This window comes from Acomys russatus, chromosome 16 (assembly GCF_903995435.1).
Source record: "Acomys russatus chromosome 16, mAcoRus1.1, whole genome shotgun sequence".
Lineage (NCBI taxonomy): Eukaryota > Metazoa > Chordata > Mammalia > Rodentia > Muridae > Acomys > Acomys russatus.
The window spans coordinates 29,385,230-29,453,752 of NC_067152.1; the positions used below are offsets into that span (position 1 = coordinate 29,385,230).

General features: G+C 50.8%; 4 protein-coding genes across 6 annotated transcripts; 3 read left to right on the forward strand and 1 right to left on the reverse strand.

Annotated features, from left to right (window-relative positions):
- Window positions 1–3,064: 3,064 nt before the first annotated feature.
- Plcd3 (phospholipase C delta 3) lies at window positions 3,065–27,300 on the reverse strand. The gene is made up of 15 exons (XM_051158810.1): window positions 26,982–27,300; window positions 14,961–15,122; window positions 14,643–14,871; window positions 14,198–14,327; window positions 12,657–12,885; window positions 12,119–12,320; window positions 11,873–12,017; window positions 11,094–11,246; window positions 7,947–8,096; window positions 7,632–7,782; window positions 6,779–6,895; window positions 4,343–4,509; window positions 3,988–4,123; window positions 3,761–3,910; window positions 3,065–3,675 (listed from the first exon to the last, which is right to left on the reverse strand). The coding sequence occupies exons 1-15, from the start codon at window positions 27,130–27,132 to the stop codon at window positions 3,587–3,589; spliced, it is 2,361 nt and encodes a 786-aa protein (XP_051014767.1). The 5' UTR covers window positions 27,133–27,300; the 3' UTR covers window positions 3,065–3,586.
- A 985-nt stretch (window positions 27,301–28,285) lies between these two features.
- On the forward strand, window positions 28,286–38,761 carry Acbd4 (acyl-CoA binding domain containing 4). Its single transcript, XM_051158811.1, has 11 exons — window positions 28,286–28,435; window positions 28,713–28,781; window positions 28,865–29,000; window positions 29,155–29,274; window positions 29,517–29,637; window positions 29,719–29,803; window positions 30,071–30,191; window positions 30,435–30,521; window positions 30,847–31,077; window positions 31,617–31,756; window positions 37,683–38,761. Exons 4-11 carry the CDS (start codon window positions 29,193–29,195, stop codon window positions 37,800–37,802), a joined length of 987 nt encoding a protein of 328 aa, XP_051014768.1. The 5' UTR covers window positions 28,286–28,435; window positions 28,713–28,781; window positions 28,865–29,000; window positions 29,155–29,192; the 3' UTR covers window positions 37,803–38,761.
- Window positions 38,762–42,834: 4,073 nt separating this feature from the next.
- Hexim1 (HEXIM P-TEFb complex subunit 1) lies at window positions 42,835–44,964 on the forward strand. The gene has a single exon (XM_051158809.1). The coding sequence runs from the start codon at window positions 43,520–43,522 to the stop codon at window positions 44,579–44,581; it is 1,062 nt and encodes a 353-aa protein (XP_051014766.1). The 5' UTR covers window positions 42,835–43,519; the 3' UTR covers window positions 44,582–44,964.
- Window positions 44,965–60,469: 15,505 nt separating this feature from the next.
- On the forward strand, window positions 60,470–66,372 carry Hexim2 (HEXIM P-TEFb complex subunit 2). Of its 3 annotated transcripts, none has more exons than XM_051158813.1 (3): window positions 60,470–60,608; window positions 61,216–61,320; window positions 65,362–66,372. In XM_051158813.1, exons 2-3 carry the CDS (start codon window positions 61,258–61,260, stop codon window positions 66,241–66,243), a joined length of 945 nt encoding a protein of 314 aa, XP_051014770.1. In that variant the 5' UTR covers window positions 60,470–60,608; window positions 61,216–61,257; the 3' UTR covers window positions 66,244–66,372. The 3 variants fall into 3 exon arrangements, with proteins under 3 accessions (XP_051014770.1, XP_051014772.1, XP_051014773.1); XM_051158815.1 differs by having other exon boundaries at window positions 60,471–60,608; window positions 61,219–61,320; XM_051158816.1 differs by having other exon boundaries at window positions 60,473–60,573; window positions 61,219–61,320.
- Window positions 66,373–68,523: the final 2,151 nt, after the last annotated feature.

A 68,523-nucleotide genomic window follows, 5' to 3' on the forward strand; every position in this document is an offset into this window, starting at 1 on the left:
CTGTGCTGCGGATTGCAAGTGCCAGCAAAGGTGGCTAACTTGTGACTCCAAGATACTCAGACCAAAGAAGCTGCTGTTCTTGGCAAAAAAAAAAAAAAAAAAAAAAAAAAGTGCACTGAGTTCTACGGACAGGAGGAGACAAAGAGGCGGGGCTGCCCTCAGCCTCAGTCAGCAGACACCGCCTGAAGTGCCCGAGTGGGCTCACCCTGCCCACACTTTTAAAAAACAAAGTGCTGAAGTCTTTCCTTCTAGGGCGGGCCTGGAATGTGGAAAGGCCTCCCATAGTCTCGATCAGTTGTGGGCCAGCTCTCAGCTCAGATTGCCTCTGAGATTTGGGGTACATGAATCTCTGGCGTGAGCTTTGGTTTCATTGACCCTGGTCATGGAACAAAACAGCCCCAGGGAGCTGCTCTGGAAGAAACATCTGCTGGCAGCAACTCCGTCCCCCAAACCAGGTGGCTTGCTTCACCTCTGCTGCTGCTGCTTCGTGGTGGGCGTTCTGCCCGGGTCTGCAGGGGTCAGCTCAGGGGTTGTTTTTAGGTCTTATTTTTATCCAGACTGTTCTGGTGTCTTCATCCAGCCCTCCCGGCACTAGGGGTTCAAGAGCACCGTCATGGGGTGCAGAGCTCCTCCACAGTCTTTGGAGTATGGTGGCCCTGTGACTGGCTCAATCAAACAATAAGAGTCCTGGGGCCATCAAGCTGACATGCCTCAGGCAGCCATGTTGGAAGGCCTCTGTGGGCTGGCCCCAGTCCTCTGCCATGTCCTGAAGACCAGCTCTCCTCCCTGCTTTTGGATCAACCCTCCATGCTGCCATAGGCTCCAGTCTGTAGGAACTGAGCTGGGTAGAAAGGCTTTCCCACTTGTGCCTGTGTCTGAAGATCGGCTCACACCAAGCTCTCTGCTAACACTTTTTTTTAATGGAAAACTTCTGCCATTTTGTCCTTCCCCTTGCTGGCTGGCGCTCTGAAGCCTAGAGACTAGTGTCTTTGTGGTTTTTAAAATTCTGTCTCCAAAGATGACCAGCATTAAACCAACCTGGGGCCCCAAAGGTCCTGAACAGTTTTCATGGAGTTGTCTACAGTCTAAGGGAGAGAGACTCTCGGGTCAGAAAAGGGGACTAGAGTGCCTCTCGTGGCTAGTCTGCCTGCCCTAAAACCAGAGGAGACCTGCTATGTCCTGCTACAGAGTGAAGGCAGGTCTACAGACAGACTGCACCTGAGGAGGAGATTTAGGACAGTTTCATTGAATTCAAGTGTTGACTGAGTGGCAGGCAAATGCTGCATCTGGGGACGGGTCAGCTTCACTGTTTTGTCTTGGCTTTTCATTGGGCTGTGCTGCGGGCATTCTTTGCCGGGGTGGGGGCAGAGATACCAAATGCATTGTTCCACTCAGTACATCTCGCTTGTTTCTAATAAAGGAAGCAACTCAACAGTCTGGTCTCTCCTGGTGTCCCTCGGATTAGCAGCAGGTGGCAGTGGAACAGATGGTAGGAGTCTAGTGCCTGGGTCAGAGCAAGGTGACAGGAGAACCCTTCCCCTCAAGGCTACCAACACCAAGCCCCGTTTTTACAAGGCCTCTTTCGGGGCACATGTGAGGCTCCCCAGCCTTTCCCACCTACCACAGAGGAGCCGGGACTGATGCAAAGTGAGACGGGCAGCCACCTCATACATGCTAAGCAAGAACTCTGTCCCAGAGTTAAGTGCACAGTCGTGTGTGTGTGTGTGTGTGTGTGTGTGTGTGTGTGTGTGTGTGTGTGAGAGAGAGAGAGAGAGAGAGACCGACAGACAGACAGATGGTGGAGGCACACATGCCTTGGGGTGCCTTTTCTCCCCTTCCACTTTTATGAGCTACAGGGCTTGGACTCAGGTCATCAGTTTTGCAACAAGCCCCTTACCCGCTGATCCAGCTCACTAGGTTTCCATGGCCCTGACCCTGTCCAGCTTCAGCCTCCCAAGTAGCTGAGGTTAAAGGCCAATCCCACCAGGCATGCACAGTTGAAGAATGCTGTCGTGGTGGGTTAAGAGCTCTTCGGGGAGCTCTAGCTCCCCCTACGGATGCTTTTTAACATGACAGGTTGCATTTACTACTTCTCACCGGTCTCTTCCTGTGGACGTTACCCATCCCAACCCTTGCTCCTTTCCCATGCCCTATGGTATGGGGCTGGACTTGGCTTCAGCTGCATCTCACGCAGGGGCTATGGTCTGCCTGCGCTGCCCGTCTCCCTAGGCCACTGCAAATCCTAATTCTTTTTTTTTTTAAAGATATATTTATTTATTATGTATACAGTGTTCTGCCTGCATTTACACCTGCACGCCAGAACATCTCATTATAGGTGGTTGTGAGCCACCATGTGGTTTCTGGGAACTGAACTCAGCACCTTTGGAAGAGCAGCCAGTGCTCTTAACCTCTGAGCCATCTCTTTCCAGCCCCCCCTAATGCTTCTTTAAACACACTTGAGAGAAGCAAAGGCCCCTCCATAAGAACAGAAAGCAGAGAGAAGTCAACACTTCCTGGCTTGGATCTTGCAGTGGCAGGAAGGGTGCCCGAGCCTCAGGCTTTGGCTTATATAGGGCTTAGAGCCAGTGCAAGACCCAGCCTAGTCGCACCCCAAGCCCCTCTGGACATGGCTTTGCCCTTGTCCATTGCTAATACTGTTGCCTCATCACGGCCTAACAGTCCTGTTAAGGTTCCTTCCTAATAGGTTGGAGCCTATGATCTGCTCAGATATGATCGTCTGGTGTGTGACACTCTCAGTGTCACAGTGGCAGTACCCTGCTGCTTTGCAGGTATTTGTCTACAAGGGTCTCCCTGTCGTTGGAATGTACCCTGCTGGGTCTTGTTCTCTCATTTAAGGTGTGTGTGTGTGTGTGTGTGTGTGTGTGTGTGTGTGTGTGTGTGTGTGTGTGTGTGTGTGTGTGTAGCGAAGGAAGGAACAGTATAAATTATTGGCAGCAGCTTTAAGGCAAAGGCCATTGTACCTCCTATAGTCCCCTGGCTGTCTTGGACAAAACCCAAATCCCACGTGGAGAAGAAGAGGCCTGGGAGGCCCTTACTCTAGCCTGTCTGTCTGCCAACGGGCCTAGGGAAATAAAGTGGAAAGGTTCACTTTTTCTTAAACATTTTTAAAAAACAGTTACTCTTCTGCCCTCTCCAGGGCTCTTCTATGACACAAGTTACAAACCTACTGCTAGGTTTTCCCCAGGGCTCACCTGCTGCCCGCTCGCCTGTCACAGGAAGGGAAGGAGAAGCCAGGAAGGCGGAAGGGGAAGGAGGCTAAGATAGTCCCGCTGGAGGTCAGAGGGCTATGTGTCCTTCTCCTCAAATCGAAGACAAAAGGGAGCTGGGGCCACCTCATGGCCCCAGAGGTGGAGGCCCCTAAAGTCAGGCCCCTGCACAGGACACCCATCACGGTCCTATCTCACGGAGGGACCGAACAGCTGTCAGCACCCAGGTGTGCTCAGCACCTGGTGACCAAGACCGGCTGGGCGTGAGGGGCTGGTACTCCCATAGTCCCTTGCTCCAGAGAGGGCACTGCATCCATGATACCAGCACCTGCTGATCCTAGGGTAAGGCAGTGAGACCCTCAAGGGTTCTGGATGCGGATGTGAACAAAGAGCGTGGCTGGGGACAGCGAGGCTCCATCCTTGGAGAGCAGGTGGATGTGGCGGTACCCTGTGGGGAGGGCAGCCAGAAGTCAAAAGCCTGAACTCAATCTTGCCACTGCCCCTGCCCCCCCCCCCCCCCAGCCACCACCTACCTTGCTTCAGGCTGTTAAGAGGCAGCGTAAACTGTCCCACGAAATCATTAGGGGAGGTGGCATCATAGTCCTCTACCACGAACCTGACCAGTGCCAGCTCTGGGGCCCGCAGTTGGAACTGCAGGGTCTGCTCCCAGGAGGGATTGAAGCCTGCGGTACAGGTGTAGTAGTTGAGGTCCACCGGCCCCAGGGCCTGCCCCACGCACCCACCAGCGGCTCTCACTCACCATTGTTGAGCACATAGTCTGTCTCCTTGTGGGCACAGTCTGCGGGCACCCCATAGATCTCCACTCGCACCAGAGGATCCACAATAGAACTGGGCTTCTCTGCGTTCAGCTTGGGCAGCTGCTGGGCCGTTAGCACCTAAAGGAGGGAGGGAGGGAGGGAGGGAGAGGAAGGCATTGCAGCTTCTGTCTGGCCCCCAATAGGACCCATACACACGCTTGCCCCCTCTGAAGCTATTGTCTTCACACTCAAATTGCCCCTCCAGTACAAGCGCAGGCGTGTGAGGTGCCCTCGGACTAGCACTTTGCCCAAGTGCTAGCCTTGACCTGAGGTGGAGCCTTGGACCAGGCTACTGACCTGGACTGTCAGAGTCGTTCTGGGGGGTCCAGGGCACTCGGGGTCAAAGGTCGTGTGGAGTTGCCTCAGGCAAGCAGGTTTCAGGACATAGCCACACTGCCCGTTTATGAGGAAGCGCCCGGTGTTGAGGTCCATCTCGTAGCCGGGAGTCTGAAAGTTCAGAGCCACTGTGGAGTAGACGACGGGGTTGAACAGGGGAATTGCAGTGGCTCTCCCCTCATGGTACAGGTTCAGGACCGACCACACTGGGCAAGGGGCCCAGTGTCCAATCCTCTAGGTTAGTAGTGCCCTGTCCCCATCAGGACCTATTGAGGAGGGGACCATACTGCCACCTTCACCTTCTCCCTGCCTTTCTTCAAGGGTAGCAAAGTGGGGTTGAGATGGGATGTCCCCTCCCTGGGTCAGAGCAAAGGCCTGGAAAAGCCAGGGTGCAGCCATATCTACCTCCAAAGGGAACATGGTCACCTTTGGCAGAGCCTGGTGTGTGTGTGTGTGTTTGTGTGTGTGTGTGTGTGTGCGCGCGCGCGCGTGCGCGCGCGCGTGTGCAGGGGAAAGAAAGGTTTTGAATTCCTTGCTAGTCTTGTTTCTTTGGAAACAGTGTCACAACCCAGATTAGCCTCAACTACCTCTGTGACTAAGCTGGCTTTGAATTCATAATTCTCTTGCCTTAGCTTCCTGAGTGCTGGGATTACAGGTATGTGCACCACATCCAGCTAGTCTGTTATTTCTATTTTCATAAAGATACAATTTGTGGGTCGGGCGTGGTGGCGCACACCTGTAATCCCAGCACTCGGGAGGCAGAGGCTGATGGATCGCTGTGAGTTTGAGGCCAGCCTGGTCTACAAAGTGAGTCCAGGAGAGCCAAGGCTACACAGAGAAACCCTGTCTCAAACCCCCCTCCCAAAAATATACAATTTGTGGGAGCTGAGGGGATGGCTCAGGGACTAATGGGTTTACTGTACAAGCATGAGGTCCTGAGTTTAGATCCCAGAGCCCATGAAAAAGCCAGGTGTAGCAGTGTGTGTGTCCCTGAGCTCAGTGTTGTGGGGGGCAGAGGCAGGTGGATTCTGGGGGGCTCACTAGTCAACCAGTCTAGCTCAAAGGACAAACTCAGAACACTGTGAATGGCCTTGTCTGAAAAGCAAGGTAGAGGAGGCTAGAGAGATAGCTCTCAGCAGCTGAGGACAGAGGACGTGAGTTCGGTTCCCAGAACCTATACGGTGTCTCACAGCTGTCTGTAACTTCAGTTCCAGAGGCTCCAGGGCCCTGTCTGGCCCCCACTGGCATATATGTGGTGCAGATGCTCACATGAAAGCATTTGTACACATAAAAATTTTAAGAAGAAGAGGAGGAGGAGGGAGGAGGAGGAGAGCTGTAAAGATACCCAATGTTGACCTCTAGCCTCCAACACCTGCACACGTGAACAGGAGCACCCACACACATGCAGGCACACATGGGAACGTACAAAAATAAGTACCTTTCATTTAGGTGTTTTGGAACAGTCTCATGTAGCCCAGGCTGGTCAACAGACTCATTAAGTAGCCAAGGATGACCATGAACTACTACTGCCCCTCCTGTTTTCTACCTCCCAAGTCCTAGGATTACAGACGTGCATCTCACACAGGTGTATAACTTTTGGCCCAGCAATATGGCACACACCTTTAATCTCAGCAGTCAGGAGACAAAGGCAAGCAGACCTCTGTGAAGCTAGCCTGCTCTGCCTAGTGAGTTCCAAGACAGAGACCTCATCTCAAAAAAAAAGAAAAGTCAGGAGGTGGTGGTTCACTCCTTTAATCCCAGCACTTGGGAGGAGGAGGCAGGCAGATCTCTGTAAATTCAAGGTCAGCCTGGTCTACAAAGTGAGTCCACAATAGCCAAGGATACACAGAAAAACCTGTCTTGAAAACAAACAAACAAAAAAATCAAAGAAGGAAAGAATGAGAGAGAGAAGGCTGGAGAGATGGCTCAGAGGTTAAGAGCACTGTCTGTCTGCTCTTCTAGAGGTCCTGAGTTCAATTTCCAGCAACCACATGGTGGCTCACAAGCATCTATAATGAGATCTGGTGCCCTCTTCTGGACTGTAGGTGTACATGTAGGCAAAACTCTGTATACTTACTAAATAAATCTAGAAAGAAAGAAAGAAAAGAAAAAAGAAAAAAGTAATTTTTGCCGAGCATGGTGTGGGCACCTTTTATCTCAGCCCTGGACAGGCAGAGGCAGGTGAGTTTGAGGCCAGCCGGAGCTGCATAGTGAGATGCTGTCTCAAAAAAACAAAACAAAAAGATAACCTTCACATTGCCAAGAACAAATGAACCTACATTTCAGACGGGCCCGTTAAACTCCAGTGCATTTCCCGCCTTGTAGAAAGCTATGTGATTTCTCACTGCTGAAGTGCCCACCCTCGCCGGGAGTCTCCCTGTTCCCAGCCCCACTCACCCAGCTGGCAGCCTGAGTTCCACATCTCCTGGGGATTATAGTTGGCCGAGTTCATCCGCAGCCCGAGCGGGTACACTCGGGTCAGTTGCCGAGTGTTGTGCCTGACAAAGCTGGTCCCTGGGGCAGAGTTGGGGTCAGGATTGTGGTAGGACCCAGGCTTCTGTCCCTGACCAATTCCAAGGCCTATAGCCCCTTCCCTTTTGCCCCAGCTCCCCCCACCCCCCCGCCCCCTTTTGACCTAGGATGGGATGAGAAAGAAGAGGTTGCTGACAATCAGAGAGGCAAGGACACCTGGCAGCCCCCCACTTGACACTGCATTCCCAGTGCCCACACTCTTGACTGCCTACACAGCACACCTGACCCTAGGCGGCCAGTCCACATCACTCATCCAGCCCACACCCCTAGCTGGGCCTTGGGTTCCTGGAACTCTTGTAGTCACCACACCTCTGGGCTTTTGTAAAACCTGTTCTTCCTATTTTGAGAGTCTTTTCCCTATTCTGCTTCCTCCTTCTGCAGTGACATGTCTTCTCAGGCATAGGATGCGCCAGGAAGCCTCCCTGGTCTGGTACCCTCCAGGCCCCGCCACCCCTGGCACTAGCCTGACTGGCTCTTCAATACCTTGACTAGCACTAGGGGGTGAGTGTGGTGGAGGCAACCCCAAACCTTTCCATCCCTACTTAGCCTGTAGCTAGGTCCTCACTCTCCAAACTCTTTCCTTGGTCCTCCTAATGTCCTTAGTCCCCATAAAGCCCTCTCAAATCTTCAAAACAACTTCAAGATAGCTATCTGGCCCCCCAGAGCCTGCAGGGCTCCATGCCCTCCTGTCTCCAGATACCCAGGGTCTGGTTCCTACCTGCCTCCCTGGTGAACTTCCTGGCCCTGCGCTCACTGAGAGAGCCAACCTTGCAAGGCTGAGGCGGCAAAGAACCGGGGTTCAGGGTCCGCAGGCGGGTGGCACAGCAATACACAGCCAACGCTGAGAGCTCCGGGGAGATCTGCTTGGCCTGGGAAAGCAGCCTCCGTGGGGCTCACCTAGTTCCTGGTTCCTCACCCCCACATCCCACTTCTCTTTCCTTCCCAGCCTTCCCTCCCCACCGCCAGCCACCCCCACCCAGCAGCAGGACCCAGCCTGGTGACCCAGTTGCCACGGCAGCGGTGGCACACTCACTCCTCGCTTCTTCTGCTCTGCGGCCTCTAATGCCTCTTCTGCTTCCTCTTCGTCCTCCTCGTCATCCTCCCTGTCCGATAATAGTCGGCCATCCTCACTGCGAGCAGCTGGCAGTTTCTTCCCTTTCACCAAGACGCGGCCCTTCAGCTTCTGTAGGTGGATAAGGGGGACCCTCGGATGGCCCTTCAGCCAGGCGGCCAGCCACCGCCGTGAGAGTGGCAGAGAGAGGCAGGAGTGTGTGATCCCACCACAAGGCCATCGATAGAGGGTGGCTAAAAATGTGTCATTTGTCAGAATGCCATACACACAACAGCCCTTTCTGGTTTTTTTTTTTTTTTTTTAATTTTTAAAAAAGATTTATTAGGTATACAGTATGCACCAGATCACATTATAGGTAGTTGTGAGCCACTAGTGGTTGCTGGGAATTGAACTAAGGACCTCTGGAAGAGTAGAGTAGTCAGTGCTCTTAACCCCTCAGCCATCTCTCCAGCCCTTTTTAAAAAATTTTTATTATGTATACAATGCATATGTGCCTGCAGGCCAGAAGAGGGCCCCAGCTCTCATTATAGATGGTTGTGAGCCACCATGGGGTCTCTGGGACTTGAACTCAAGACCTTTGGAAGAGTAGGCAGTGTTCTTAACCTCTGAGCCACCTCTCCAGCGCACAACAACCATTTTTTTTTTTTTTTTTTTTTTGGAGCCAGGGTTTCTCTGTGTAATAGGCCAGGTTGGTCTTGAACTCACAGAGATCCGCCTGCCTCTGCCTCCTGAGTGCTGGGGTTAAAGGTATATGCAGCTATGCCCGCTCCTTGGAAGGAATGACTACAGCACATACAATCACAACTACTATTTTGTGTAAGTCTTTTGTTTGTCTTTGAGACAATCTTATATAGCCCACTCTGACCTCACACTCACTAGGTAGCCAAAGATCCTCCTGCCTCCACCTCCTGTGTGCTTGGGCTAAAGCCTTTGTCATTATTCCTAGTTTAGCCTTCAATCTCTTGATCTGTTGTCTTAGTAAAGACATATGTTCCACAACCAGCTTGGGCTGTTCTTGAGCCCAGTCGTGGGTGGGACAGTAGCTCAGTTGACAGAGTGCTTGCCTGTCACGCATAGAGTCCTGGGTTCTGTCCTCGGCACTAGCACTGAGATGGAAGCAAGAAGACCAAACATTTAAGATCATCCTTGGCTACATAAAGAGGTGGAGGCCAAGCCGGGCGTGGTGGCGCACGCCTGTAATCCCAGCACTCAGAAGGCAGAGGCAGGCAGATCTCTGTGAGTTCGAGGCCAGCCTGATCTACAAAGAGTTCCAGGACAGCCAGGGCTATTACACAAAGAAACCCTGTCTTGAAAAAAACAAACAAGCAAAAAAAAAAAAAAAAAAAAGAGTTAGAGGCCAACCTGGGTTATATGAGATCCTGTCTCAAAATAACAGCAAAAATAAAACAACCAAATTAATAAATGAAAATATCATCTTGTACATAGGCGTATACAGAAAAAGTCGCACATAAAAACTAGAAGATGAGGGCTGGAGAGATGGCTCAGAGGTTAAGGGCACTGACTGCTCCTCCAAAGGTCCTGAGTTCAATTCCCAGCAACCACATGGTGGCTCACAACCACCTATAATGTGATCTGATGCCCTCTTCTGGCCTGCAGGTGTACATGCAGGCAGAACACTGTATGCATAATAAAGAAATATTAAAAACAACAACAACAACAACTAGAAAATGAAGTCGGGCACAGAGGTGCACACCTGTAATCCCAGCACTTGGGAGGCAGAGGCAGGCGGATCTCTGTGAGTTCGAGGCCAGCCTGGTCTACAAAGTGAGTCTAGGACAGCCAAGGCTACACAGAGAAACCCTGTCTCAGAAAATAAAACAAACAAACAAACAGAAAACCTCAGAGATGGTTACTTCTAGTGAAACAGAGTGGGATATGTGTAAGGAGCAAGCTCTACCACCCCCACCCCCACCACTCCCTTTTTCAGTACTAGGGTGTAAACCTATGACCTCATGCATACTGGGTACCCATTGAACTACTGAGCCCTACATCCTAGCCCTACTTATCTGTGGTCCTAAGCAGGTGGCAGCTGGCAAGAGCAGATGGCTGGGAAGGGAGATCTAGGACAAGGAAATGTCAACTCAGGACATGGAGGTGGAAGTGGGTGGGCTAGTACACTATGGAGAAGGGACACAAACCAGGCCAGGCAGAGGGCGACACAGAAGGTCCAGTATGTGAATGGAATGGGTCTAGTTAAGAATGACGAACCAAGCCAGACGTGGTGGCGCACGCCTTTAATCCCAGCACTAGGGAGGCAGAGGCAGGCGGATCGCTGTGAGTTCGAGGCCAGCCTGGTCTACAAAGTGAGTCGAGGATGGCCAAGGCTACACAGAGAAACCCTGTCTCGGGAAAAAAAAAAAAGAATGACGAACCAGCCAGGCATGGTGGTACACGCCTTTAATCCCAGCACTCGAGGGGCAGGGGGATGGATGAGTTCAAGGCTAGCCTGGTTTAGAAAGTGAGTTCAGGACAACTAAGGCTACACAGAGAAACCCTATCTTGGGGGAAAAAAAAAAAAAAAAAGGAATGAAGAACCAAGGGGCTGGAGAGACGGCTAAGAGGTTAAGAGTACTATCTGCTTTTCCAGAGGTCCTGAGTTCAATTCCCAGCAACCACATGGTGGCTCACAACCATCTATAATGAGATCTGGTGCCCTCTTCTGGTGAGCAGGTGTACATGCAGGCAACACACTGTATACATAATAAATAAATAAAATCTTAAAAAAAAAAAAAGAATGACGAACCAAACCGGGCGTGGTGGCGCATGCCTTTCATCCCAGCACTTGGGAGACCCAGCACTTGGGAGACAGAGGCAGGTGGATCGCTGTGAGTTCAAGGCCAGCCTAGTCTACAAAGTGAGTCTAGCACAACCAAGGCTACACAGAGAAACCCTGTCTCGAAAAGAACAACAAAAGCCCAAAAGGATGGTTGGGTGGCAGATGTCAGCTAAATCAAGCAGGAAAGGACCCAGGCAGAACAAGATGAGGGGTCCTGAATCAAAGGGCTGGTATGAGTGAGGCCAGGGGTGGTGATGGATCCCCTCTGTCAGACTGACACACCTCCCAGGCTGTGGGTCTAGAAGCATCACCTCAGGAGAAGGCAGTTCCTCAGGGTTCTGGGAGTCCAAGGCCTGTGTCACCAGCATGTCTCCCAGGATGCTTCGAAGGTGGTGGGCCATGACAGCCTGCTGTTCCAGCCCACAGTGGTTCTCAAGGGATAGGATGACAGGGTACGGGGACGACTGTCGGGAGGGAGGACAAGGAACAAGCTCAGAATTCCACCTCTGCGGTCCCTCTCCTACACATGGTGTCCCAACTCTTTCAAGGCAGGCAGGCAAAAGCAGGGCTTTGAAAAACCCATCCTAAGTCTGTAAGGAAGGTATGGGACATACAGGCACCAGGATGTGTGTGTGTGGAAGTGCCAGAGGTCGGAACCTGGGTCTCAGGGAAAGGGAGGACTGTCTGGCTTCCCAGTGACTTGTTTATAAATGTTTGTGGTTAACAGCATTGCCCATGCCCGGTGAGGCTGCGGATGCCATCACTTGTGAGGTCGCAGCATACCCTGATGGCTGCAAAGCATATGGGGGGTCTCATTGATGACCCTGAGCTGACCACTCAGAAGTCCTGACTAGGCTGCCCTCTCCTAAGCCCCAAGGCGTTCTTCTGGATATTTGGTGACGTCAATACAGTTGTTAGCTGTGAGGTTGGGAGGAGGGGGCCCCCCCCAAACTCAGCTTTACTTTACCCCGCCTTTAATCCCTACAGCACTTGGTGGATGAGTGCTCTGGGAAGGGTATCTGGCTTTGGGAGGCGTGAGGGGGGTCACTCGGAAGGCCCTGGGGCTGGGCATGAGGTCCCAGGGGCTTACCGTGAAAGCGTGGTCACGCACGGCTTGGATCACATCTCGAAAGAGGATCTTGGAGGTGAGTGTGTGGCCGTGGTAGATAATGGGCTCCCCTCCCGGCCCCTCCCAGCAGTCAAGTTCCACACAGCGGCATCCCTGGGCAAAGGCCCTGCGATTGACAGGCAGGGGTGGGTGTGGCGCAGAGTAGGGCCATAGGCAAGCCCCAGAGTAGAGAGCTCCATCATTTCACCCACCCCCCCACCACTGTACCTAATGTAGGCCTCTGTGCTGCTGGTCCCTCCCACCTGATAGTCAGTCAGGTAGGTATTGTGAGAGGACGAGATGAAGTAGTGAGCCAGGGGCTGGTCCATGTCCTGGAACACACACGTGTGAGCCACGTTCAGGGCGGCCCCCTCGGGCGACAACAGATACATCATGAAGCCGTCCAGCGTCATCAACTCGTGCTGCTTGGCTACAGGGAAGAGAAGGCGAGAGGGTGGGGCTGCCTGGGGGTGGGGACACACGGCGTCCGGGTTCAAATACCTCCCCAGGCTCACTTAATTTAGTCATAGCAGCTAGGCTGCTGATTGACGCCATGCCCCCATGCCATCTAATCTTCCCCACCACCCTGAGGGGGCAGACATAGTACAGCGCCATTTTACAGGGGTAGATGGGGAACCTGGAAGAGGAGAGGAGGGGTGGGGGTGGGGGGGGTGGGGAACCTGCCTGGGGCCAGGCAGGGATGACAGAACTTCCTGCCTAGAAATCCAGAGCTGCCTGGAGTCAGGTCTGTACTGTGCTCACTCACCTGTCTCGTTAAGCTCATAGGCCCGGATAAGCTGCTGGGCACAGGCCAGGGTGGCACCATCCTCGCCCTGGTCTTCCAAGAACTCCAGCAGCTCAGAGGCACTCAGCACCTGGTCCTCGCCCGAGTAGCGGCGGAAGATATCCTCCAGCTCAGGCCGTTTCAGCAGCCTCCGTAGGAACGCCTCAATCTCAGCCCCCTCCAGGCACTCATTGTTGGAATGGTCGCACTCCTGGGGGATAGGGAGGTGGGGGCTCAGAGGAGGGGGCATTCTTGGGAACCTAATTGATACAATCCATGATCACCTGTGCACCCCCAGAGCTCCCACACAGGCACACGAGGTGGGGGCGGGGGACGGGGGCTGGTCCGGCACTGAGGACAATCATATACACTCAAGTGTGTCTTCCTGTGCTTCCATGTGCAAGCCACACACAAAGTCACAGGTACAAGTGGTGCCCTGCAGCCTGAGAGACATGAATAAAAGGTGTCACCCTACCTCCGAGCTCTGACTAGAGGTGTCATACAAAGTTCTGGTCCTGTAGCTCCAGGAAATGGGAAAACTTTTTTTTTTTTTTTTTTTTTTTTTTTTTTTTTTTTGGTTTTTTGAGACAGGGTTTCTTTGTGTTAGCCTTGGCTGTCCTGGACTCACTTTGTAGCCAGACTGGACTCGAACTCGCAGGGATCAGCCTGCCTCTGCCTCCCGAGTGCTGGGATTAAAAGCGTGAGCCACCACTTCCCGGCTCTGGAAAGATTTTTTAATTTGTTTTATTTTATTTTATTCATTTGTTTTATTTGTTTTGTAGCTTTCAAAGGCCTGAACTTGCTATATAGATAAGCCTGACCTCAAACGCACAAGAGTTCCACCTGCCTCGCCTCCAGGGTCCTGGGACTAAAAGGTGTTTGCTACCACACCTGGCAAGAAAAGACTAATTAACTAAGTTCAAGTATTGCCTTTCTGCAGCGAGAGATGGCTTCCCACAAAAAAGCTGGCGGGGGAGCTGGGCCTGATGATGCAAGTCAAATAAACCAAGCTATTCCAGAAGCTGAAGCAGTAGGATCACAAAGTCAAGGCCAACCTGGACTACATAGTGAGCTCCTGTCTAAAAATAACAACAAAAAGCTGGGCGGTGGTGGCACATGCTTTTAATCCCAGCACTTGGGAGGCAAAGGCAGGCAGAATCTCTGTGAGTTCAAGGTCAGCCTGGTCTACAAAGTGAGCCCAGGACAGTCAAGTCTACACAGAGAAACCCTGTCTCAAACAAACAAACAAACAAACAAACAAAAAGAAAAATAATGGAAAAACAAAAACAAACAAACAAACAAAAACCTCGGGAGCTGGAGAGATGGCTCGAGATGGCTCAGTGGTTAAGAGCACCACCTGCTCTTCCAAGGGTCCTGAGTTCAATTCCCAGCAACCACATGGTGGTTCACAACCACTTGTAATGTGATCTGATGCCCTCTACTGGCCTACAGGTGTACATGCAGGCTCAAACTTCAGGTGCTGTGGAGGGCAGACCAGAGCAGGGGCGGGGACCTGAGCTCACCTTGAAGAGGCGGTAGGCATACATGTCGTTCATGTCCACGTTGACCATCCTAAGCAGGCTCTTGATCTCCTTGAAGCTCATCTTACTGTCCTGGTCCGAGTCGGCCCGGTGCATATAGGAATGGATCCAGGTGTGTGTGCTCAGGAAATACCAGCAATAGTCTAGGTCCCTTGGCCTGCACTAACAGCTTGGCAGTAACTCGGGGCCACAGGGAGGGGAGGTCAGGAGTAGGGATTGTACTTCCTTCTTAGCCAGGGGGCCCCCAGAGCGTAAAAGCAACCCAGCTACCTAGATTAGGAGGTCCTCTCTGTTTTCTCCCTGGAGTGAGGACAGTGCCTCTCCTGCTTAGGGGCTCAGGTGGGGCCAGGGTGCGCTTAGACCCTCATTTCGGACCCAGGAACTGTCTAGGGTCAGGAACTCTCCAAGGACCAGCCTCTCAGGATATTGGTCTAGCCGCTCTCTCTGGCTCATGGCATCCAGGCGCGCCCGCAGCTTGGCCAGCCCTCGCACCCAACGCTGCGCCTCCTCCGCAGTGGGCGCAGCCAGGTCCAGGTTCTTGCGGCGACCCTTGAAGGCGATGGTGAGACAGCGTGCAGGCGCGTAGGCGCCCCCGAAGCGCCGCAGGCCCTCCGACTGATGGCCCTCCCGGACAGCTTCGATATGCTGCACAAAGACTGTGACCAAGGCAGGGGTCAGATGGCAGCCACACGGCGCCCGCTGCTGTCCCCAGCGCTCTGTCCCACGCCACCCCTGACCCACTCACAGATGTGCTGCGAAGCCGCGCGCGGGATGCGCCTCTGGAACCACACGCTCAGGCCGTCCTCCTGCAGCCGGTACAGCCGCTCCTTGTGCCACGTGCGGGAGCGGATCTTGAGGAGCCGGGAGCCACGCAGCATGGCTTGGACATCCTCATCCTCTGTCAGACCTGCAGGGACACCTGGGGCGTTAGGCCTTGGGGGTGCAGGATAGCATCCCTGTCCAGCAGTCCCAGCTGGTGGAGGATTGGGGGGAGGGGAAGAGTAGGAGACCCTCTGCAAATCATCCACAGCCAGAGCTCCCCTCCCCCTGCACGCTCTCCTTGCAACAAGCCACATCACCACTGTCACTGTCACCTGCTTGAAAGCTTTGCAGCCCCAAGCATCCTTTCCGGGCTGGCCAGTAGAAGGCCCTTTGCTCGCTCTCGCGTACTGTAGTTTCCGCAAGTACAGTGCCTGGGACTCAAGTCTCTGTGAAGATCAGGCTTCCTACCAGCCACCAGTCTCCACCAAAACCTCAAGGGCCGATGGGATGGCTCAGTGGGTAAATAGTTTGCCCTGTAAGCCTGGCCACTGGAGTTTTCTATTCTTGTGACCCACCCACATGGTGGAAGTAGAGAACTAGGCTCCAGTCAACTGTCTTCTGAGCTACAGGCACATGCATATATATATGTAAATACAAAAACTAAAAATAAAGTTAACGCCTCAAAGTTCGGACCACCATCAGGAAGTAGTCACTACACACTATTATCTAACCTAAATTTTGAGGCAACCCAAGCTCCTTGGCTTCGGCTCCCCAAAGTCACTGGAGGAGCGACAGGAACCAGTCTGCCTCCAGAGCACCAGGACAAGGACTCCAGGAGTCCTGTGTGGCTCAGCTCCAGGCTCCTAGGCCACAGCGTCGCAGGACCCTTCTGCAGGGTCCATCTTTCCCTTCCTGCTTCCTTCAAGCACCCTGAGCAGAGTTTACATTCAAGGCTCTGTGGAATAATGTCCCAGCCCTGTATCCTCCCAGTGACAAGGACCCTGGTGGCACTAGCCTGACATGTACTCCAAACCTAAAAAAAACAAAAACAAAACAAACAAAAAAAAAAAAACAAAGGGAGACTACACGGATACCTGCAGCACGGATACCTGCAGCCCAATCCAACACCCCTGGGTTTTACTACAACTTGCCCACTCCTGGCCTAGAGGGTTCAACCCAGGCCAGCTCAAAGCCTGGAGCCTGTGCTGGCCAAGCCTGTGGGGGAAGACCCCAAAGGGTTACCACCGGCAGGGACAGTAGGAGAGGAGGAAACCAGGCTCGCTGGAGAGCCCACACCCCTCAGATGGAGGAGACAGCCATGGGTGGAGAGGGCCAGGAGCTTCCAGAGCCAGGAATCTGCGTCTGGATGAAAAACGAGCACATTCTTTTTTTTTTTTTTTTTTTAGCACATTCTTTAATGTTGGCAACCAAATCAAATTGAAAAAGGAAAAAAGCCAAAACCACAGTGCTGCAAACAACAGTATGCCTCCCTCCCCTCTTCTTCCCTTTCTCTTTCTTTCTTTCTTTCTTTCTTTCTTTCTTTCTTTCTTTCTTTCTTTCTTTCTCTCTGTGGTTGAGACAGTGTCTCACTATGTAGCATTATGGAAAGAATTCACTGGGTAGACCAGGCTGGCCTCGAACTCAGAGATCCGCCTGCCTCTGCCTCCCAAGCGCTCAGATCAAAGGCGTGCGCTACTGCACACGACTTTATCTTGCTTGTGTGTATGTGTACGTGTGTGAGCGTGGGTGCTGGAGGGGTGCAGAAGAGGGAATTGGCCCCCCTGGGGCTGAAATTGCAAGTTTAGGTCACATGGACTCAGAGATTTGAACTTGAGTCCTTTGCAGAAGCAGTGAGTGCTCTCTTTGTTGTTGTTGTTGTTGTTGTGTTCCTCTGTGTGGCCCTGGCTGTCCTGGAATTCCCTCTGTAGACCAGGCTGACCTCCAACTCAGAGATCCGCCTGCCTCTGTTTCCCAAGGGCTGGGACTAAAGGCGTGTGCCACCACCACTCGGCTGTTGACTGTGCTATAACCACCGAGCCATCTCTTTAGCTGCAACCCCACCGTACCCCAATTCTTTCTTTTTTGAGACGGAGTCTGCTTACTAGGTTGCCCAAGATAGCTTCAAATGATGTCAATCCTCCTGCCTCAGACTCTGGAGTGCTGCCATTATAGGTGTGAGCTACTGTGCCCAAACCTCTCTTTATCTCAGAGGTGGGAGCTCCATTGCTGGGTCTGTCTTATGATTCCAAGTCTGCTGTTGCCCAGCTGCAAAGTCTGACTTGAGTCCATCTGCCTGAGTCTGTCTGGCCCTCCTTCCGTCTCTCTCCCTGGGACTTTGTAGAGAGGGTCCTTTCCTGCTCCTCTTCCTCTTCTCAAGCTCAGCTACCTTCCCTTCCAGGAAGCCTTCCTAGATTTGTCCTCACATGGGAGAGTTTTCCTTCCTTGACTACCAACAGCACTTTTTCCTTTTTATGGGCAGGAGCTCGGCATCGTGGCGCACGCCTTTAATCCCAGCATTAGGGAGGCAGAGGCAGGCAACTCACTGTGAGTTCGAGGCCAGCCTGGTCTACAAAATGAGTCCAGGACAGCCAAGGCTACACAGAGAAACCCTGTCTCAAAAAAGCAAACAAAAAAAAGGTGTGTCTCTAACCTGTAAACCCCAAACCATAACACTTGGGGAGTTAAGGCAGGAAGAATGTGAGTTCAAGGAAACCAACCAACTAAACAAACAAACAAAATTCCCCACAAAAACCAAGGGCTGAGCTGGGCGTGGTGGCGCAGGCCTTTAATCCCAGAACTCAGGAGGCAGAGGCAGGAAGATCACTGTGAGTTCAAGCCGGCCTTGTCTACAAAGTGAGTCCAAGACAGCCAGAGCTGTTAGCCAGAAAAACTCTGTCTTGAAAAAACCCCAAAAAAACAAAACAAAACAAAAAACCAAGGGCTGGGAGATGCTCAGAGTACTAAGTAGCTACCCAAGCATGAGGAGCTGGGTTCAAATCCCCAGAACCCACATCAAAGCCAGACATGGCCATGAGAGCCTGTAATCTCAGTGCTGTGGAGGGTGGAGAATAATGTCTGGGGCTTGTTGGGACCAGCCAGGCTCCAGGTTCTGAGAGATAGCCTGTCTCAGGTAAGGCAGAGGGCAGGACACCCAATCCTATCATCTGGCCTTTGTATGCGGACACAGGTTCAGGAACACACACTTGTGTGAGCATGCCGCTAGCACACATACTGCCACCGACAACAACAACATTCTATATTGATTCTCAGGAGACTTTAATAGACCCAAGCATAGAACAAAGTCGTATCTCCCAGAGCCTGGCTCCAGATAAGACCCAAGGGAAGACTCCGCAGCCAAAGCAGATGGACTGGCTGAGTGCTTCGCATTCTCCGCAGCCCTGCCCTCTTATTTCCTGAGGTCAGAGCTGACGCCATGGGGTCTGGGTTCTCAGCCCTAGCTATGTGTTGGATTCTCCTGGGGCCAGAGCTATCCATTCAGCAGGCACTGGCTAGCACCTGGGCATCTGTAGTTTTAAAAAGTGTTACCTTATGGCTTTTTGGCAGAGGGCGTGATTATATCTGCAAAAGTGCTTACGTGCGTGTGCAAGTGTGTGTGCTAGCCAGATCTTCCTGGTGGCTGCCTCCTCGGTGGTGCTGAGATTATAGGGGTGTGCCACCACACCTACCTTTTTATGTGGGTTGCAGAGATTGAACTCTGGTCTGTTTCCTGACTGAGCTGTCTCCTCACATCCAAAATTTACCTTACATCTTAGGGTGCTCACGACTGAAAATTAGGTTCTCCAGGGCAGGGGGAGGGGGTGTAACCTGCCCTCCTTAGGTATCTGTGCTTTCCCTCAGGGAAATCTTAACTGTCTCAGGGCACAGGAGGTACTGTCTTCACGGCCCTGGTCAGCACAGGGGCTGGCACTCTGTTTCCATACAGCTAGGCCAAGGAATCACCAGACTCGCCCCTCCCCCGCCTGGCATATTTTTCCAGGCACTCTGAATTATCTGATCCAGAGAAACAACAGGGTGAGGGCAGGACATGCAGGGGCACCAGTGGTGCCACCAGGCCAGGGACCAAAGCTAACTGGGTTCACCCTTCCTTCACCCCTTCAGCCTGGAAAGGTTCCCCAACTGAAGTCACCTCCCCTAACTGGGCCAAGGCCGTGGGGGTGGGGAGGGGGCTGGTGAATGACTAAGCCGGGAAACGGAGGTGAGTCACAGCGGGGCCTGCTTTGTCCCCAGCCTTCTGCAAACAGGCCACTGAGATGGAGACTGACAGTCCTAAAGCCTGCTGGCCCCCACTGGAGCACATTTCCTCCATGACAGGGTCTCCCACTTCTGTCTTTTACTTTTACCCCTAGGATCTCTAGAGTCTGTTGGGAGAGAGGAGCAACACACACACACACACACACCTATATATACACACACACATACACACACACCCCTATTCACACACACCTACACACACAAGTGTCACTGGCTTCTGACCACACCCCTCAACCACACACCCTTAGAAAAGCCAACCAGAGCCAGGTGTGGTAGCTCAGACCAGAAACCTCAGCAGTTCAGAGGGTTGGGCTGGAGGACTGCCAAGTTTAAAGCCAGCCTAGGCTACAGACTGAGACCGTGTCTCACCCCAAAAGACCCTCTCCCAGGTGAGTACTCCTAATTCACGAACGAACGGAGAGGGTGAGAGGGTTCTGGGGCATCAGTAGGGTCAACAAAGACGGGGTGGGGTGAGGAGTGGGGGGAGGCAAAGCCAGCAGGAGGCCCAGACCTAAGCCAGGGGCTGTGGGTGGCTACCTGACCACCTGCCACCAGGAAATGTGTACGTCCAGCCAGGCCCAACCCCACAGACATCAGTTTCATCCATTACAGGCTCTGAACAGGTCCCACCGGCCTTCCACACATCCTGCTGTGTCTGTGGGTTTTCTACCTGACTGACCCCGCGCTGGGGCCACAGTGACTCTCCCCTGTGTGGGAGGGGCACTAATCCCTAAGTGACAACTGGGAAAAATGAAGGTGGGGAGAAGCCAGTGGTGAGAACAACCCTAAGTCCATCAGAGAATAAAGGAGAAGCAAAGCCTGGCACAGAGATGGGGGGGGGGGGGGAGGCAGGGGGACAGACAGGTGGTGTGGCCACAGCGGTGCCAGCCTGGAGTGACAGCTTTCAGGAGCTGACGCAGGATATCACCAAGAGTTCAAGGGCCAACCTGGGCTAAATATCAAAACTGTCTCTTAAATGATGATGATGATGAAATCTGCTCTACCTGGCACATGCCACACCATGAGCCGTGAAACTTGATGACCAGTGAAAGAAACTGGGTCCCCGGGTGACACAGATCTTACGACTGAACTCACTGGAGACACACACACAATAGGCAGAGAGCTCCACAAGCTTCACAGACAGAAAGCAGATCCTGGGAAGGATAAAAGGGGAGTCGCTGCCTAATGGTTACAGGGTGTCTGTGGCGGGGGGGGGGGGGGGCGGCTGGAGAACGCCTTGGAACTATATACCGATGTCACGGTGGCCTCAAACTCCCTGCAGCTAGGGATGCGTGGCCTAGGACTCCTGATCCTCCTGCATCCACCTCCCAAGCACTGGGATTACTGTTAGGGCCTACTGTTACATTTTTTGGGTTTGTTTAGTCTTGTTGTTTGGAGAAATGTTCTTTGCTTCATAGTCCACGCTAGCATGTATAGCTCAGGCTAGCCCTGAGCTTTTTTGTTTGTTTGCTTGTTTTTTGAGACAGGGTTTCTCTGTGTAGCCCTGGCTGTCCTGGACTCACTTAGTAGACCAGGCTGGCCTCGAACTCACAGGGATCCGCCTGCCTCTGTCTTCCAAGTGCTGGGATTAAAGGCGTGCGCCACCATGGCCCTGAACTCTTGCCTTAGCTCCTCACATGTTGAGATTCTAGATGTGTGCCTCTGTTAGGCGCTCTCTCTCTCTCTCTCTCTCTCTCTCTCTCTCTCTTTCTCTCTCTCTCTCTCTCTCTCTTCCTCCTTTCAAGGCCAGGACTTCAGGCATAAAAATTCTGTGTCACTGAGTTATATTCCCAGGCCAAGCCTAGAACAATCTTTTTTTTCTTTTTCTTTCTTGTTTGTTTGTTTGCTTGCTTGTTTTTTTCAAGACAGGGTTTCTCTGTGTAGCCTTGACTGTCCTGGACTCACTTTGTAGACCAGGCTGGCCTTGAACTCACAGCAATCCTCCAGCCTCTGCCTCCTGAGTGCTGAGATCAAAGACATGCGCCACCACGCCCGGCTAGAACAATCAATTTTATTACACACACACACACACACACACACACACACACACACACACACACACTCACATTTTTTTGAAACAAGATGTTTAGACAGGGGCTAACCCTACGCTCACAATGCTCCTGCCTCAGATCCCCAGTGTTGGGATTATAGAAATGAGCCACCTGGGGGATGGAGAGATGGCTCAGTGGTTAAGAGTACCGCCTGCTCTTCCAAAGGTCCTGAGTTCAATTCCCAGCAACCACATGGTGGCTCATAACCATCTGTAATGTGATATGGCGCCCTCTTCTGGCTTGCAGGAGTACATGCAAGCAGAGCACTGTATACATGATAATAAATAAATCTTTAAATAAAAATATTAAAAAAAAAAAAAAGAAATGAGCTCCCTAACTGGGCCTCAATTATTAAAATTTTAATAATATGCAAAAAGTACTGTAGCCGCGCCCCCCTTCAAACAGAAACTCATACCCCAGCCAGCCTCAGACTGAATCCTTCTGTGTCCACCTTTGAGTGCTGTGATTGTACAAGTGTGTGCTACACCAGGCTAGGCTGTATGCTAAGTAGCTGACAAGGAGGAACCCAGGGAGAAGAGGCCTCCAAGGGTTCCAGTGTATCTAGCCCCCTCAGGCCCTTGGTGTCCGGCTTTCTCCCTCTCTCTAAGCCAGGACCGAGTTGCCTCTGGCTCAATGCAGCACTGTCATCTGGGGGCGCAGACACTGTCTCCCAGCCTGCCGTTCAGCCTGGTCCATCCAGACACAGCAGCAAAGAAAGGGCAGACCCTGTATACCTGTATGTCCACCTGGGCCAGGGCAGCTGGGAGGAGTGCTAAGGGACTGTGCAAGTCGGTCTGCATCCCTCCAGCTAGAAAGGGCTCCCAGATCCTATCAGGGTCAGGCCACTAAAGCTCAGAGAAGGCAAACTGTTGGGTGCTGAAAACAGTGTGGATGACCCAAGGCAGGGGTTGGGCAATGGGCAGAGGCAGAGGTAGGCTGGCAGAGACCGGCAGTAAGGTTCTGAGCATTTAAAAGACGGAGTGTGTGCAGAGTAGGGTGTGAACGTAATGGGGAAGGATGTGTATTTCTGTGTTTATTTAAACCCATGGGTGGGGTGAGAGGAAGGTGGGTCAACCTAGATAGGCAGTACAGCGTGTGTGTGTGTGTGTGTGTGTGTGTGTGTGTGTCTGTGTGTGTGTGTGTGCGCATACACGTGTACTGTTGCACTGTATTATCAGTCAGGAAAAGCACACAGGGCTCTGGCAGGAATGTGAGACATGCAGAGACAGGGCAGTCAGCCGCTCCTGCCAAAGTGCATGTGAGGGGAGTGGGAGCCAGCAGCATTTCCTAGTGGCTGGGTCCATGACGTTCTGGGAAGGGCATACGGGTACACGATAGCCATGTTTTCAAAGACCTTCCTACCCTAATCTCTTTGCTAGCCCTAGGTCCCAGGTACCAAGGATACCAACCCTCCCCCCGCACCTCCCCCGGTCCAGCAGACCATCACACAGAGGCCAGAGGGAGGGAGTGCACAATACTTTCCATAACATTCCTGGGGAAATCAAGAAAAGCAGGAAGGGTGGGCGGAGCTTCCCCCAGAGGCCTGTAGACCAGGGAGTTGAGGGTGTGGTGTGCCTTCTGGGTCAGTACAGGAATGAACGGGGGTCAAGGGATGGTGAGGCGGGGAGGTGCCCTGCCCTCCCCAGATCTAAGGTCTCTTAAAGCTCCCCTCATGCCATCTCCACCTCAGGCCAGGCCGACAACTCACCCTGCAGGGGACATCCTGAACAGGCCATTGGGAAAGCCACCTCACCCATGGGTGCTTGCCGAGGAATAAGCAAGCAGGGAGGGTGGGAACAAAAGTGTGCCTACTCAGCCCTCTGCTTACTGAGAGGATTAGGGGTCTGGGTGGAGCGTGAGCGCGCAGGCGCAGACAGGTTAGTGTGATTGAGAATGGGGGTGGATGGGGGGCGTGTAATCCCTTTACATGTGATAAACAACAAATCCCACGGGATGCTCCTCAGTGTCCCGTCTAGCACGCCCAAAGCCCTGGGTTGCATCCTCGGCACCAGACCTCCTCTAGCACCCAAAAAAGAACTATATAAAACCATAAATTTGTAATTTACATACACATTCTAGAGATAGACACGTGTACGTCCAAAACTATTCTTTGTCCATTCAACATTCAAATTTAGCATCCTATATTTCATTGGCAGCCCAGGGAGGGTACCTCTGGGCAACAGCAGGCCCTTTCCAGATGAGCTCCTCCTTCATCCCTGTGTTCAGAGCCTAGACAACATCAGCCGGATTCAAATCTCCCCATCACGTCTGGCTTTTGTTTTGTTTTGTTTTGAGGCAGAGCCTCGGTACATAGCCCTTTCTGACCTGGAACTCCAATATGCGCACCAGGCTGGCCTCTCCATCTCTCCAGGCCTGAGAATCCAGGCATTGGGTCACCACCACAGCTGGCTTTCCTCTAGCTTTGAGCCCTTTCCCTCCAGGTAAGATGAGGCTCGTGCGTGCGTGCGTGGTAGCACGGATCTCACCTGGCTCTGATGAATAAAGGAAATGATGCACAGAACACTTGGAGCGACCGGATGAAGGTGTTGATGCTCAGTATTATGCTAATGAAGTGTGTCCTTGGAACCTCGACTGACTGTGGTGGCAGGTAGTCAGGATTCCCTCAATGGCTGCCTGGTGGGACATAAAACCCCTGTCACCTCCTGTCTCTCTGTCACTGAGAAGACACATGCCCCAGGAATGACTGAAGTCTAAAGTAAGCTCAGTGGGTGGTAATGTTGGGGGTACTGTGATCCCCTGAAGGGCAGCCCTGCGCTGCAGATGGCACCCACTCAGTCCCTCTCCTCCCCTGACCTTCAGCCTAGTTCCTTTTAACTGTGTCTTCCCGGGCCTTTTCCTCCCTCAGGCCCCTCTGAGATACTCCCTGCTCCAGTTCCTCGACCTGAAATAAGATCTGTTTTCTTTCAACCTGAGCAAGAGTGATGAGGGTCCTCTTGGGAGGGGTAGCATCCCTGGTGGGGATGGAAGCTACCTGAGTAACAACAAGCCTAGGCTTTAGGCATTTGGGGCTCTAGGCCCACTGAATTTGGGTCTGCCTTATTCCTGGCCTCAGCACTGCTTGAGGAAGTGGCATTCCCTACACACTGGCATTCCTCTCTCTACGCTCACTTGGCAGGACAGTAGAAGAAAGGGCATAGATGATGCTCTGGTAATGTACATAGTTCCCCAATGGGCTACTCAGAGCTCCTGTGCAGCCATACTCAGCTGGCACGTGCTCATTTGGGCTCTACTATAATTACGTGTCTACAAGTCTCTTCCTCCTACACTACGTGCCTCTAGGGCAGGCCTCAGCCCCTGGCCTGGTACCTCAGCCACTGATGGGGCTCAGCAAACAAAAGGACAGTTGGTGTGCGAGAACTTCACCTCCCCCTCCAGCAACATCCACAACTTCTAGGGGCCAGCGGCTCAGGCTGCTTCTCCTGAGTGCCTTGTCCTGCCTTGGTGGCAGGTCACCTCATATGGCCAACCCCTCTCCACAGACCATGAAGCCATAGACTTGTGCCACCTCCAGCCAGAGACTTCTGACTTCATATTAGACAGCCATTCCTGGTCTCTCCTTAGTGGATCTGGATCCTCCTCCCCCAAAGCCTCTCCCATCCGAGCCCCAAGACCTCTTCACTAACTGCTACCCCTCTGCCTCCTTCCAACCAGTCCTTTCTTTCTTTCTTTTGGGGTAAGTGTTTTCGAGACAGGGTCTCTCTGTGTAGCCTTGACTGTCCTGGACTCGCTTTGTAGACCAGGCTGGCCTCGAACTCACAGTGATCTGCCTGCCTCTGCCTTCCAATTCCTGGGATTAAAGGCGTGCGCCACCACCGCCCGGCTCAACCAGTCCTTCGTTCACCCGTTTTGAACATCCTTCTGTTTATCCTCTCCTCAAACTCAGCTTTGTTTCCTGCCAGTGGCCTTTCTGGAACCATCCAAATGAAGCCCATAACTACAGAGAGAGACCCCGAAGGGTCCATCTTTCTCTCTCCTCTCCTCACGGGCTTCCTTCCAGCTCCGGGATTCAGCGGGGTCTTCTCTGCCTCCCCAGCATCACAACATGCTCTCCACCCCTGAGTCTTTCCCCCAAGGCGCATCTTTTGACTCTCTTGCTTCCCACCCCCCTCCCTGAGGAGGTCAGAGGAAAAGTGTTTGACAGTTACAGACAGTTGCAGATGGTTGTGAGCTGCCATGTGGTTGCTGGGAATTGAACCCAGGTCCTCCGGAAGGGCAGTCAGTACTTTTAACCACTGAGCTGTCTCTCCAGCCCCCTGACCCCTTACTTTTGTTGTTTAGCTCTCTGAGGGCAGGACAGTGTCTCCCTTGTTTGTTATTGGATCTGCTGAATGACGGCATGGAGAGGGCGCTCAGAGTGGCATCCACTTCATTCAGGAGGAATGAGGAAGAGGAGGGGCAGCTGAGAAGGGAAGCCAAGGCTGGCATTTGGGACCCCTGAGTTCCCTCTCCAGGTTGGCAGTTCCAACAAACCAATTCTTCAGTTTTCAGCACTTTACGGCTTATAAAATGCTTTCACGTAAGCCCCTTGCTCAAGCCCAGGGAGTCCCATTCTGCCCAGCCTCTGGTTTTCTTTTGTTGTTGCTGTTGTTGTTGTTGTTTTTAGAGACAGGGTTTCTCTGTGTGTAGCCCTGACTGTCTTGGAATCACTCTGCCAACCAGGCTGGCCTTGAACTCACAGCGCTCTGCCTGCCTCTGTCTCCCTGGCTGCTGGGATTAAAAGGCGTGGGCCATCACCCTACCGGCTTGCCCAGACTCTGAGAGTATCAGCTGGGATGGTGCACAGTCCAAGCGGCCTAGACAAAATTCTTTGATGTCTGAGTCAGTTTCCTCCTCCGGGAATTGGGGATCGGGCCACCTACTTCAGGAAGGTGAACGTGGCACCACACCTGCAAGCCACCACAGTACTGGGCTCCTTGAGGACCAGAGACCTTCACTCACTTATGAAGTAGAGACCTGGACTGTCTCAAACCATTCCCCCAGTCATGCCAGGGCTTTGCTGTTGCTGCTGGCAGGGAGAACCTGAGGGTTACAGGGCTGGCTGGGGAGTCTAGAATCTTCCAGCTGCCAGCTGTAAACAGCCCCTCAGGGTCAAGAACAGCAGGTGCTATGAGATGCCCCCGCAGACCTCAAGTTGCACTAAAAACGGAGCTAAGCACACTCCAAGTTTTTAATCTTTTTTTTTTTTTTTCGTAGACAGGGATATATATATATCCCAAGATATATGTATTATTGTGTAGCAGAAAATGACCTTGAAATTCTGATCCTCCTACCCACACCTCTCTAGTGCTAAAGGATTACCAACAGTATGTTGTGCTAGGGATCTAACCTAGAGCGAGGCAAGCACTTTCCCAGTTGAGCTATAGCCCCAACCTAACTCCAAGCTTTAGCTCTCACTCGGTTGGTTCTCCCCCCTCTCCAGCGACCCTAGCCCAAATTCTTACTCCAGCAAGGCCCTGCGGGCGCCTCCTGGTGAGAATGAAAGGGCCTTCTGAAACAGCCTGGAAGTCTGGTGACCCCAGGTGTGAACCCTACCTGGGGTCACCAGGTGCTTCTGGTTCAAGCACCCTGGGAAGCCAGTTTGGCCAGTACACCCCGCTCCTTCCAGGTTGTCCCTAGAGACAGTTCGCGCCCACCCGGACCCATCCTAGCGCATCACTGACCCATCTTCTTCAGTGCCCGCAGCCCAGGCCTCTTGGTGCCACTGTCCGATGACGCGGGCGAGGGCGGGAACGCGAGGGGCGCTGTGACCTGGGCGGACACCCGGGGTTCCTCGGGCGAGCGGCAGCTCCTCCTCCAGCAATCGCACAGCATGGTCTCGAAGGGCCCGGGGCCAGCCGAGCCCGGGGATCTGTGAGCGAGAACCGGGCAACCGGCACACAGCTCGCGCACACAGCCCTGTGCGCGGTCCCGAGTGAAGAAACTTAGCGGCGTTAGAGTCTGGAGGAGGAGACCTAAGAAGGAGGGGACCTTGGGAGGAGGGAGGGAGGGAGGGACGAGGTGGAAGTGGGCGGAGCGAGGCTGACCGGGGGCGGTGCAAGGCGCCTGCCGGACCCCAGGCCTGGAGCTGTGCGTCCTAGTGTCTGCGCATTCCTCCTTGCTAGTGAGTTGGTCCTTCCATTTCCCCAGAGATCCTCGGATCTCCTCCCTACCAATGAGCAGAGTTCCTGTTTGAGGGGATTGAATAGCCCAGAGGAATAGGACTGTCCTCCGGCGCGGACACTTTTTTTTCCTAGGGACTCAGGACCCTACTCCATCCACTTTTGCCGGGTCCCTTCGGGAGATAGACAGGGGACAGATCTATAGGGGCTCGTCTACGGGCTAAAGGGTATAGGTGCTGGGGAAGCCCATGGAATCTAGAGCAGAGCTGCGCACGGATGCGGGGCGGGGACGTATCGGGCAGTGACGTCATGGATTAAGCTCCAGGTCAGTAGCCACTCCTCAAAGGTGGATGTCTCAAAGCTAAAAACAGAGGTGCGACTAAGTTTAGAGTCCTCGAAACAGGTTCTGGGAGTCAAAGCTTAAGAGGCTTGGTACCCCAGAGCGACACTCCATCCTTGGTCAAGGGATCTGCACCGCACTCTGCCAAAGTGTTGATGACGTCAGCCCATGGAAAAGATCCTTGTAAGGGTGCCGGTGTAGTGTTAGATGTACCCCTGTGAATTCGAAGGATAGGATGTCCATGTGGCTTTAAGCACAAGCTTTGGGTAGGGGCAGAGAGCTGGTCGTACATCATCACTTGGCAGCGACAGACAGCCAGGCTTCCCACCCTAAGAAATTGAGTTTCTCGGGTCCTAGAATCGCTATTTATTTGCCCAGCTGTATTCTGTCCCCATCTACTCAAGCCCCAGAAATTCTGCATACTAGCTGGAGTCCGCATCATCTTTGCGACCTCGAACTTTTTTACTATTTGTCAAACTTTCGCCTCCGCCTTTGGTCCGTGATTCCTTCCAGGAATGTTCTCTTTCGCTATGTTTCTGGTTTGCTCTTACTTTTTCCAAAACTCAGCTCCAGTGTCGCTTCTGTGGAACGCCGGGTTCCAGGACTCGCCTCTGTTGCCAGCTTAGACCAGTTCCAAGAGCTGACAGGCGGGGCCAGCACTAGCCTAGCAACTCCCGTGAGTTTCCACCAGGGGGCGGGAGGACCCCGCGACCATTCAGTGTGTCCACGGGGAGGCGCTGCAGCCCGCCTCTGGCTGTCGCGCAGTGCTGTGGCGCGACCAATAAATTAGCCCCGCCTGACTGGGCGAGGCAGGGTGAAACTATTTGCATAATCTTGAAAGAGCCCTTCTGACTGGCTAGGGTATAAAAGCAGACTTTGAAACGGTACCTCTCATTGGCTTAATTTTCTCCTCTGTTTTGCGTCCCGTCTTATCCCTGCCCCTCTGGACCCAGAGGTCGATCGGAAACTACTGGTTAGTGGTGAGAAGAGGACCCCGGTGTCCCGGCAGTGGACACCCAAGGGTGAGTAATGGGGACCGGGGCGCGTAAAGCCACGGTGGGAGGCTGTTCGTCCTACCCTGACTCCTCCTCGCTCGCCCGTCCAGGAATTGGAAATGGGCACCTAGAGAGGTGCATCTGGGGACGGATGTGGCTCTGGAGACCCTTGCCACCTGCCCCTCCGCCCACCCATGGCCAAGCTGGTGGTCCTCGCCACCCTGGCCCCATCGACGCTGCCTTGAGGTAGGAGAAGGAGCCTCCTTAGCTCAACTTCTGGCTTCCTGGGGGTAGCGCTTCGGTCTTGGGACTTAGTTTAACCCCTCTGGAAACTGGACCAGTGGTTTAGAGTGCCACCGTGGACTATGAGGCCTGGTCACACTGACACTCGCTCTCGCAGAGTCGCTCAAAAGTAGGACCCGCAGAACTTGGAGCAGCATGGGCACCGAGAAAGAAGAGCCCGACTGTCACATACAGTTCCAGGCAGCAGTGAGCGTCATTCAGAACCTGCCTAAGAATGGTGAGGTTGTAGGGATCAGCATTTTGGGGTTCAGGATGGTTAGCCTCCGACCCCAAGATGGAACTGGGCCTGAACCCTGTAAATGTTTACAGACAAGTTCCTCCTTAGGCTGTTGTGTGTGTGTGTGTGTTGGGGGGGGGGTCCCCTCTGCTTCCTGTCCTAGATGCTACGGGTGTGATCCGTGGCCACCTTTTGCAACTGGGGCTGATGAGGTACCCTCCCCTCCGCAACCCTCTGCTCAGGCTCTTACCGCCCCTCCTATGAAGAGATGCTACGATTCTACAGCTACTACAAGCAGGCCACCATGGGGCCCTGCCTGGTTCCCCGGCCTGGGTTCTGGGATCCCATTGGACGTTACAAGTGGTGAGCTCCCCTCCTGGAGGGTAAAAAAAAAGTCTCAGCTGTCACCCAGAATTTTCACAGCTCTCTCTCTCCCTCTCTTAGGGATGCCTGGAACAGCCTGGGCAAGATGAGTAGGGAGGAAGCCATGTCTGCCTACATCTCTGAGATGAAGCTGGTGGCACAGAAGGTAAGTGACTATGGTACTCTGTCCCTGAGGGGGCTTGCCCCTCACTCTTCTAGGGGTGCGCTTCCCTTTTGGATCCCCTTTTGGAAATCACCACCTTTGTCTTGTCGCCCCACCCCCACCCCCAATTCTGCCTGGTCCTGACTGATGTAATAAGGTGGAGGCTATGAATAGGAAGTAGTAAGGTGGGGGGGGGGAGGCTGGAGCGAGGGGGATTATGGGTACTAATGGGAGGAGCCAGCCTGCCCCATTAGACCCCTTCCTGCACAGGTGATCGACACGGTGCCCCTGGGCGAGATGGCAGAGGCCATGTTTGGTCATTTTGAGCCCCTGTATCAGGTGATCCCTGACATGCCGAGGCCCCCAGAAACCTTCCTGAGGAGGGTCACAGGTCAGATCTGCAGGATGGGAAGCCCTGAAATACAGAGTGAACTGTCCCCCCCCTCCTCCTCCAGGCTGGTGGGTGGTGGTTGTTCAGCCGTTTGGGGCAGTAGGGGCAAAGGGTGTGGTTTCTATAAGGACCTCAATCAGTGCCCCTGCCCAGCTAGTTATCAGCCGGTATGCATGACTAATGGGGACAAGGGACATGATCTCACTGGAAGGTACCAGCCCCTTCCCTGCTGTGTCTTGACAGGCTGGAAAGAGCCAGTGCTGCACAGAGACAGTCCCGCTGCCCCCGAGCCTTCTTGTCTCCCCAAGGAGCCAGTACCTCCAAGTGCAGGTTTGTTGGTGAGCAGGAGAGAAACAGAGGCACGAGTAGATTGGGGAGCAGAAACTGGGTGCCATGCTGACCCACCCCTTCATGTCGCAGGCCCCAGGACACCCGAGACTCCCTGTACTCTCAGAGGCCTAGGGGAATCTCTGAGACTCTTGTTTGCAGGGTCTCATTTCATGGGCCCGTTGTACCTGCAGTGGCCAGAATTCTAGGTCTCCTGGGGAAGGGCTTAGTACTCAGCGGCCCACTCACCCCTCCCTCCGGAGCAGGGACCCCCCCCCCAACCCCAGTGGCGCTGTCCTTCGCAGAGGCTTTCCTCTCCCTCTTCCAGAGTCCCAGCCACCCAGAGACTTGGACCTGGAGGTTTTCTGCGACTCCCTGGAGCAGCTAGAGCCGGAGTTGGTGAAATCGCCCCTCTTGTCCCCTGGTCCCGCTGTGTCCGAGTTGCCCCACTTCCACCCCAGGACCTGGGACGCATCTCAGCAGGTGTGGGCAGAGCAGGAGGAAGCAGCTGGCAGAGAGCTCGACCCCAGAGGCGGCCCTGAGTCCCCCAGTGAGAAAGGTAAGTTCTCTACCCAGCCCTTGGTCTTGGTACCCGAAGCCTTCCCTGGGCTACAAAGGTGAAAGTTCAGTGGGGCCACTAGAGAGCAGCCTGGGAGGCAAACTCCTGCCTAGGTGAGCAAAATCCCAGACCTGGACTCTTGGAGAGGTGGCTGGCCTCTGTACCCTCAGCAGGGGCAACTTGCAGACACAGGTGCATTCTGGGAAGTTGTCCTCTCTCTCTCTCTCTCTCTCTGCCTCCTATTTGGAATGCTCAGAGGAAGATGATGAGTTCTGTGTCCCTAACCCTTGTCTAGAACTCCCCATGTGCTAAATCTCCGACAGGGTACCCCGACGGAGTACCTCATTTCTCTGAACAGACAGGGCATGAGGAAGACCGCGTTGTCCCCTACTTTTCAGGAACTAAAACAAGTCTCAGAGAAGTGAATGACTTGTCCAGGGTCACACAGCTAATCAGTGGCCTTTTCATCCTTCTCGGGGCCTTTCCCAGCTTCTGCAAAGTGTCTCCTGAGTCCCCTCCTCTGTCTCTATGCTCCACAGAGGGGTTGGGAGGCAGCCTGACGGGGCCCCAGGAATTGGACAGATGGCTGGTGGGGACAGTCCGGGCCATGCAGGCAAGCATGAGGGATGTTCAGAGGAGGCTGCAGAGCCTGGAGAGCAAGCCCCAGCCACCTGAACAGGTGAGTCCCTCCCCTCCACTTCAAGATGGGGCAAGATCGCCTCAGAACTCTACTCTGGATTTCCTCATCCGGCCGGTTTTGGATTTGGCCCCATGACTCCACTGACCTGTCCACTGGTTTGTGCAGAGAATGGTGTGGCATTTATTTATTATCTTTTTTTTTTCCCTCTTTCTTTTTTTGGTGGTGTCTCTGTGTAGCCTTAACTGTCCCTGGATCTCCCTTTGCAGACCAGGCCTCAAACTCACAGTGAACCTCCGACCTCTGCCTCTGAGTGCTGGGACTACCACACTGCCCAGCTGTGTTGTAGTTGGGGAAACCATTGGGTGGGAGTGTTCGCATCCTAGGGGGAGTGTGAAAAGAGGGCCTTTCCCTAACTACCCAGCTCTGCCCAAGAAAAACCAAGCAGGGAATCGCACCTACAGGTTAGAAGGACCACGAAGTGTCAGGCTTTTTGCATGCCGATGGGGTGACTGTGGATCTCAGCTAGCACCCCAATTCCTAGATGTGAGGTTTGCCCCAACAGTTCAACTGTGCACCTCTCATTTCCCTGCACCCCAGCTCATGCAGAGCAGTTGACAGCACAGTCACATCCCCTTTGTTTCTTCCTGTTTGGGACAGACACTCAGTCTATAACATAGGCTGGTCAGGAGCTCACTACGGAGACTAGTCTTATGGTAATCTGCCTGTCTCAACTGTGAGAGTGTATGTATCACAGTGCTGAGCCACTCTGTCTGGCTGACCACGTGGTGGGTTGTTTTGGTTTTGGGAGACAGGATTTCTCAGTGTAGCCTTGGCTGTCCTGGACTTGCTTTGTAGACCAGGCTGGCCTCGAATGCACAGCGATCTGCCAGCCTCTGCTTCCCAAGTGCTGGCATTAAAGGCGTGCGTGCGCCACCACACCCAGCGTTTTTGTTTGTTTTGTTTGTTTGTTTTTGTTTTGCCTAAGTGTTTTTTAATCTTTGCCTTGCTACTGATTTACTGATACTGTCTCTCCCTCCCTCCCCCCTCCCCCCAAGTCCTCAATCACCATGTGATCTACAGGCTTGGCTTTTGTCTATTTGTTTGTGGCAAGAAGTTGATATGTAGCTCAAAGGTTTAAAATTTACAATCTTGGGCCAGGCATGGTGGCTCACGCCTTTAATCCCAGCACTCAAAAGGCAAACCCATCTCTAAGTTTGAGGCCAGCCTGGTCTATAAAGTGAATCTAGGACAGCCAGGGCTGTTACACAGAGAAACCCTTGGGGGTGGGGTGGGGGACAGAGAAAGAAAGAAAGAAATTTACAATTGTCCAGCAGCAGCCTACCAAACGCTGAGATTAGGCAGTCACCACCACACCTGCCTTTATTTCCCTTATACAGAACAGGAAACTGGGACCTGTGAGTTTAGCTCACCTGAGGGCACCCTGATCTGCTTTTGCAGGACACAGAACCCAGCAGTCTCTGCCAATAGGCTCTGTCGCTGTTGCTGATGTTAAACAGGAAGTGGAGGGAGGCAGAGGCAGGCGGATTGCTGTGAGTTCAAGGCCAACCTGGTCTACAAAGCCAATCCAGGACAGCCAAGGACACACAGAGAAACCCTGTCTCGAAATTACCAAAAAAAAAACAAACCGAAACAAACAAACAAACAAAAAAACCAGCAAGCGGTGATTCACCGAGTGGCCCTAAGTCTGCTGGTACCCACCCTAGTGAGAAACCTGGGGTGGTTAAAACAGGATCCGGCCTAGTCGCTCCATTTGACCCCTAACCCACTAAGTATGGTGGATCTGAGCCCTGGTGACAAGTATTTCAACACTGCCTCCCCTCCCCCCCACACAGCATAACCCCACCCCCACCCTGTTTACCTTTTACCTACCGAAAACCTAGGAATTGCTCCCACCCCACCCCCAGTGCTAGGGTTTCCTCTGCAAGGACTAAGGACTCTTCTCACTGAGCCACATACAGCATCGGCCTATTTTTTCCTATTTGAGTCAAGGTCCTACTAAGTTGTCAACTGGAAATGATAATCTGTTATAGATCATAAAATGGCTGGGCTTGGGCTGCGGGTATATCGCAGCAATAGGGCATTTCCCTAGGAGGCACAGGGCTCTTGATTTAGTCTCTGTCACCACCAAAGGGGGAAAAAAGTTTAAACCTAGCATTTGCTAACTAATTGAAATCACGGGCCTGTGACGTCAGGCCTGGCTAAAATCAGGCAGGGTGGCCTCCGTGTGTGTGTGTGTGTGTGTGTGTGTGTGTGTGTGTGTGTGTGTGTGTGTGTACACATGTGCACGCATACCATGGAACACATGTGCACGCATACCATGGAACACATGTGGAAATCACAGGACAATTGTGTCTCTCCTGCCACAGGAGTCCTGGAGATTAAACTTGACTCATCGGGCTTGGCTGCAGCATCCATTCCTGCTGCCCCATGTCACGGATCTAAGCTTTTCTTTATTTTCATCTTAAGATTTATTTATTTTATGCGTATGCGTTCTCTATCTGCATGTACGCCTGATTGTCCAAAGAGGACAGCAGATCGCCTTGCGGATAGTTGTGAGCCACCATGTGGTTGCTGGGAATTGAACTCAGGACCTCTGAAGAGGAGCCTGGCTCTTATCCTCTGAGCCATCCCTCCAGCCCCCTAATTCTTTTTTTTTTTTTTTTTTTGTTTTTTCGAGACAGGGTCTCTCTGTGTAGCCTTGGCCATCCTGGACTCACTTTGTAGACCAGGCTGGCCTCGAACTCACAGCAATCCGCCTGCCTCTGCCTCCCGAGTGCTGGGATTAAAGGCGTGCGCCACCACGCCCGGCCTCAGCCCCCTAATTCTTTAATATTGACAGATACCCATCCAAGTTCAGGTTTTCCGGGGTCACACTGTCCCTAGTTCATCATCATCATTGCTGTTTTTGGCTGTGCTGGGAGACAGGTGTCAAACCCAGGGTGTTCAGCTTTGCACCTAACTACACCATCAGCCTAAACTAGTCCTGGCACAGGGGCGTGTAGAATGTTCCACCTTTTGGGGTCTTATCATATCTGATTTCCTTGTATATTGTATTCCTGTGAAATGAGTGTAAGAAGCAAAGGCTGCCTTAGTATCCAGTAAACATTCCAGCCACGGGCACATCAGACACCAGGTGTGGTAGCTTGCCCGTGTGTAGGTCTTAGTGTTTTCTTTATTTATCCAGGTAATTTATTTTATTTTATGTGTATGAGTGTTTTGCCCCCATGTGTATATGTGTCCCACATGTGTGCCTGGTATCCTCAGAAGTCAGAAGAGGTAGTGGATGCCCTGAAACTGGAATCAAGGACAATCGGGAGCTGCTGTGTGAGTTCCAAGTCCCTCTACAAGAGCAGCAAGCACTTTGGGTTTTTTGTTGTTGTTGTTATTGTTTTGGGGTTTTTTGTTTGTTTGTTTTTTGTTTTTTCTGAGACAAGGTTTCTTTGTGTAGCCTTGGCTGTCCTGGACTCGCTTTGTAGACCAGGCTGGCCTCGAACTCACAGCGATTCGCCTGCCTCTGCCTCCCGAGTGCTGGGTGTGATTAAGGGCGTGTGACCACTGCCCAGCGCAGCAAGCCCTGGGCTTTTTTGGTTGGCTGGCTGGTTGGTTGGGTTTTATCTGAGACAGATTTTCACTGGGTAGACCAGGCTGGCCTCAAACTCACGAGCTCTGCCCGCTCTGCTACCTTACCTCTGCAGCCCAGTGTAGTTTGTACTTGTAATCCCAGCACTGGGAAGGTGAGACAGGAGGGTTGCTGGGAGTTCCCAGGCCAAGTTGAGCTACAAAGACTTTGTTCCAGTAAAATGAAAACAAATCTGGAGGCTGGAAAGCTGGATGAGCAGGTCAGAGCACTGCATCCTATTCATTCAGAGGCCCCGAGTTTACTTCCTTGCACCCCTGTCAGACAGCTCAGAAATGCCTGGAACTTCAGCTCCAAGGAATCAGACCTTGATAGGTACCTCCCCCACAAACACACACACACACACACACAAATAAAACCGTTATTTTTAAAAACAACAACAAGCCGAATCAGAGAGATGTTCCTCACATCAGGGACACTCAGGGGACAGGTGGTATCTGGCCTCCAGCTACGACTGAGTCTAGGGCATACTGCTGGCCTGGATGCAAGGGTGACAGTCGCACCCCAACCCTGATGTCAGGTTTTCCGTTTGAAGCCAGGGGATATCCAGGTCCTCAGCTGACAACAACTGACCATCTTTGCCTGGACAGTAATTTATTTAGTGGTTGCAGAATATGTTGATTTTTCAGTTCTCTTATTCCTCCCAACAGGTTAGCTTTTTCTTTTCTGTAGGGTTTTCCTGAAACAAAGTTGCCCAAGGAAAAGGCAGGGTTTCTTTTCTTCTTCCTCCTCTTCTCCTCGTTCTTGTTTTGTTGTTGTTTTTTAAGGCAGGGTTTCTATGTGTTAACCTTGGCTGTCCTGGACTCACTTTGTAGACCAGGCTGGCCTCGAACTCACAGAGATCCACATGCCTCTGCCTCCCAAGTGCTGGGATTAAAGGCGTGCGCCACCACACCAGGCCTTCTCCTTGTTCTTCCTCTTCTTCTTTTCTTCTTCTTCCTCTTCCTCTTCTTTTTTAAACAGAATCTCACTATGTAGCCTTGGCTGTCCTGAAACTCACTTTATACACCAGGTTGGCCTCAGAGAGATCCAGCTGCCTCTGCCTCCCAAATGCTGGGATGAAAGGCATGTGCCAACACACCAGGCTAACTTGGAATTCACCTGCAATCCTCCTGCCTCAGTCTCCTGAGTGTTGGGAATCTAGGGGTGAGGGCCACAATGCAACTTCTTTATCTTTTTTTGTTTTTGTTTTTTTGATTTTTCAAGACAGGGTTTCTCTGTGTAGCCTTGGCTGCCTTGGACTCACTTTGTACACCGTGTTGGCCTCGAACTCATAACGATCCACCCACCTGCCTCTGCCTCCCAAGTGCTGGGATTAAAGGTGTGCGCCACTACACCCAGCCCTAATTAATTTCTGAAGTAAGGAATTGAATGGAAAATCTCCTCAATGGTATAATTTCTTTTTTTATTTTTTGTTTGTTTTCATCATCATGGGATCCTAAATTTTATAGATCCATCATTTTATAATCACCAATAATCACTCTTGTTTTTTGTGGTTCTGAGGATTGAACTCAGCACTGTTCATGCTAGTCAAGTGCCCTGTCATAGAGGCATATACTCAGCCCCCTCTTGATGTTTATTTTATGTGCGTGGGTATTTTGCTTGCATGTGTGTCTCTGCAGCGTTTCTGGGCAGTGCTGGCCTTGAGGTTGTTGGATCCTGCTGTGGAGGTACACACTTTGTACTGCTGTGTGGAAATCAGAGGACAACTCTGGAGTGGGGTCTCTCCAACTTTATGTAGGGTCCGGGGATTGAACTCAGGCAATCAGGCTTGTATGGCAGGCGTTTTTCCCACTGAGCTAACTTATTGTCTCCCCACCCACCCACCGCGCCTTTTTTTTTTTTTTTTTTTTTAAACTATGGAGATCCTTCCAAGCCAGATCCTGTTCTTAGACCTTTACCTAGTTCACTAAAAAACTGGCTTTTAGTAACAAGTTGTCTTACATTGCCTCACCTTCCTTGCCCCAACCTTAGAACCAGTTACTCCTCCCAGGAGACCAGCTCCTTCTAGAATATTTAGAAACTAACATTTGAGTACCCAGGTCCTTGTGTGCTTTACAATACAAGGTCTTTAGTCCTACTAGCCTGGAGGAGCTGGCTTGGAAGCTACACTCTTCCTAAGGCCTCTCCTATCACATGGTACTGGACTGTGTGTGAGAGAGAATCCGGGTGCACTTCAAGCTAGTGGAGCGGATGTGGGGTAGGACTTTCCCGTCTCAGGAAGGCCAGGCCCTAGGAGTCTAGAAGCAGGCTACTGGGACGCACTACACCTGGGCTGGCTTCTGAACTCTTCCCTCTTGGCAGCAGAGGCCGCCCAGGACTCGGCCTTGGCCCCTAGGGCTCTCGGCTCCCACGGTGCTCTTCTTTATCCTGTGGCCCTTCGTTGTCCAGTGGCTCTTCCGACAATTTCGGACCCAGAAGAGGTGACTCAAGGACGGGGTCTCTCTAGCAACTGAGAAGGCTATGAGGAGTCCCCTCATGTCCTGCTGTGCCCTGAGCCTCCCTAGGTTTAGGAAAACAGCATTAGCAATCCCCTTCCTCGTTCGCGCTGGCACTCCCTCCTTTAGTGGGGGATCCCATAAGACCCCATCCTTCCCTGCAGCTCACACCTGTGCCCGGAGTCCCCAGGCTATCGTGGTTAGCTGCTATCATGGTGCACATCCTAGCTTTGGGGTGGGCGGTGAGCACCCTCCGGCCCCACCCTCTGGGTCATCTGACTTTGCTCTTGCGGAGTCGGCTCCCTGCCGAGGCTCAGCTCTTGGGCAAGTTGGGACTTGGACCTGGCCTGAAGGCTGATTGGCTGGAGCCCTCAGGAGTGGGGCGGAATGGGAGGAGTGTTAAGGCTGGGGGCTGGGATATCCCGTACACACACAAGTACACAACGCGCTCAGGACTTCACTGAAGATTCACGTGCAATCGAACGCTTCATTAAACAACAACAACAACAAAAGCCTCAAGTCTGCCGTCTGGGCGCCCGTGGAAAGAGCGGGAAGCGGGCGGGTTGCGCGAGACACAAGTCCGGTCCCTCTCTCTTCCAAGCGCCCAGCAGAAGCTGGGGCTTCCTTATAAGGAATGTCTTCCCTCCTCCCTAAAGAAAGCAGGAGAAAACAGGCCTCAGTCTGGGGTCAGAGAACACGGAGGAGGGCGGGGATGTCCCATGGCTTGGAGGACTGGAGTCTTGCGAGGAGGAGCCTAGCGTAGGTCGGCCCCGCCCCAAAGGGAGGGCTGCTGACCTAACTGCACACTGCGCTAAGGTTTGGGGTACCCAGTGCTGGGTTCCAAATGTCGCTGCGTCTTCCCAAGTCCTTAACTCTAGACTGTTAGACCCTATCTCGACCTCCATTCTTCCCAGAGAACTTTCTAGAAGGCCAGGGCCCGCCCATTTTGAGTCTCTATCCTGAGGGGTGGGGGCAGGGTTCTGCGTTGCCTGTATGCCCAGTTGTGGTGGACCTAGTGTCTGTACCGACCTCTCGAGCTGCTTGACCCTGGAACCTTTTTGCTAACTGCCTTGGTGGCGTTGGCCTCCCTGTAGGATAGTCTTGACCCTCTTGGGTCTATCTGGCTCCAGCCACTAACCTGCATTCAGCTTTAAACTCCAGCACCTCCAGATACCTGAGGAGGTCGGTCCAGGGCTGGTTATTGGCAGCTGCTTCTGCTTGGGCCCCAATCTCCCTTGTTTTTGGGGAAAGGAGTCGGTACGGGAGATTCTTAGCTTCTTTCCTCTGAGTTCCCTAACACCCTGTGAGTCTGACCAGTTCCCCAGGTTTGGCCATCCTTGCTTGTGCCTCACTGGAAAATACAGTCACCCTTTGGGGTTTTTAAACAGCAGGGAGGGTGGCCTTAAAGACAGACAACACTCAGTGCACAGATACTGTGGCTTCACAGGGTATACACTCCAGGGTCACAACGCAAAAAAAAAAATGCTGAAGAAAATCCTGTGACGCCGGCGGGTGTTGGCTGGGCAGTGGAAGCCAGGACACAGGGAGATAGATGTAAAGCCGGCTTCCTAACCCACATGCTGGCTCTGCAAACGCAGACTAAAAGATGAGCTGCTCTGAGTCTGGATTGATTTGTTTGTGGAACAGGAACGGTCTCTGCCCACAAGTTGAGCGGTTTAACAGTGACTGGAGGGGGTAAATGAACTTGCCAAAGCACTAGGACTGAGAATATAGAGATTTTGGAATTCTACAGCCTGGTGATCGTGTTTCTCCCGTTATCGATGAGACCCCACTGTGCGTCCCTGTCTAGTAAAGGTGGTCTAACTTCCATATTCCTGACTGTGAAGTGCTCAAGTCGTCTAAAGACTGAAGTGTGGAAAATTTGTCAAGTTGTCTGCAAAGACCTCCTTTTGTGCTTTAAAAATTGTTAAGGTACATGTTCTGTATCCGAGTTTTTATTTGCAAGTATGTCCGTGCCCCACACATGCCTGGTGCTGGTGGAGGTCACAAGAGAACACCGGGTCCCCTGAAACTGGACTGAGAGCTGTGAACTGCCACATGGGTGTTGGGAACTGAGTCTGGGACCTGTGCAAGAACAAGTGCTCTTAACTTCTCCTCCAGTATGCTGTGCTCCCCTTTCCTCTTTGTCCTTGGGCTCCTGGTGTGTCCTAATGAAGAAAGGCAGGCTTTTCAGGCAGACCAGAATTTCTGGAAGTGCTTGGAAAACAAGCTAGAATGGTCATTTTCAAAACATCTGAATGGCCCCCCAGGGGCATTCCTATTTGCTTTCCCTCAGAGACAGTCTGCAATACAAACTGCTGCCCCACCCAGTACTCTCAAGTTCCTAAACCTTTTACTTATAAAACACCTTTAACCTGGGAGGTGACATGTACCTATAGTTGCAACTACTGTAGAGGCTGAGGCAGAAAGGTCTGCATTTCAGGCTAGACTGTACTATATACTGAGGCCTTGCCTCAAAAACAAAACAAAGAGCCGTGCGTGGTGGCGCACGCCTGTAATCCCAGCACTCAGGAGGCAGAGGCAGGTGGATCGCTGTGAGTTCGAGGCCAGCCTGGTCTACAAAGTGAGTCCAGGGCAGCCAAGGCTACACAGAGAAGTCCTGTCTCGGAAACAAAAAACAAAGTAAGATGTCCTTCCTGCTTCTTCCAAGTCAATTGCTCCACACCACTTGTCCACAAATTCCCAAGCCCCAAGCAGTTTGGCCCACAGGCTGCTGCTTAGATTTTCCTTACTTGCCAGTTTGGCTCACTGTGGCTGGGCTTCATAGTGCAGTCTGGGGAACTTGTAGCTCGAAGACTTTATCTTTCTTTGCCCTAAGAAATGACTGCTAAATGCATAACAGTTTGCAATGATTTGAAGCTTCAAGTTACTGGAAATAAAAACTCAATCTCAAGTTTTTGAGGGGTGGAGAGAAAAGGATTTTGTGTTTTGTTTTAAAATCATTTTTATTGTTTTACATATGTTTGTTTTCTTTCCTGCAAATATGTGTGTACCACATACATGCCTGGTGCCAATGAAGGGTGTCAGACCCCCTGGATCTGTTGTTACAATTGTGAGCCAGTGTGGGTTCTGGGGAACCAAACTCAGACCCTCTGAAAGAGCTGACCAGCACTCCTAACTGCTAAGCCAGCTTTTCAGGCTGTGTTTTTGACAGAAAAATGGTATTGGGCCAGGGGTGGTACGCCTTTAATCCCAGCACTCAGGAGGCAGAGGTAGGTAGATCGCTGTGAGTTCGACTGAGGCCAGCCTGATCTACAAAGTTGAGTCCAGGACAGCCAAGGCTACACAGAGAAACCCTGTCTTGAACAACAACAAAAACAGTATTGGATCTTTTTTTTTTGGTTTTTCGAGACAGGGTTTCTCTGTGTAGCCTTGGCCATCCTGGACTCACTTTGTAGACCAGGCTGGCTTTGAACTCACAGCGATCCTCCTGCTTCTGCCTCCCGAGTGCTGGGATTAAAGGCGTGCGCCACCACGCCCGGCTACAGTATTGGATCTTAGGAAGACCTGAGCACAGTTAGACCTGCCACTTAGTTGTCAGGTGACCTTGGGTAAATCACTTTGTTTCTCCAAGTCTTAGAGCTTTCTCATATCTAAAATGGAGGCTAAATCCTGCTTACAGTCTTTCCCACACTACCTCACATGGTCAATAGTTGTGTGTGTAGAATCTCACTGAATTATGGTTGGGGTGTTAGAAGTAAGAAAGGGTCACTAGGCACTCAGGCAAAGGGGGTTAGAGAGAGTTTTCCCGGTCTTCTAGTGGGGGACCAGGGTCTGAACTCCTTTTAAGGGGGAAAGGACCCCCACCTCACCCCCAACCTACCTATGGACCTAGGCAAAACACATCTATTTCAAAGAAGGTCTCCAGCCCTCCCTGAGGCCTCTTCCCCCAAGTCTGATCTCTATGGATGACACCCGCCTCAGAAATGCGTTGTTTTTTGTTTTTGACCCCTCCCCAACAGAAACGCTGGCTGGAACTCTCCTGTCTCGGTTAGGAAAAGGTTCATAGTCTCAAGGGAAGAGGCCAAGTCGGCGTCGGGAGGCCATTTTCTTCGGGCGAAGCCTGGGTTCGGGCTTCATCCCCACCACGCGATTTCGATGGGGCTCAGGAGAAATGCTCGGCCGCGGATGACCATTTTGTTTTCACCTTTGGTACGGAGATGGCTCTTGGCCAGGGTGGCTGCTCTCTCTCACCCAAGGGTCCCGAGGCCGACGTCACTCAGGGCTCGAACCCGCCCTCTCATCTCCCAAGGCCTAGTCTGAGGCTGATGCTCGGCAGGCTATCATACTGTCCCTTTAAGGCGGCACTTCTTAATTCTTCATTTGTTTACTTCTTCATGCGCTTTTCGTCTTTTTACATATATATATAAATATTTGTCCACAATATCCTTCCGCTTACCTCTCTCCCCGAAACCCGTCCCCTGCCTTAGACACATTACTGTAATTTTAAGAATCCAGTGTCAGTAATCATGATTAACATCTCTCTTTATGGGATTTAATCCTCTTTTACACTTTAGGGACTACTTTTTAGGGACAAACCATTTTTGCACTAGTTGAAAACCGTTTATGGCCATCAGAACCTTTCCGCTGAGAATAGAATACGACAGTAGTCTTTTAAACGCACCTTTTAATAAAAATAGTCTGTCTAGGTTCCCAAAGGTCATGGAATCTTCTTGTATTCCTGAAGCACAATGGTATAGTCCAGAACTCGCTCCGCCTCCTCTGCGATTGGTGTTCCCTCCTCAGAGAGACAAATAACTCTTACCCAATGACCGCTCACGTTTCTTCAGCGACGGCTAAGCGATGGAAGGAGGCGGCCTGGGAGACACCCCCTACGCGTTCTACGATTGGCTACGCTGCACGGCGCGCGAGGACGGCGGGCCTGAAAGAAGGGGACTACGATTCCCGGCGGCCCCACGCCCGGACTCCGTTACGCATGCGCATGGGCGGGGCTAGCAAGCTTCTATATATAAGAGGCGCCGAGGGCTTGGAGACAGCAGTTGGAAGTTGGCAGGTGGAAAGTCAGGTTGGGAGGGGAAGCCGGAGGAGGAGGCGGAAGAAGAGCTGTCTGAAGGGGGAGGAGGGAGGGAGGAAAAGAGGAGGAGGCGGAGGAGAACTGAGCGGAGCATCGAGCCAGAGGGGAGATGAGTTTGTCTGTCCTCGGCTAAGGCTCCGGCCCGGCCTGGGGAACTGGGAGCTCGGGTTGGAGCGACACCCGTGGAAGTGGGAGGAGGTGGCTCTGGGACTTTAACCCCTTGTGAGCTCTGCGGCAGGGGATTTAACCCTTTGTGGATTCGGCCCCTCCGAGGCAGCGTCATCGGGTAGTTTTAACCCCTTCGGGTTGGGTTTAACCCATTGGACTTAAGCCTCATCTCCTTGCCCACCAACTCCTCCTTCGTGAGAGCGCTCGGCGGGGAGGCGTGAAGCCCACCCCTCTGCATATTACGTACTGTGCCTGCCGCTGCACCCCTTGGACCTGCTAGTTGGCCACGCTTGTGAGCGCTTAACCCTTTATTGACTGGACTCCAAGTTGCGATTGGAGTTTGCTGACAGGACGGACGAAAGGCGTCACTGCAGAAATTACCGGCCGAAGAGGACTTTGTTGGACATATTTTGAAAAGACAGAAAAGCCTTCTTCCTTAAACCAAAATTTCTTAAACTTTCAGAAGAGGACTCTACTAAGCCATGGCCGAACCACTCTTGTCAGAACATCAACACCAGCTTCAAACTAGCAACTGTACAGGTGCTGCTGTTGTCCATGAGGAGAACTCTGAGCGTCCCCCAGGCGCGGAGGAACGGGTGCCCAAGGAGGACAGTAGGTGGCAATCGAGAGCGTCCCTGCAGTCGGGTGGCCGTCCGGAGCAAGAGGGAGACGGGGGCCTGAAGCACCAGCTGCCCCCGCTGCAGACCAATGCCTGTCCAGAATCGAGCTGCCTGGAAACAGTCGACAAGGGCCAGAATGGGGAGGACTTGTCCACTGGTGGTGCCTCCCCGTCGGCGGAGGGGGAACCGATGTCACAGTCCCCCGTGCAGCCAGGTCATGACTCGGAAGCCACCAAGTTGGAGGCTTCTGCAGCTGGAGGCGAGGAGCCATGGGGGCAACAGCAGAGACAGCTGGGCAAGAAGAAACATCGGAGACGCCCCTCCAAGAAGAAGCGGCACTGGAAGCCTTACTACAAGCTGACTTGGGAGGAGAAGAAAAAGTTCGATGAGAAGCAGAGCTTGCGAGCTTCGCGGGTTCGAGCCGAGATGTTCGCCAAGGGCCAGCCGGTCGCGCCCTATAACACCACGCAGTTCCTCATGGATGACCACGACCAGGAGGAGCCTGATCTCAAAACCGGCCTCTACCCCAAGCGGGCAGTCGCCGACGACACCAGCGATGAGGAATTTGTGGAAGAAGCTGGTGAGGAGGACGGGGGCAGCGATGGCATGGGAGGGGACGGCAGTGAGTTTCTGCAGCGGGACTTCTCGGAGACGTACGAGCGGTACCACGCCGAGAGCCTACAGAACATGAGCAAGCAGGAGCTCATCAAAGAGTACCTGGAGCTGGAGAAGTGCCTCTCGCGCAAGGAGGACGAAAATAACCGGCTGCGGCTGGAAAGCAAGCGGCTGGGTGGCGTCGACGCAAGAGTGCGGGAGCTGGAGCTGGAGCTGGACCGGCTGCGTGCAGAGAACCTCCAGCTGCTGACAGAGAACGAACTGCACCGGCAGCAGGAGCGAGCACCGCTTTCCAAGTTCGGCGACTAGACTGAAAACTTTTGGGGGGAGGGGGCAAAGGGGACTTTTTACAGTGCTGGAATGTAACATTATATACATGTGTATATAAGACAGCGGACCTTTTTACGACACATAATCAGAAGCGAAAAATCCCCCTGGCTTTGGTTTGGTAAATTTAGCTATGATGTTGCTTGTGTGCTTTCTCCTGTTCTTTAATTATGTGAAACTGAAGGGTTGCTTTTCTTGTTTTCCTTAGATGTTGTTTCTTAATGTGCAAGTAATTTGACCAAGTTATAATGCATTTTTCTGTTTAAAAAAAATAATCCCCTCCTTAAGTGGAGCTATAAGGTGGCCAAATCTGAGAACCATTACATTCATTCTAGTTAAAATAAATTTAATGTTTGTAAATGTAACAGTTTCAGTGTGATTTCTAGAGGTTCAAACCGTGCTAGTTTGCTTGACTGTACTTTTGAGGCGGGGTAGCATAATTGTTAAATTTACCAGTTTGCAAAAGGCTTGAATAGAAGAAATTCAATTTGCTCCCCCTGTTGTCTAACAATGGCGCTTAGTATACTTAAAAATACAGTTCAGGTAAAATACATTCATCTTTATCTTCAGAACTTCAGTGTGCTCATTTCCTAATGCTGGAGAGGTTAGCCAGTTGCTGGTGTTTGGAGTAGAAAGTGGCTCCAGACAGAAGCCTTGGTGTAAGCCTGATTTGGCAATCTGTTAGATAACTTAAAACCTTATTTCTTTCTACAAATCAAATTTTCAGTAATCCTGGCTTCTCTTCTAACCATCCCCTAAACCCCAATAGTGTTCCTGGATGCCTAGGTGAGGCAGGCTCCTGGTAACTTACTTGCTTTCTTAGTACAACCAAGAGATAGCCAGGATAAACTTGTGGGGAAACTTTAACATGTTAGAGACAGAATACTGGACTTGAAATGGCTGAGTGATTCAAGTACTCAGCGTTATTGTCTAATGCTTAAGTGCTTTCTTTTTCCCCCTTCAAGACAGGGTTTCTCTTGGCTTGACAGGCCTTGGCTGTCCTGCTCTAGACCAGGCTGGCATCCAACTCACAGAGATCCACCTGCCTCTGCCTCCCAAGCGCTGAGATTAAAGGCATACTTTTTTCTATTAAAAAAAAATTTTTTTAAGCTGTCCATTAGAATCAAACTGAAAATTGAAATGTCCCTTTCTACAAGTAAAGCTGGTTTGGGAGAGGGCTGAGGTCCTTTGGTGAGGAATGGAAATCCTGCATATTTCCAGTGTGGCAGCTACTCTCAACCTCCTGGGTTGCCTGGACAGCTGCCTACATTAGGTCTGTTCTTGAAAATGCAAGGAGCTCTGAGAACTAATCCCTACCACAGAGACCCAAAATTGCAAATTAAGCAATTGTTCTTTCTCGTCAGTAGTTAATGCAGCTCTCCCTCACCTGAGCTGTGTGTCTCCTCAGGGCAGTTATGCTGCTCAAGTTGTTAACACACTAGCTCCTTAACTTGGAGCCTTAAGAACCATAGAGGGCCTTGGAGGTCCACATACCCATAATTGTATATGTGTAGGAATATTATATATGTGTGTGTGTGTGTGTGTGTGTGTGTGTATTCATTCAAGAGACTCAGGAGTTCCTTGGTGGTGAGGAACCCCTGGGGGGAGGGGGCTCCTCGCCTGTCCTGGCACTAAATGGCGACAGTAGAAGTGAGTGGAATGCGCCTTACAGTGCATAAGCAGCATACACAAATCAATACATAAGGGAAACTGCCAGTAGGGCAGAATTTGGGGCCTTCAAGACCAAACTTTGCTGGTCGTCTTCTGGCAGGTGGTCCACGGCAGAAACTGTAAAATCAATTTTCCTTTGACCTAAAGATTGCATTAAATGTCTATTTTGAAATAGTTTTCTTCGTGTTTCTCATTTTTGTTCTATGATGTCATACAGCAGCCCTAGAACACTGGCTGCTGGGGGGAGGCAGCAGCAGTGCCCTCTGGCTCATGCCTCGTTCTGACTGCACCACAATAGGATGCAGCAGTGAGAACCTCTCTCTGACTTCAGATCATTTTCCTAGCAAAGTTTTAACTGGAAACAACCTATTTCTCTACTATGAGAAACAGGACATTTCAGATGCCACACTGGGAAGACCGTAAGTTTGCTTTTCATTAGGAAAAAAGTGGACATCCTAATTTGAAGAGGCAAATGAAGTCTAGTCCTTAAAAATACACAAATACTTAGTTTTAAGTATCTCTAAGTTATTCTGGTTTACCTAGGGTTATGCAAATTTCTGAGTGATTCAAAGGCATTGACATTTTGCTATTTCTGTTCTTGGAATGATAAAAGTTAACACAAAACTTCTATCACAATGCTTCCTAGATTGGAACACAGGCTCCTGCTCTGGCAGACAAGACGCCGAGTTGCCTGTGGTAACAGGGTTGCGATGACAAATGATCCCCCAACCTCAGCCTTTCATATAAGTCCTTTGCCAAACATTTTAACAGCTGCTCAAAAGACCTGACTTACAAGTGAGCAGTTTCAGTTTGCTCCCTTTCTTGTTCTGGCTGTGAGTGAAGAAGCTGCTTCCCAGCCTGACTGGGGCAGGCAGGCAGGACCCTTCTTGGGCTGGTCAGAGCACAGACTGTAAGAAGCAGAATCCTTTTTTGATTTCCGAGTTTTAGGAGACAAGAGCCAGAGAATTCAATATTGACTTAGATCCAAAAAATAGATTGTTCTCTTAAACAGTGGCCTGGAATGTACTTCAGTTGGTACAGTGGTTTCCTATCGCATACAGAGTCCTCAATTTGATAACCACAGTGTGTACTCAAGCCTATAATCCCACCATTCAGGAAGAAAAAACAGGAGGATCAGAAATATAGAGTCATGGTCCAATACATAGCAAGTTTTAGGCCAGCATGGCTACATGAGACCTTATCTTAAAATAAAAAAGGGAGGAGGGCTGGGGAGACAGAGGGACTGGGGAGATGGCTAAACTGGTAGAGTGCCTGCCAAGAACACTTGAGAACCTGAGTTTGTTCCCTGAATCCACATAAAAAAGAGCAGGTGTGGTGGCTGGCTCTTATAGTCCCAGCACTGGGAGGCAGGTAGGTCCCTGGGGCTTACTGACTAGTTGGTTTAGTATAAGTCCCAGGTCCTAGTGAGACTCCATCTTAGCAAAGGGAGTCTGGCCATGGTAATACATGCCTATAATCCCAGCATTCAGGAGGAAGCAGACAGATATCTTTTAGTCCAAGACCTATCTTGTCTACACAATGAATTCCAGGCCACATCTAGGGCTATGAGACTCTATCTCAAAAAAAAAAAAAAAGCTCCTGAGAACAATGACTATACGTAATCTCTGCTACACACAAAACACATAAGGTGTGTACCTGCCACACACACATAAGCCACACAAGCATGAAAGTGTCACTTAGGAAAAGATAGGTAATAGCTAAAATGTGATATCCAGAAGACTGGAGAGAGGTCTTAGAAGTTAAAAGTCCTTGTCACTTAGAGAAGACACATTCTCAATACCACATGGTAGGCCAAAGCCATCTATAACTTCAGTCCCAGGGGACCTTCTTTTGACATCCATGGTACCAGGCATGTATGTGGTGTACCCACGTGCAGGCAGAACACTCAATACGAATGAAATAAATCTTCTAAAAAGTGCTATACAGTAGTAAGCTACCTCTCATGGGTGTGGTGGTGAACATCTGTAATCCCAGCATCTGGGATGTGGAAGCAGGGCAAACAGGAATTAAAGGCTGTCCTCTGCCACCCAGCAAGCTGAAGATCAGCCTAGATTATAAGTGCCCTGTGTCCAAAACACACAAAAACAAAAAGGTGCTATAAGGCATGGTAATTATAATCGGCTCTACCAAAAAAAGAACAGTTGCATATTTGATCAGTGTTTTACTTTTGACTTCACTCAGAATAAAAGTCCTTTGCTTGAGGAAAGTATGAATAAATACACCTTAATGCTGGGTATAATTTCCACACCTACAGGCCCAGCCCTGGGGAAGAAGAGTTTCTCAAGTTTGAGGCTAGGCTGAACTGTATACATTAGGAGCTTATCTCCCCAAACCTTAGGTTGTGATGCAGGTCAGCGGTAGAGCAGACAGAGCACCTGACCAGCATGCCCAAGGCTGGGGTCAACAGTCAGCATCATTAAGACAAAACCCCAGTGACTTCAAACAGAGGAACCTTGCTGGGGATGTCGTTCAGTGGTAGAGTACTTGCCTAAAGTACACAAGGACTCTGTTCTAATCTCCACAGACTGGGAACACAGGAGACAGAGAGGGGGAAAAAAAGGATTCCACAGAATCTAGAAACAAAACGAGAAACCCTATACCTAATGGTCTACCTTGAGAAAATCAAGGGTCAACATTTCAGCACAAAGGTGAGGAGTCACGACTCCCCACCCAGGGAGAACTGTTTAAGGATGTGGCCCTTAGCCATGCGGTGAGGGGAAGAGACAGACAGACCTCTGTGGGTTTGAGGCTGGCCTGGTCTACAAAGAGAGTTCCACAGTAGACAGAGCTATACAGAGAGACCCTTTCTCTGAAAAAGAAAAAAAAAGAAAGAAAAAAAAGATATGGCTGCCAGCCCATGAATATATGGGAAGTCAAACTGGAATCATGAGCTACCAAAAATCCAAACCAAACCAAAGTTGGGAGATGGTATGGGTAGATCTGGGAGGAGTTAAGGGGAGACTGATGAAATTATAACACTGAAGGCATGTAAGGAAATTAATAAAAATATACTTAAATTGTTTTTAGTCAAAGGATGGCTATATGAAGCCAAACATTATTCCCAGTACTCTGTACTTCAGAGGCAGAGGCAGGAGGATCAGATCGCGGTGAGTTCAAGGCCAGCCTGGTCTACAAAGCAAGCCCGGACAACAAAAAGTAATGTGTTTATTTTAAAAGATTTACTTTCATGTGTATGTGTACCTTCATGTATGTTAAGTGCACCATATGCTGTCCTGGGGCCAGAAGGAGTATTAAATGCCCTAATTACATACAGATGGTGGTATGCTGGCATGTGGTGTTGGGAACCAAACCCAGGTCCTTAGCAGGAGTAGTAAGTTCTACTAACCACTCAGGCATCGCTCCAGGCCCTAAATTTGCACGTGCACGCATGCATGCTGTACCATTCAAGTGAAGGTCAGGAGACAACTTGTGGAAGCCAGGGTCCTCTCCTTCCACCATATAAGTCCTGAGGATCCAAGTTAGGTCATCAGGCTTGGAGGCTGCTACCATTGTACACTGAACCATCTCACTTGACCTAATATTTATATTTACTTATTTTTGAGATAGTCTTGCTATATAGCCCAAATTTGCAACTACTCTTAGATTCCTGAATGCTGGGATAAGAAGTGTATCTCACCACACTTGGAAATACCTTCAAATGTAATCCTATTGATTTGTTTGCTTTTTTCAGTTAATTTTATTTTATATGCATTGGTGTGAGGGTGTCAGATTACCTGGAACTGAGGTTATAGACAGTTGTTAGGGGCTATATGGGTGCTGGAAATTGAACCTGGGGTCATTCAGAAGAGCAGACAGTGCTCTTAACCTCTGAGCCATCTCTCCAGCCCATTTGTTTTTTGAGGCAAGGTCTTGATATGTAGCCCTTGCTAGCCTGGACAACCCGCCATATAGACAGAACTATGTTTGAACTTGCAGTGATTCACCTGTGTTTTTCTCCAGAGTGCTAGGATTACAGGCATACACACCACACCCAGCTACTTATTAATTTACTTTATTGTGACCAGGTCTCGTTCTGTTGCCTAGGCTGGCCTCAGTTTCTAGGCTCCAACAATCTCTGATCTTAGTTTCCCCCAGTATCCTGGCATGTATCACACTTGGATCAGAAAATCAATTTTTAAATTGATTTATTTTAAGACAAAGGTATCATGTAGTCAGAACTCACTATGCAGCTAAAGCTGCCCTTCAATTCCTGATGCTCCTGCCTGCTCCCAAGTGCTAGGATTACAGGCATGATCTACAGGCCTGGCTCAGTAAAGTAGTTAAAGAGAATGTTAAATGTAGACTCTGAAGTAACATATGGGAGCTGCTGGCCAAAGGCTAACGGCAGCTACAGTTTGCAGGTATGAGAAAACAAGTGACCTGGGAATCAAAAATTGACTCATTGTCAAGTTATCTTACAGTATAGAATGGATACTATTTGGGTTCTAGGTTTTTTGTTTTGTAACAGGATCTCACTATGTAGCCCTGGCTATCCTGGAACTAACTCACTTTGTAGACCAGGCTGCCCTCAAACTCACAGAGATCCTTCCTCTGCCTCGAGTGCTGGGATTCAAGGCGTGCGCCAACAAGCCCAGCTCAGTGCTTGGAACTGTAAGTGGAGGCAAGAAGATCAGGAGTTCAAGGTCACTCTCAATTATCTACTGAATTTGAGGCCAGCCTGGTCTACACTAGACTCTGTCTCAGAAAAACAAAACTGCTTAATTAAACTTTTTCTTGATTTTTACTTTTAAAGATGAAATTCAATTACAAAAAATAATCTAATGACATGGACAATAACTCTAGTTCTGTAACAAACCTTTACCAACCAAAAAAAAATTCAAAAGGCTAAACTGCTTGCCATAAGAAGCTAATAATGGCTGGGTGTGGTGGCGCACGCCTTTAACCCCAGCACTCGGGAGGTAGAGGCAGGCGGATCGCTGTGAGTTCAAGGCCAGTCTAGTCTACAAAGCGATTCCAGGACAGCCAAGACTACACAGAGAAACCCTGTCTCCAAAAACAAAAACAAACAAAAAAAGAAGCTAATATTTAGTCTAAAAAAACCTGGTATGATTTTTTCTAATTCCCATAAAGCAGTGCCAATAGCTGCTTTCTTTTCTTTTTCTTTTTGAAGTGTCCTCACTGTGCTGAACAAGATGGTGCACATCATTAATCCTAGCACTCAAAAGGCAGAGGGAGATGGATCTCTGTAAGTTCGAGGCCAGCCTGGTTTACATAGGAAGTTCTAGGACAGCCAGAGCTACACAGAGAAACCATGTTTCAAAACAACAAGAGAGACAGACAGAGCGTGCCTCACTGTGACATAGGCTAACCTAGAACTTGCCATGTGGCTCAGGCTGGCACTGAACTGTCAGCAATCCTCCTGCTTCAGCCTTCCAACTCTTGGGATTTCAGCTATGAGGCACCACAACCATCTTCAACATTTATTTTTCAAGAATAGTAAAAATTCAGAGTTGGGGAGATGGTTCAGTAGGTAAAGTGGTTGATCCTCAAACATGAGGACCAGAGTTTTGCTCCCCAGAGCTTGTTACCAGATCGATTAGTTCTGGGTTGAGTGAGACCCTGTCTCAAAAGACAAGGTGGAAAGCAGAAGAGAAAGACATCTGACCTCTATGGCTTCTGCATGCATACACAACCTGCAAACACATGCATATACCACACACATATACAAGTGAAAGTTCAGAAGAGAATTTTAAGCTCATCTGAAGCCATATTTGTTTTACCTTGTTTTGCTGTGACAAGATGTCATGTAACCTAAGCTGGCTTCAAACTCACTATGTAGCTACAGCTGGCCTTGAATCCCTCTGATCCTCTTGCCTCAAGTTTCCCCACTGCTAGAATTACAGCTCTTTGCCACCACATCTAACCCCTATCCTTGTTTTGTTTTGTGACAGAGTTGCTCTAGCTGTCTTGGAACTCAACATATAGACCAAGAGGGCCTTGAATTCTCAGAGCTATACTTGCCTCTGACTCTTGAGTGCTGAGATTAAAGGCATGGTCCACCAAACACATTGCTGTATTTTTAATTTTTTAATTTGTATAAGTGTTTTGCCTACATGTATCTGTGTGTACCCTATGCCTGAGGAGGCCAAGAGCGTGTTGGATCACATGGAACTGGAGTCACTCAGTTATGAGCCACAGTGTGGGTGCTTGAAACTGAATCCGGGTTCTCTGCAAGAGCACAAAGTGTTCTTATCCACTAAGTCATCTCTCCAGCACATATAAACTGTGACTGGTCTGCAGTGAACAAAACTACACCCCTGGCCGGGCGAGGTGGCACACGCCACTAATCCCAGGACTCGGGAGGCAGAGGCAAGCAGATCTCTGTGAGTTCAAGAACAGCCTGGTCTACAAAGTGAGTCTAGGACAGCTAAGGCTATACAAAGAAACCCTGTCTTGGAAAAAATTAACAAACAAACAAAAAACCCTACATCTCTGAATTCCAGCCACTTGGAAGAGGCAGGCAAGTACCTGTGAGCTCCATGCCAGCTGGGGCTACATAGTGAGACCCTGTCTTTAAACCACAACAGGCAGCTAGGTGGTGGTGGTGCACACCCATCATTTGGGATGCAGAGGCAGGAATGTCTCTGTTAGTTCAAGGCCAGCCTGGTCTATAGAATGAGTTCCAGGATGGCCAAGGCTACACAGAAAAATCTTGTCTCGAAAAAACGAAAAGGAAAAAAGAAAAAACCAAAACCAAACCAAAAACCACAACAAGCATCCAAGCACCAGGTATGGTGGTGCACACCCTTAATCCAGCACTCGGGAGGCAAAGGCATGTGGAGCTCTGGGTTCAGTTTAAGGCCAGCCTAATCTACATAGTGAATCCTAGGACAAGGTAAGTACATAGTGAAACCCTGTTAAAAACAAAACAAAACAAGGCTGGAGAGATGGCTCAGCGGTTAAGAACACTGACTGCTCTTCTAGAGGTCCTGAGTTCAATTCCCAGCAACCACATGGCTGCTTACAACCATCTGTAATGTGATCTGATGTCCTTTTCTCATCTGCAGGTGTACATCAGGTAAGCATACATAATAAATAAATAAATGCATAAATAAATAAATTTAAACAAAAGCCAAAACCAAACTAAACAAACAGAAAACTACTACAAGGAAGCTAAATGTAGGATTTTGGGGTATGTCATATCTAAGAGTATGGGGGAAATGACCAACATCTCCCCAGTAAGCTAATGAATAAAATTTGCTCTAGCCTCCAGAAGGCTACAGGAAGAAATTACTAGAGTTGTGAAGCCTACTTTAAGATGAAGATGGAAACTGGGTGTGATGGAGCACAACTTTAATCCCAATACTCGGGAGGCATTTCTCCGTGAGTTTGAGGTCAGCCTGGTCTACAAATGAAACCCAGGACAGCCAAGGCTATACACACAAAAACCCTGTCTCAAAAAAAAAAAAGAGGGGGAGGATGGATGCATTTTATTCTTTTTGATCACGCGTGCGTGTGTGTGTGTGTGTGTGTGTGTGTGTGTGTGTGTGTGTGTGTGCGCGCGTGTGTAGGGTGTGTGAACATGAGTACAAGTGCTCTTAGAGGCCAGGTGTTGCCTTCTCTAGAGGTGGAGTGACAAGCAGTTGTGAGCCACCTGATGTGAGTGCTGGGACTGGGACCCGGGGTCCTAAAGAGCACTCTGCACTCCACCACTGACTTGTCTCTCCAGCTCCTGGAAGCTGCTTTAAACATATAATTCTGAGGCAGAGGCAGGCGATCACTGTGAGTTCAAGGCTAGTCTGGTCTACAAAGTGAGTCCAGGACAGCTAAGGCTACACAGAGAAACCCTGTCTCGAAAATGAAAACAAAACACAACTAAAACAAAAAACCATATAATTCTGTATACCCAGGTAATGCCTATGCAACTTTCAGGCAAAAGCAAACTATCAAATTTGGTTCTGGAAGGAACATCTTCCTTTCAGTTCTTAATAAATGTCCACCTAACCTAATAACATTTAGATATCCTGAAAAGAGAAAAAAACACATGGTAATATACATCTAACTTTAGCCCTCAGGAAACTACAGCAAGAATTGAGATGTTAAGTCCAGCTTTGGCTACATATTGAGTCATGGCCAGTCTAGTCTACACAGTGAATTCCAGGACAGTCAGGGATATGCAGAGACGCACCCAGCCCCTGCTAAAAAAAAAAAAGGGAGAGGGGGCAATGGATGCTGGATGGATGGGTGGACCATGGGAGCTCCACACAGAAGCAAGTATCTTCAGGATACCAAGGAGTGACTGGGAAATTAGGAGAAGCATTTCCACAGCTGCCTGTGATTCCTACTTACAGAGTGACTGGTCTCCAGAAGCTGGCTGTTAGGGCTTCTAAAAAACATCAGCCACATGTGGTGGCTTATGCCTTTAGTCCCAGAGGCAGAGGCAGGCGGATCTCTGTGAGTTCCAGGACACCCAGGAGTACACAGAGAAACCCTATCTTGAAAAACAAAAACAAAAGCCATCAAGGGCTTTATAATAACATCTGCTTTGGCGCCATGAGACACTGCCCCTACTCAGTATCCTTAGATGGCTTCTCTTTTGTGTACATTCGGCCATATATTACTGGTAAGGCTGGTCTTGTATATGCCCTGATAAGCGTCCTGGTGGAAAGAGGGAAGACAGAGGCTCATGGATGCTAAGCAAGCACTCTGCCATCAGAACTGAACTGTAAGCCCAGGCCCCCTCACAGAAGTAGAAAGCCATGGTCAAAAGACAGGTCACTCTTGAGGCACCTGTGAGGGAATCAATGTTCTGCCATTCAAACTTAGGAACCTGAAGCATTTCGGATTTCCATGAGCCACTCTGCCTCCTCACCTTGCTATATCTAAGACTTTAGTATTCATTTTGTGTGTATAGGCAGATACCTATGTGTGGATGTGCAGACAAGCTTATGGAGGCAGCAGGCAGTCTTTGGAGGAGCCATCTCCCACAAGCATACACTATGTGAGGCAACTTTTTTTTTTGTTTTTCGAGACAGGGTTTCTCTGTGTATCCTTGGCTGTCTTGAACTGGCTTTGTAGACTAGGCTGGCCTCGAACTTACAGCCACCTGCCTGCCTCTGCTTCCCGAGTGCTGGGATTAAAGGTGTGTGCCACCCTGCCCAATGAGACATCTTTACTGGCCTTTACTGGTCATGTACACTCTAGCTGTCCTACCAGCAAACCCGAGAAATCTGTCTCGGCCTCCCTAACAGCCTGTCTCTGGCAGGGCTTCTCTGTGTAGCCCTGGCTGTCCTGGAACTTGCTTTATAGACCAGGTAAGCGTCAAGAGATCTGTCTGCATCTGCTTCCAGAGAAGAAAGGCTCCACCACAGCCAGCACCTTACACTTTAGAGTATGAATGTAAGCCTGCATGAATGTATGTGCCCCACATGCATGTTTGGTACCATGGAGGTCAAAAAAGGGCCCTGGAACTGATGTCACAGTCCTCTTCCACCATGTGGGTACTGGGAATCGCACTCGGGTATATACTGCAAGAGCACTGTTCCAGCCCCCTATAGAGAGTGAATTCAGATGCTCATGCTTAAACACATACAGGTTAAGGTGTCTCTCCTTCCCATAGCCTGTTTTTTGGATAAGGTCTCACTGTGACTCAGAGTAGCCTGCAATATGACAATCTGCCTGTCTCAGCCTCCTGAGTATAAGAATTGTATCCAGTTACTCCCAAGTATTTAAAGTCAAGGAATGGGAAAGCGCATGTGTCATGCGTAAGTATGGCTAAGCCTCCATCTATTAATGAGTAACACATTTCTGCACCTGGTGTAGTATTGCTGTTGAGTAGCATGCAAAGGTTTAACCAGATTGCTTCACAATGGAGGATGAGTCACAGGAGTCCAGGATCCTCCTCTAATAAACTGACAGAAGCAGCACAAAAATAGCCCCTAGGCCCCCTTTCAGCTGCCTCCCACCAAGTCAGGGTCCTCTTTTCCTAACTCATGGCCACTCCCTCATCGTTCCTGCGCATGCTAAGCAGCTGCTCTTCACTGAACTACAGTCCCCATTTTTCTTTCTTTCTTTGAGACAGATCGTACTCTGCAGCCATGGTTAGCCTCCATCTGCTTCCAGAGAAGAGAGGCTCCACCACAGCCAGCACCTTACACTTTAGAGTATGAATGTAAGCCTGCATGAATGTATGTGCCCCACATACTCCTGTGTAATACTCCTGCCTTTGCCTCCCAAGTACTGGGACTAGGGACTAGCATGAGCCACCACACACCAGGATCCTCACCTTCTCTTGATCAGGGTAGTAAACATGACAAAAAAAAAAAAAAAAAAAAAAATCAAACTACAGTGCACTGACACTTCAGTATTCACATTACAGGTGTGTTGGCTGATACCTGTAACCCTACACTACAGCGAGGGCTGCCATGAAACTCAAGGCCACTGACATCTACGAAGTGAGTTCTAGGCCATTCTGGACTACAGAGCAAGGCTGTGCTTCAAACTAATAATAAGAAAAATAAAAGCAGTTCACATTATGAATTAAGAACTCTAATGGAAGCCAGGCATGGTGGCACATGCCTTTAATCCCAGCACTCGGGAGGCAGAGGCAGAGGCAGAGGCAGAGGCAAGTGGATTGCTGTGAGTTCAAGGCCAGCCTGGTCTACAGAGTGAGTCCAGGATAGTGAAACAGTCAAGGCTACACAGAGAAACCCTGTCTTGAAAAACCAAAAAAAAAAAAAAGAACTCTAATGGGAGCCTGGCACAGTGTAATCCCAGCACTTGGGAGGCAGAGGCAGACAGATCTCTTTGAGTATGAGGCTAGCCTGGTGTACAAATCGAGTCTAGGACAGCCAGGGCTACACAGAGAAACCCTGTCTTGAAAAACCAACCAAAAAAAAAAAAAAAATACAAAAAAACAAAGGGGGGCGCTAAGGATGTAGCTCAGTTGGTAATATAATTGCCTATGCATTTATAGAATGCATAATGTTCTGGGTTCAATCGTCAATACCACATACATTATGTGTGATGGTATATTCCTGTATTTCAGCAGGATGATCCTAAGCTCATAGGTCATTCTTGGCTAAGACTCAAAGTAATGGTATACACCTGAGAACACTTGAGGGACTCAGGACACAGCTCCAGGCCATGGGCTAAATAGTGAGACCCTGTCTCAAAAGAGCAACCAACCAACAATAATAAAAACCCAAACACCATGAAGAGAAGCGCTAGATTGCTCACTGTGTAAGGGCGCTCGCTTACTGCCAAGCCTGGCATCAGGAGTGCCATCCCTGGGAACCCAGGTGGTGGGAGAGCTGACTTACAAATTCTGACCACGTGTGCCCATGCATACCCACAAAAAACGTAAATAAATAAAATTGGGTATGGAGGTGCATGCCTACAATCCAAGGACTTGGAAGGTAGAGAATGGGTGCTCCAAGCCAACTTAAACTACACAAGGAGATCAGGGTCAGTCTGAGCTGAATGAAAACCTGTCTCAAAGGAACAAGGGAAAAACAAGCTGGTATAGTAAGTAGCTCACACCTGTAATTCCAACGCTTTTGTGGTTGAGGCAGAAGGATTACCTTGAGTTTGAGTCCAGCCTGGGCTAGAGTAAAGCATCTCAAAAAAATAAAAGAAACCAGGGCTGGAGAGATGGCTTAGCGGTTAAGAACAGTGAATGCTCTTCCAGAGGACCTGGGTTCAATTCCCAGCACCCACATGGTAGCTCACAGCTGTCTGCAACTCCAAGATCTGACACCTTCACACAGACTTACATGTATGAAGCAGGCAAAAATCAATGCATACAAATAAAAGTATTGAAAAAGTAATAATCTGTCTCGAAAAACAAAAAAAAAAAGGAAGAAAGAAACCTAGTCAATGGTGATCAGGTGTTTTTGTTTGTTTTATTTGCACAGTAGACTTTTAGGATTTTTTTTTCCAGAGCACCTGAGGGATGGAAGGAGAAATCAGTTACAACTATGAAGTCTTCCATATAACTTAAAACTATTTTGAGAGGAGACTCACTATGTAGCCTTGGCTGGTCTGGAATTCCTATATAGAGCAGGCTGGCCTCGAATTCATGAGATCCACCACACCCAGCCAGAAAGACTCTTTTATTATTAATATAAGGAGCAGTCCCTCAACTCTGAAGAAACCTTCATGGGTCTTACTGTTAAAGCAAAGGCCTATGAGTTACACCATCTATAACTAGCAGTAAAATTCATTATGAGGTTCCCACAGATACCAGTGGCTACTTAACCACCTACTTCAGAGACTAGCTGGACACAATTTCAACTGACAGCCGAACTACAGAGCTATCATTTAAAGGTGCACCCTAGAAATCTCTAGGAAACAAGATATTTAATCTGCAATTCAGTAAGAGAATATCATGGCAACTCCAGCCTTTTAAAAGCTGGCAGTGCTATAATCTAAGTTGTAAATTTATTCTTTTAAAGGTCTCCCCTACATCCTATGTAACACATACATGAGGTAGATCAAAACTGCCACTTCTACTTAACTACCCTTTACATGTCCTGTAGAGATGGCGTCGGTAACAATGGGACAGTGGCACAGAAAACACTCTTTAGTTTGTGGAACAAGACTTTAAGCAGGTCACTGTGTAGGCTTACAAAGATCACACTGGAATTAGCTCGGCTTTCCCCTTGTAGCACTGCCACTTCGCCCGTACCTTATGGCTCGGATTTCAAAACGCAAACGTTGTTTTTGAAGTATCCGAAATGGGCCACTCCATTTCTATTACTGGACCGGGGTCACTGAATTACTTTTTGTCCCAACCCTGCAAAAGGGCAGAACCCCCATCCCTTTGGCGTCAAATTCTGAAGCGGGGGGCAGGCACACCTTTGGGAGTTTCCAAAAAAATAAAAAATAGAAAGATGGACGGCTGACCATTCGAGGTCAGGCCATTGAGAGAGTCGGGGATCGATGGGAGGAATCTTGAGGGCAAGAAAGCGCAGAAATTTCCAAGCCCCTGAGCTCGACTTTTCCACGTGGCCCGGATCTAGTTGGTCCCGGGGGCGGGGGGGGGAGTTGGTGGTTGCTATAGAAGCTTTGCTTTCCCCAAGCCCTAAGAGGTGGGATGGACTTGGTGTGTGGGGGGTGGGGAGAGGTGGGCGCAATCCGGCTGGGCACCCTCGGAGCCTCCACTGGACTACTAGCCCCGCTGAGGGCATGCGGCCAGAGCTGCAACCTCGGCCCGTCCCCGCGAGCCAGTGCCTCCAACTGGCATCGCGCCCACCTCGTCCTTCAGATGAAGGGGTCGAGGAGGGGGGTGGTCCAGCTACGCCAGGCCTCGCCGCCATATCCACGAGGAATGGAGGGTAGACGAGAGGCCTTGGCAGAAGTCGGCCTCTAGACCCGTGGAAGCACAGCAAATAGGGGAAGCCGTCTTATTGGCCTCTCCCATGCTGGGTTCACGAGAAACACGCGGTAATTACAAAAACAAAAAACAAAAAAAAAAAAGTATTAAGGAAGAAAACAGGACCCGCTCTCAAAGGCGAGGCTGCGGGGCCGACGGGACGGTTTGAGGACTGGGCTCGGCCGGGGGGGGGGGGGACTCCAACCTTCACCCTCGCCGGCCCCCGCCCCAACTCCCCGCCGTCTCCCGGCGCCGCCACTTCAGGCAGCCCACTCGGCCCGGCCTCTCCCCGCGCCCGGACCACCCCCCATGGGGTGCTCTCACTGCGCAGCGAGTCCCTCCGCTGCCTCCTCCCAGCCCAAAATGGCGGCGGCGGCGGCCACCGAGCTTCTCCGTCGCCTTCCTCAAGGCTAGGGAGCCCTCCGCGTGTAAGCCCCGCCCCCCTACCCACCCACCCCCGTCAGCCGGATCTACTTTTCTTCCCCGGTTAAAGACTAACGCCATCAATGAACTCTTTAATTGAGTTCTGACAGGGCGGGTGCAGTTGTGCTTCCGCACAGCTAGTTGTTGACAAAAGTGAGAAGAGTGGCAGACGGGCGACCCAATCAGAGAGCAGACCGGTGAGCGCGGGACGTCCACGCAAAAGCAGATAGGTTTTTTTTTTTTTGGCGTTCTTGGGTTCTACGGATGTTGACGTAATGGGAGCGTGAAGGTATCCAGAGCAGCTTTCCTCAGCTGGAAGAACTACAACTCCCAGCAGTCACTGCGCTGCCAGGCTGTCCTCTTCGGCCCCCCATCTCCCTACTCTCTCCCCCCCTGGTCCCCCCCCCCCCCCCCATCTTAGTGCCTGAGCGGCTTGGCCAGAGCTGCTGCTACTGCAGCAAGAGGTAGGGCTGAGGCGTTGAGAATTTCATGGACAGGCGGTGGCACAGAAAGACACACAGAGGTAGTGGTGTACACTAAGCCCTTGACAGCAAATAGGTCAGTCCCACCTTTGCTAAACCTCCCTCCCATGACTATTTCTCCTCCTCCAAGAAATCCATTTTTTACCCTCATTTGTTTTCCCTGACAGCTGCATGTAGTATTAAGACTTCTTTCCTCTATTTTCCCTTCCCTTGAGGCAGCAGAGTAGCCGTCCAGGCCCTGTCGACAAAATGACTTCCACCATTGATGGGGCCCCAGGTGGTCAAGCTAGGGACCTTCCAGGAGCCACAGACCCACCCCATCCCCAGCTTCCCAAAGCAGTTGCCTTTCTGTTTGACAGAGCTTAGGGCCTACCTTCCTAACTGTCAGCCTGGTCTTCACTTCCTAGGAGAGTGGAGGCTTGGGGCCTGAGAAACAGGACTGGGAAAATGGCCTCGCTATCCCATTCAGCCCCTGGCTGGCTAGAGGTGTGAAAACTAGGGTATGGAAGCAGCCTTCTTCCAAGTCTTCATTTGAAAGTGGAGGCATTGCAGGGCTGAGGCCACAAAATGGCTGCAGCAGCAGCTGCTGCCGCCGCTGGTGGTGGTAGTGGTGGTGGTGGGGCAAACAATTCTTGACCAACCGGATTCTGCCTGAGGACTTCGGTTTCTGTTGTTATTCAAAGCAGGTGACACTAGTTAAAGGCATCTACTGAAAGTAGGAGAAGATGGCCACTCTGAACCATACCAACTGTAATACAGAGTCACCAGCTGCTCTGGAGCAGGAGAGGGTAAGTACTCACCCCTCCCAACCACCTGAGGCCGGAAACGTGGGGTCGATACGCTGAAATCCTAGGGGGTTCGGTTCGGTTCGGTTGTTTGTTTCAAATGTGCTTATAGATTTAGAAAAGTGGTATTTTGTTTTATTTTTGTTTGAAACAGGGGTCTCTCTGTGTATTCCTAGCAGGCTTTGAACTTGCAACCACACTCTTCTTTCAGCCTTATTAGTGCTAAAATTGCAAGGCTAAAAAAGTCTGTACTACCACACCCAACTAGAAAGTCAGTGTTTTAAATGAGTCTGTACTGTGCTCTGGGAAATAGGCCAGAATGTGATTCAGGGATATCTCATGAATTCCTTAAAAGCCCTTCAGGGTAGGAAGTATTTCTAGTTGACAGAAGCTAAGGTTCGGAGAGAGGCTATACCATCTCCATAACTGTGCAGCCTTGGAGCAACAAAATTCCACTTTAAACTCAGAGTCTTCCAATAACAGAGCCTTGCCTCTCAGTGACAAATGACCTCAAGGACAATAGCTTGGTTGGAGATTTGCACTTTCCCCCCCCCCCCCCCCAGGCTGAGAACCAAGAATGAAACAGGAAAAGAGGTTTTTTATCTACAGGTTGGGGGGTGGGGTGGGGCAAGAAAAACTAAAAAAAAAAAAAAAGAGGAGAGAAAGGTCCTAAGTCCTGACAACAGGAGCCCGCAGGTCCCAGCCCACTTTAACAATCCCCTCATCACCCACACTCCCGAAATAGCAGAGAGCCAAGAATCAAGAGATTTGGTTTTTGTGGTTGTTGTTGATTTTGCAGTGCTGGGGCTTGAACCCAGGGCCTTGCAAACGGTAGAAAAGTGCTTTATCATGGAGCTATATGCCCAAGCCTTTGTTGTTGTTTCTTTTGGTTTTTTTGGGGGGGGGTGGGGGGGGGTGGAGGGTGGATAGTGGTTCTCTGTATAATGGTTCTGGCTGTCCGGGAACTCTCTATAGACCAGGCTGGCCTTGAACTCTCAGAGATTCACATGCCTCCACTTCCTAAGTGCTAGCATTATACATGTATGTCACAAGGTCTGGCTCAGAGAAGCTTTTGATCCATCTTACGCAGCCATTTCCAGGGTTTCTTAGACGTACTTTATTTGAAACATACGGCATATCAGTGCTGGAAGGTTCAGAGAGGGCATGTGACTCATGAAGGTTACACAGCTTACTATATACAGTGATCATGGTGGTAGAGGGACAGTGCCTCAAAACGGAGACAACAGGTAAGCTGAAGGACAGAGCTGGCTTGCTTTTAGGCAAGAATCACTAGGGTGCCAGCGCTGGGTGCTGGCCTGTCTTTGCATTCCCAGTACTTTGTCTCTGGAGGGTGGGCAGCAGAGCCATCTTAGTTGGCCCAAGCTACCAGTGAGACAAGGCCAGTCCCTTATTATTGGTGATCTTCTTGCAGGTGAAAGAACACTACAAACAAGTCACAACATATCTCCACCCCCTCCCCAGAATTCCCTTAGCATCCCTGAATCTCACAATAGGACAGGCATGGTGCTGCTTTGTGGCATAAACCGGAACTCAGGAGGATGAGGCAGGATTGCTGAAGATTAGAGACCAGGCTTGGCTACAAATTGAGTCCCAGACTATCCTGGGCTATCAAGTGAGACTCTTTCACAAACCCCGCCACACCCCAAATAATCCAGGAACCCATGTATACACTCACAGAATATACAAGGCTGCAAGCAGTTTGTCCCTGAAAGCAAACCCTAAGCTCCCCTGCTCAGAGGTCAGCAAGATAGCTCAGCAGGTAAAGGTGATTGCACCAAGCCTGACATCCTGAGTTCAACCTCCAGCATCTACACAGCAGAAAGGGAAAACCAACTCCCGCAAGTTATCCTGTGACCGAAACACACACACACACACACACACACACACAAGTCATTAGGGTGGGTCTGGAAACACACTTACATAATAAGTAAATGTAATAAAATTTTTAAAGAAACCCCTGCTCAGATGCCACGGTGTGCGTATAAAACAGCATGCCAATGATAGTGGTTATTATTAGAAATCTCCCTAACCACAAACTGAGCAATTCCCCCTCTCTCCCCACACCCGGGACTCCCACCCTCACCACACAGATAAGCCGGTGCACATGCTGTCTCTCTCCCTTTCCTCTCTCAAGGTCTCATTGTATCAACCCTGGCTGGCCTGGAACTTGACAGGCTGGCCTCAGACTCATCTGCTTGCCTTTGTCCCCAAACTCTGGGATTGCCGGGTTAAACCTCTCTCTACCTCTTCAAAGTTCTGAAATCTCTCTGCGACCTCTCCTTGCTTGGGACCTCTCGCTGCCACACACACAAAGAGAGAAACAGCCTGGTATTTATTTACTGGGCATGGAGGTAGAGTGACACATCTTCAGGGGATGGAGAGTAGTAGTTCCGGGCGTGCTGGGAACTGCAAGAGGCTGCCCTTGTGACATGGTAGCGTAGTTGAGGAGGAGAGGTGGGAGAGCCACTTTCATAGGGCCTTCAGGGAGAACATCACCACACAGGCAACATTAGAATTCACTCGTGGGCAAGAGGGAAGGCCCTACCATGCAGAGCTAAAAGCACAGCCAGGTATGGTGGCGCACACCGTTAATCCCAGCACTGGGGAGGCAGGGGCAGGTAGATCCCTGTGAGTTCGAGGCAAGCCTGGTCTATACAAAGTGAGTCCAGGACAGCCAAAGCTACACAGAGAGACCTTGTCTCAAAAAAAAAAAAAAAGAAAGAAAGAAAAAGAAAACAAAACAAAAAAAAAGCTAAAAGCAGGATTTGTCATATAATTTTGGGGGGTTGAGGGAGTGTGGGGAATCCCTGTTCAGAAGTCATTATGTTCAAACCCTGGCCTGGTAGCACAGGCCTATAGTCCTAGCTATTCAGGAGGCTTGAGGCAAATGGATTATAAACTCGAGACGTGCCTGGGTATAGAGTGAGTTCAAGTTCAGCCTGGGAACCTTAGTAAAAATTAAAGGGCTAGGAATACAGCAGAGTGACATGGTGCCTGCTGAGCATGCGTGAAATTCTGGCTTCAATAAAGTTACAAAATTCAGAACTAGTTATAGCGTCATGTACCTGTTAATTGGCCCCAGCTCCTTGTGAGGCTGAGACAGGAAGATAGTGAGTTTGAAGCCAGCCGGGTTACAGTAGGAAGACACCCCCACCCCCGCCCCAAGCTTGAAGGATAGCAGAGTATTAAACCAAGTATTAATCTCTTCTGAGGTATTCAGGTAGCCCAGGCTGTCTTTGAGCCTGGCTTGAAGTCCTGATCCTCCTGCCTCCACCACCTAGTGCTGGAATTTACAGGCTGCCACATCCAGCTCCCCTATTTCTCTCTCTCTCTCTTTTTAAAAAAGATTTATTTATTTACTATTTGTATAGTATTCTTCCCGCATGTGTGCTTACAAGGTACCAGATCTCATTGTAGATGGTTGTGAGCCACCATGTGGTTGCTGGGAATTGAACTGAGGACCTTAAGGAAGAACAGACAGTGCTCTTAACTTCTGAGCCATCTCTCCAGCCCCCACCCCCACCCCCGCCCCCTATTTTTTATTTGAATAGTACTTGTGGAATGCCTACTCTAGGTCCGGTATTGTTCTGGACATTGAAATGACCAGTGAAGGGCCACCTGGCATGCATGAAACCCTGAGTCTGAGCCCCAGCACCGCATAAACCAGGCATGTTGGCACATGTCTGTAATCCAGCATTCAGGAGGTGCGTGCAGGCAGGCAGATCAGAAGTTCAAGGTCATCTTCGGTTGCACGAGTGAGTTCAAAGCCAACCTGGTCTTTGGAGATGCTACTCAAAAAGTTTTTAAAAAGATGGAAAAAAAGAAGGAAAAAAATAAATGACTAGTGACAGTGAAATACTCAGGTGAAATGCTTTTCTCCCCACTGGAAGAAACGCAGTTAAATTGTTGGGAAAGGGTGAGGGACAGGAGGCAGGTGTGAGAGGGCTGCATGGATCATGGATCGGGAAGGACTCTGCTCCCAGGCAAAGGCTGTCTGTGATCCACCCTCCTTCCTCTCTCTAGACCTCTCCTGGTCTGCGGAGCCCCCAGATAGCCCACGAGCCTCATGACTTTGGTGGTACCATGCTTCCGCCACCAGGAAGGGAGAGTCACTCGGAGGATGAAGGGATTGCCCCCGCTGACGGCGGTGGCTCAAGCTGTACCATTAGGGGTTCTCGGACCCAGAGCTCTGGGGCCTGTTCAGTGGAGGCGGTGCTGGCCCGGAAGAAGCACCGCAGGCGGCCATCAAAGCGCAAGCGGCACTGGAGGCCTTACTTGGAGCTGAGCTGGGCTGAGAAGCAACAGCGGGATGAGAGGCAGAGCCAGAGGGCCTCCCGGGTTCGCGAGGAGATGTTCGCCAAAGGCCAGCCCCTGGCACCCTACAACACCACCCAGTTCCTCATGAATGACCGTGACCTGGAGGAGCCTAACCTGGATGTACTTCACGGCCTGTCCTACCCAGGCTCCAGTGGGGAGAATGAAGCGGGGGACAGTGACGGGCCAGGCCGAGCCCATGGGGAATTCCAGCAGCGGGACTTCTCTGAGGCCTATGAGCGCTACCACACCGAGAGCCTTCAGGGCCGCAGCAAGCAGGAGCTGGTGCGAGATTACCTGGATCTGGAGAGGCGACTGTCACAGGCTGAGCAGGAAACTCGGAGGCTCCAGCAGCTGCAGGGGCACCCCGGCAGGCAACCCTGCCAACAGGTGGAGGAGCTGGCTGCTGAGGTGGAGAGGCTCAGGACTGAAAACCAGCGGCTTCGGCAGGAGAACGAGATGTGGAACCGAGAGGGCAGCTGCTGTGACCAGGAGAAGCCAGCTGCAGAAGGGACCCCCAGACCCAAGGATAAGACCCCATTTCATAACCACTCAGGCCAGCTGGGTCACAAGGAGACAAGTGACAGATGAAAGCTACTCCCAGCACCCCTGCCCCGCTGAGAACTGCTGAGACATGGTCAGTGTTTCCCTTGTCATTTCCACGGTTGGCCCTTTGATGTCATCTTACTTTTTACAGAGCAATTAAATGGCCTTGAAAGACCTAGAGAGTGTGGCTAGAATTGATTTCACAAGGGTTCTCCTCCTCTTCCTCTTCTTCCTTCTTCTTTTTGGTATTTCTTTTTTTTTTCTTTCTTTCTTTCTTTTTTCTTTTTTTGTGATAGGGTTTCTCTATGTAGCCTTGGCTGTCTCTTTGTAGACCAGGCTGGCCTTGAACTCACAGCAGTCCGCCTGCCTCTGCCTCCTGAGTGCTGGGATTAAAGGCGTGCGCCACCACGCCCGGCTCTAACACAGGGTTTCATGCACACTAAGCAAGAGCTCTACTAATTGCAGCACACCTCCAGCTAAAACCCTCCTGTTGGGGCCGAAGAGATGATGGTCAGTGGTTAAGAGACCTTGTTGGTCTGTTTGAGGACTGGAGTTTGGTTTCCTGCATCTACAGGTGACTCACAACTGTCTGTCACTCCAGTTCCAGAGGATCTGATGCCCTCTTTTGACCTCTGTCTCACACACACACACATACTCCCACACACTCACACTCTTATGACCTCTGTACATATGCATGCACACATATGTGCATGTATACACATAAATAGAAAATCCTAAAAACAGACAAGCAAAAAACCCCAAACTTGTGGGGTGGGGATACAGGTTAAAGGTGGTGGTGCATTTGCCTAGCATTCTGGAAGCGTGGAGTAAGAAGACCATTGTCCCAGAAAGGTCTCGGTCTTTTCTTGCTCCAAGCCTGGGGAGATAGCCAACTTTTAGATGGGTCCCCATTGGTTCCCAGGATACCCAAACCACACTCTCATGTCTTAGAGCAATCATCTTGTAGTGAGGGAATTAGAGGTGGGGGGAGGGGTGGGGAAGCTCAGTCAGGAGTCCCCAGGTTCAACTAGGACCTCATATTCCCGTTGCCACATGGTAGTGGGGCTGGGGGCAGTGCCTGTAATGCCAGCCTTCAGCCAGGAGAGTCATAAATCCCAAGCCAGCCTGGGCTACAGCTTGAGACCTTCCTGGAGGAGCTTGGAGCCCCCCTTTGCCCCCCCCCCGGGGGAGGAGAAGACCTAGGCCTGGCATTTGTTCAGACCTTGTCCCCAGGCTCCCTGGGTTGTCACCACAGTTCAGAGGGCCAGGCCTCCTTGAGCTTGATCTTTACCCTGGCTTCCTGCCTCGGTTAGCCATTATAGTCTACCCTACCCCCTTACCTCTGGGAGAGACCTTAGAAGTAAGCACCCAAGGTGCACTGGTGACAGATGAAGGCCTACAGTAAAAGGGACAGCAAGTGGATCCTTAGCAGAGCTCTTCTGTTGTCTCCCTTCTAGTCCTCCTCCTGTTGGTCTAATGAAGTGTGTGGTCAGTTCCCTGTGAACTATGCACAGGCCTGACTCCTCGATGGAGTGGACCGGAGCACGCAGACATGCAGTGTGTGTCCCCACCTCCAGCAGATGCTATCCATATGTCATCTCTAGCTGGTACTGAGGGGAATGGAGCTCACCAGGGAGCTCCTGTCTCTGACACCAGGCACAGGGAGGATCCTAGACCCGGAGGACCTAGCCTACTTTGCCTTTCAGAGGTTTGGACGGACCACATTGGGCAAGAGAAGGGCTCAGCACGCAACTGTCAGGGATGGAAATGTTGACAAGCCCTGTGGATTGCCAGGACTGCTTTTATTTCTGTACTCTGCCACACCCAGGCCTGGCTAGCACCTTCAGTAACAGAATGGAGGAAGGGATCGGTTTCCAGGGAAAGCAAAGCTCCAGGCTGAGTGGGACCTGTCCCCAGAGCCCTGGTCCAAGGGTTTGCCTCCTTCTCTTGCGTTCCCAGACTGCTGTCAAGAACACCAGCTGGAACGATTGTCCCCACTTTGCAGATGGGAAGCCCAAGGCTCAGAGAGGAAGTGACTGTCCAGACTCCAGGATAGCTCATCAGGAATCTGCTGGGTACTAGTCTGTCGCCTCCCATCTGCTGCTGCTGCCTTCCGCAGAGCGCGGGGAGCCTGGGGCTGAGGGAGGACCAGGGCAAAGTTGTTTACCCAGAGGCAAAGCTCTGAGTGTGTGTGTGTGTGTGTGTGTGTGTGTGTAGGGGAAGAGAAGATTCCAAAAGGCTGCTGGAGTGTGTGGGAAGCGTGTGGAGCCGGGTGTGGGTGGGCCCTTAGTAGTAGCATGATTGCAAATTGCCGGGCAAAGGGCA

What these genes read in the sequence shown, in the direction of transcription:
- Plcd3 (XM_051158810.1), bottom strand. Translation starts at nt 27,132, where the DNA reads ATGCTGTGCGATTGCTGGAGGAGGAGCTGCCGCTCGCCCGAGGAACCC. An exon ending in GCGGGCACTGAAGAAGATGG is followed by an intron (nt 15,123 to 26,981) that starts GTCAGTGATGCG and finishes GTGTCCCTGCAG; the next exon opens with GTCTGACAGAGGATGAGGAT. An exon ending in CAGAGAGAGCGGCTAGACCA is followed by an intron (nt 14,328 to 14,642) that starts ATATCCTGAGAG and finishes GAGCACACACAC; the next exon opens with CTGGATCCATTCCTATATGC.
- Acbd4 (XM_051158811.1), top strand. Translation starts at nt 29,193, where the DNA reads ATGGGCACCGAGAAAGAAGAGCCCGACTGTCACATACAGTTCCAGGCA. An exon ending in CCCATTGGACGTTACAAGTG is followed by an intron (nt 29,638 to 29,718) that starts GTGAGCTCCCCT and finishes TCCCTCTCTTAG; the next exon opens with GGATGCCTGGAACAGCCTGG. An exon ending in AGCCCCAGCCACCTGAACAG is followed by an intron (nt 31,757 to 37,682) that starts GTGAGTCCCTCC and finishes TCTTGGCAGCAG; the next exon opens with AGGCCGCCCAGGACTCGGCC.
- Hexim1 (XM_051158809.1), top strand. Translation starts at nt 43,520, where the DNA reads ATGGCCGAACCACTCTTGTCAGAACATCAACACCAGCTTCAAACTAGC.
- Hexim2 (XM_051158813.1), top strand. Translation starts at nt 61,258, where the DNA reads ATGGCCACTCTGAACCATACCAACTGTAATACAGAGTCACCAGCTGCT. An exon ending in CTGCTCTGGAGCAGGAGAGG is followed by an intron (nt 61,321 to 65,361) that starts GTAAGTACTCAC and finishes TCCTCTCTCTAG; the next exon opens with ACCTCTCCTGGTCTGCGGAG.